Genomic DNA, 60,948 nt, shown 5'->3' on the forward strand with positions numbered 1-60,948 from the left:
GAGCCAACAACTAGTTGCAGACCCTGTATATGAAGCACGGACCCCCAGCTGCAGCAGCAGCAGCCAGAAGCCCTGGGCTAAGGGCTGCTGCCCACGGTGACCACAGAGCCCCGCAAGGGCTGGAGAGAGAGTATCTCTCAACCCCCCAGCTGATGGCCGCCATGGAGGACCCCTCTATTTCGATGTTGCGGGACGCGGATCGTCTACACGTCCCTACTTCGATGTTGAACGTCGAAGTAGGGCGCTATTCCCATCCGCTCATGGGGTTAGCGACTTCGACGTCTCGCCGCCTAACGTCGATTTCAACTTCGAAATAGCGCCCGACGCGTGTAGACGTGACGGGCGCTATTTCGAAGTTAGTGCCGCTACTTCGAAGTAGCGTGCACGTGTAGACGCAGCCTTAGTCTGTATTCCATCACAACAAAAAAGCAGTAAAGTAGCACCTTAAAGACTAACAAAATAATTTATTAGGTCATGAGCTTTCATGGGACTGACCCACTTCTTCAGATCAGAGCCAGACCAGAACAGACTCCATATATAAAGCGCAGAGTTCCAAAATTATCAAGGTTGGCAAATCAGAGGAGCAGAGGAGTGGCAGAAGGGGGGTGTGGGGTGGGGAAGTTAAGTGTTAGAACTTGTTGCCCTATTGAGCTCCTTGAATCTATTACAAAGGGCATGTTTTCTAACCCTTTAATAATTTTCATGGCCCTGCTCTGAACCATTTTATAGAGCCCCATAATGATGGAGGGACATACTATGAACATAAAACTGGGTGAACAGATTAGATAGCTATCATGTGCTATCAAGGTTGAAATCTAGGCCTCACCAAAGGGTACTAGATACATATGTAAGCCAGCTGTGTTATATCCAGAAGAAGGAAAATGTGTTTATTCAATGTGCAGGAAAGACTCAGTCAAGAGCAACAGTAATATTAATTTGCCATACCCCTACACTGTTTAATGATTTGCAAACATCAGCCAGGAAGTGAAAGGAAGCTATTGCAAATAAATCGCAGCAGGTGGCAATCCTGAACATGGTATCTCCTAAAACAATGTGTATAGATGGTAAAGTTCAGGCTACCGTGTTGTTTCAGAGGGGAGAACATAGGTATATGCATGAGAAAAGCTTAGGGCCGGGAAATGCTAATGCCAGCTGCTTTGCTGACTAACTCTACTAAGGAGCCAATCACTAGACCTCCTTGCAGGTCTTTCAGCTGAGCTGCAACAGCTGCATGAACAGCTTGAGCTACCGTTAGAGTAGGAAGTGCTGGAGATACGGGTGGTACACAAGGGCATTGCCAAGCTGGTAGCCAAGGCAAGTGGAGAATGCTGGGACTGTGTGTGAAGGACTCTGGGAAGGTGACTGACGCATTCAATGGGAGAATATCACCAAATTATCTGCCCCACTTCACTCAAGCCATGGAGGCCTTCTCCTTCTGTGCACAAAGGAATTGCCATATGCTCCAGCTACTCTAGTGACCTGAAATGAGCAGTGACCAGTGCCAGATGGTTCAACGGCAGCTATAAAGTTTCATGCTCCCCTATGTACCAGTGTTTCTCCAACTGTCTATGAACCATCAAGGATAGCTGTAGTTTGGCATGTAAAATCCTGGGACAGGACCAAATCAGGGAGTTACCTGGGATTCACATCAGTGTAACACAGACCACGTTGGCCCTATATTTCAATAGGCTGGACTCAGAGACTAGATTCTGTCATCATTGTTCCTGCTGAGTAGTGTCAATTTCCATGTGTATTCCCCTGAAAATATAGAGTCTAGTTGTGTATTTACTGTTCAATGGCAATAACAGTGGCTAAATGGAGACTTCCGTGCGGATCTGGACTAATCCCTGGTTTTCCAATCAGGTAGCTTCCTTGAAAGAAGATAATCCATACATAAGGCTCTAGGATACTCAAATGGCTGTAGCCTTAAGAAGGACAGTGTGTGCTGAGTGTATCTCTCTAATGGCAGGTGGGGGAGTTCTCAGTTCCCCTGGAATCTGTGAAGAAGCTGAAAGACCTCCAGGACAGTCCTGTGGCCAAGCGTCCTCAGCAGCGCAGTGCCAGAGCCTCCCGCGTGTGTGACAGCCCTGACCTTCCCAAGGAGCTCCAGCACCTGTGTGCCGACCCGCACGCAGACGTGAATTTTGAGGAACTAAGTAGGTATTTACCGGTGGCACCCCAGCCCCCAGCCTTGTCCAGGAGGGACAAATACGTCCCTAGGGCTCCCACAGCTCTGCCCCTCACGTCTCAGCCCACTCTGCTCTCCTCTCTCTATTGCCTTGTAAGTCACAGGGCCAACGCCTTCCACAATGCTTTGGGGTTTGATTTCCCATCTCTCCCTCTCTCTCAGTCCTGGGGGAGCTTTTGTCCCTGGAGAAGATCAGTGTTGACCACGAGTGTGCAGCTCTTGCTGTCCTTCGCCCTGTGATTCCCTGTACATTGCCTCAGAGGAGGCTGGTGCCCCACCTCTTAGAGCGAAGAGGCCCTCCATGTTCTGCTGTGACAGGGTCCAGAAGTTGCATACCGCCCAGGCACTCAGCTGGGAATGGTCTGTGGCTCTGAGAGCAGTTGGAGGGCCCGGTCATTAGAGGAAAGGGAGAAGCCAGCCCTAACCTTACCTGTTGTCTTTGATTTCAGACCGCATCGCCTTATCCCCTGCACTCTGTGAGATCTGTGCTTATGCTGCCTGCACTGGCTGTTAAAGAGAGTCTGCCTCAGCCTCCAGCCCCACCAGGCATTATGGGAACTTGTGCCAGCTCCATTGCCCTTTACTCTCTTCTTTCTGCTGGCTGGAGAAAACAAGATGGTGACGCTGTGACTCCTCCACCTGCTGGACCCCCCTCTCCCTCCTGCCAGCACTGAACACTGAAAATCAGCAGCCAGACCCTACCCCACAAATAAACAATAATAAATTGGAATGTTGGTTGGTTTGTTTTTTTTAATTTGTCTTCTAGTTTTTGAGCTGACAGATTGTTTCAAAGATTTTTCTCCATTATGCCCTGAGGGCCAAAAACTTCAGTTTATGTTTTAAATGCAAGATACTCAGATAATCACTTGACTCCAGGAGCTGGTGCTTTAAAAATACACCAAATGTCACAAAGTGCACAGTAAATTCACAAGAGTTAGCAACACTGGAAAACACTCAACACCCAACAGCATGGCATTCATTCTTCTCTGGCCACCAGCCCTACTCCTCAGTCTATAAACCAAACATTTTTTAATTAGGGACAGACAAAACACCAATTTTCCTCTAATATATACTTCAGACCATCTATTTTGTGCTGTTAGCTTCAAATTAAACCTTCTTTGAGCATTCTAAAATTTTTAGATGGGAGGGTTAGCATAGCTGAACTTTCAAAAGAGAGGGAGCATATAGTATCAGTAGCTACCAACTCACAGGCTACGTCTGCACTAGCTCAAAACTTCAAAATGGCCATTTTGAAGTTTACTAATGAAGCACTGAAATACATATTCAGCGCCTCATTAGAATGCCGGCAGCCGCGGCACTTCGAAATTGAAGCGGCTTGCCGCCGCCCAGCTCATCCAGATGGGGCTGCTTTTTGAAAGGACCCCAGCAAATTTGAAATCCCCTTATTCCCATCTGCTGTTAGGAATAAGGGGATTTCGAAGTTGCCGGTGCCCTTTTGAAAAGCAGCCCTGTCTGGACGAGCCGCGCAGCAGCAAGCCGTGTCAATTTCGAAGTGCCGCGGCTGCCCGCATGCCAATGAGACACCAAATATGTATTTCAGCGCTTCATTAGTAAACTTCGAACCGGCCATTTGCATGGCCATTTTAAAGTTTTGGGCTAGTGTAGACACAGCCACTGTCGTAATGTACTAGCTGTACTGTAACACATTCATGCAATGTGGGTGCGTCTACACTTGCATTTCTCTTTCGAAAGAGGTATGCGAATGAAGTAAATTGAAAATGCAAATGAGGCATATTTAACACCTCATTTGCATATTCTAGTTTCAAAAGAGCTTCTTCCAAAAGAAGAAAGCCAGTGTAGACGCTGCTCTTTTGAAAGTAAACTCATTTCCAAAAGACTCCTTTGTTACCAAGTGCTCCTGAGCATACTGGCTAGAGCAGCACAGGTCTATGCTTTGCAGAGGGTTGAGGGTGGTCGGACGTGTGTGACACAGAGAATTCTCTGTAGGTCAGTGTTTTGTGTCAACAGCACCTATCAGGCCTGGCACACTCCCTGTACCTAAGTCTCAGATAATGAAGGTACTTTAAAATAAAAGGCAAACAAGGAATCAGCATAACAAGAGAGTGAGCCACTTTCTGAGGTCTGAACCTCAAATTTTAAGTAATTGAATCATCTGACTACAATATTACTGAATTATGAAAATGTATCAGGTAAGGCTTGTTCTGAAAGCTAACGAGTGATCAATATCATAGTGTGATTAACTTGAATTTAAACCTTCCTTGAGCATTCCATAGGCTTTAGATGAGGAGTTTTTAACTGCAGATGAGGAAATTCCAATTTTAGAACAAGCCCAGGCGTGGAATCTTACAGGACAAAATTAACCACTACAATAACATTGGCCATTTTCTTTGAAAATATGTGGCAGTCAGGGTTGGTCCTGGACACATTAAAAAGGTAAATGTGGTGCTCATCTTCAAAGAAGGGAAGGAGGAGGATCTGGGGAATCACAGAGTAGGCAGCCTCACCTCAATGCCTGAAAAAAATACAGAACCAGCTCCTCAGGGAATCCATTCTGAGGGTGAATGAGCCTTGTTTGCATGTGACTCAGCAAGGGGCTGGGAAGTCCACAGGAAGGAAAGACCAGCATGGGTCAACCTGACTCTGGGGAACAAAAAGCAAGATTGAGCAGGTGGAAGAAAAGAAGTCGTCTTGCTATTCACAACACTAGACACACAAGGGGCCCCACATCGAGAGTTTTGTCAACAAAAAGCTATGGAGCATCCACATTCCCAAGGCATTCTCTCCACAGTAAATCGACAGAATGAGGCGCTTTTGTTGACAGTGTTCTGCTGCTCCCCCAGGAAACAGGATGCCTCTGTCGACAAAGATCAGTCAACAGCAAGCCAGTCTGGACATTCCAGTGGGCCTTCTGTTGACAGACAGGGCTTCCAGGACACCAGGCAGCCCTGTCTGCTGTGCTTCTGGTTGACTGGTTTGTCGAGAGAGCCGCCCAGCCAGTATCGGTCGACAGAGCAGATCGCTCTTTCAATTCGCTTTGTGGGCTGGCTGAGATCTGTTGACAAAAGCTTTGTCAGAAGAGCTCTTCCAAGATTAACTTCGGTCAACAGATCACTCTATTGTAAACACAGCCTTAGGGTCTTGACTTGGTCCTTCAACCACAGGGGCTGCAGTGTCTGAGAACAGAAGACTGGTGAGGAAAGTAGTTTGAACAAAGATTGAAAATTGCAAATATTAGGGCTAAGCCACTAGAAAGGATATTTGTACTTTTATTTGCTTGTAACCTTCTCCAACTTTCCCTTTTTTATTTGGCATAAGAGAAAAGGTCTTCTCCTGCGTCAGTAAGTGGTTGGAAGTTACAGAATGAAGGATACGTATTAATGAAGTATTAATGTACTATAGTATGTATAGTAACAGAGAGAGAGTGGTGTTAGTCTTTACACCAACAAAACAAAACAGCAGAAATATAGCACTTTAAAGACTAGCAAAATGCTTTATTCAGTGATGGGCTTTTGTGGGACAGACACACTTCATCAGATCAATCTCATTTGCAATACGGACTGACATTTATAAGTACAGAGGACCAACAAAACATCACAATAAAACCTGACAAATCAAGTACATAGGACTGATGTAAGTGGCGGAGGGATGGGGGATGTTAAGTGTCCTGCCTGAGACAATTACAAGAATCAAAGGAAGGGAAGCAGGCCTTGTAACGTGTGGGGTAATTGGTGTCTCAGAGTCTTTCTTCTTTCAGCAAAACACTCAAACCCACAGCAGGAGGGCTGCATTCCATGAACACAAGCTGCATTTTCCTTTCCTGTCCTGGATTTGCATGCCAATACCTCTCCCCAAACCCAGGTTCAGAACTTCCCTTATTCAGACAGGAATGACAACAATATCATTTTGCATTTATTGAGGCAACCAGAGACGGCTTTTCCAAATGCAGTATTTAAATCATTTCAAGCAATCATCTTGAATTTATTCAGCTGCAAGTGGAACCCTTCTCCTACATAAATCTTAGTTACCTTTTTTCTCCTAGAGCCCTAACACATCTTGATTTCAGGTTGATCTTGTATTATTCCAGTCAAACCAAAGCCAGCAAGTATTGGAAATCTGATAGGAACACAAAGATTTGACAGATTTCCCTTCAGAACTGTAGTCCAAATAAACTTCTAAATTTCCAACTTATCCAAACCCCAACTATCCCTGATTCTACACCACCCACAAGGAAGTCCTTGTATCTACCTCCCACTAAGACCTAGCAAATAATAAAGTGCAAATCAGCGAGACATAAATGTATAGGGTTAAAGAAGGGAAAGTTGGGTACCTTGATTTGCCTAATTCCAAACCTTGCGAGTCAGCCTAAACTTGACTAGCTGCATTCAGAGAGGGTCACTATAGCCAGACTTTGAGGCCTAGACTTGCCAAAAAATGCCAGCAGTTAACTGTTAGTTCTATTTGGGAACATGACAGTTACTACGTGCATGAGAAAGTAAAATTTCTTGTGTGAGTTTGTAAGCAAATTTTATGAGAAAGTCTATTCGCTGACAACTAAGGATGTCCAGACTATTGGGTCTTTCAGCATTTAATTTATTTCCTTACTTATTTTAACAATAATGTTTCTTTGCCTCTCTTTCTGTAAGTGGGAAATAACATGGTATGAGCATGAGACTCTTTTTATCTGCATGAACTTGAACAAAATACAACTATTTGCTTTACTATGAAAAATACAACTACTAGTATACATGGAAGAACAGCCATAATTGCATTACAATGTAATATTATCAAACTATACTTGGGGTAAGTCTACACTTACTGGGAGATCCAACCATTCAGGGTCGATTTTTCGGAGATCAATTTCACATGTCTGATAAAGACATGCCAAATTGATCTCTCTGGGGTACACAGTCGACCCCCCCTGTACCTGTGAGTCAAAAGGGAGGTTGATGGGAGAAATGCTCCCATCGACCTCCCTCACAGAAGACAGAACTTATAGTCACCTGCAGATACGGCAATTATAGCTACATAATTGCCTTAGCTAAAATTACCTATCTGCAGTCGACTGTGGAACCTACTACAGACCAAGCCTTACATAACTTAAATGTTAGAGAAACCCCAAAATGTAAAGGTAGGCTCCTCAGATCCTGCCTAATAGCCAACCGCCATCTGTGCGGAACCCAACCGGGCTACAGAAAGGGATCCCTTGAGTAACTTCTTGCACCAACATTGAAAGGGAGGTGTCCTTGAAGACTCCACTCCCAGAACCCAAGCCCAGGAACAGTGAGAGCAGCTTGCCTCTGAGCTCTGGGACCAAGCACTGCCAAGCAGAAAAATAACCTGGCTAATGCCTGGGGCAGGAGAAGTAGACACTCCTGCAGGCGGTAGATCATTGGTGTTTTGTGGACACCATCTGTACAGAGGGATTTATCATTGGCAGATGGTAGGTGCAACATTAAGGCTGTCTACAGTAGGCAAAGTAAGTCAACTGCAGATACACAATTCTAGCTACGGCAACTGCATAGCTAGAATCAACATATGTGCCCTGGGCTTACTTGGCCATCCCAAAGGAAGGTCAATGTGAGAGTTTCTCCTGTCCACCTCCCTTATTCCTCACATCTCAGAACGTGTATGGGGTCGACTGTGGTCCCTGAGAGAGCAACTTCAAGCATCCCTATCAGACATGTGAAATCAAACCCCTGAAGCTCAACCTCGAGTTGCTCGATCTTCCAGGCTAGTGTAGACATAGCCTAAACCAATTATCCTGGACACTGAGACAATCCTGTCTTTAACTCCCCTCCTACTATTAAACTGCATTGCACTCACCTAACCCCATCCCATGGCACAGAGCTAGTGCCAAAAGAATTTTCTCTGCGCTCCTAGAGCCACTAGTGCAGGTGAAGAGAGACACAGACTGATTTAGCCCTCACAAGGTTTTAACAGAAGATTACACAGTTCCCCAAACCCTCCTCCTAAAGCTTTGTGACAAGCGAAGCAGTGTCCCCGGTTGGGTGTTGGGAGTGATCTTATTCATGTTGCTCAGGGTTGGCTCTACACTAGAAGCACATCAGCACAACTGCACCCTATCTGGTGAGGAGTTCTCCCTACAGCATAATAAACCCACCTCCCGGAGAGCCAGTAGCTATGTTGGCATGAGAAGATCTCCCACCGACACAGGGCTGTCCATTGGCAGTTAGTTTGGCGAAACTGACATCACTCAGGGGTGTGGCTTATTTACTCCCCTGAGCCACATAAGTTATCCCAAAGTAGGTGGTGGTGGAACCCTAGCCTAGAAGAAGAGCTTTGCCGGTGCACATGAAGCTGCAGGATCTATGCCAAGACTGTAGGGCTTGGCTGGCCTCAGACACATGATTTCATCCTTCCTCAGCGACAACCAGCGCAGGCTGCATTGGCGCAGATTTCACATATATCCAAGTCTTGGACAGCTATATCTGTTCAGGGAGAAAAGAGAGCATCTCAGTGTTACTGTCAAGACAATTATGGAGGGGAACTGAGCAAGCACATCAGGGGACATGGAGACTCCTTCTCACCATTGGAGTGGGAGCGCTAATGGTCACTCAAACAACAGAACAGGAAAATGGAGCTGCATAAACTTTTAAGAGAAGAGCAACATTTTTTTCCAATACAGAGGAAATAAGTGTTCCCGCTTCAGTCACTGAATACCTTGTAGCACAGAACTGTGATTTACAGAACCTAGATTTATGAATTCACAAACTTTAGGCCAGAAGGGACCACATGTAGCATTAGCTCCTGGATACCACAGGCCATTAAATCTCACCCAGTTTTCCCTGTACTAAGGCCAGTAATTTGTGTTTCACTAAAGCATCTTCCAAAAACATGTCCAAACTCAGTTTGAAGCCAACAATAGAAGGAGACGATGCCTCTTCCTTAGGTGATTTGTCACCTTTCCTTGGGACTGAGGGAGGTTAGTTGAGATGGTGCTTATTTGGGAAGGCCACCTAGAGCTTGTGGTGTTTGAATCCCACCACCACCACTACCCAGGGCTCAGAGAACGAACACACAAAATTAAATAACAGGCAGGCCTAGGGGGAACAGGGCAGTGCTGGTTTTTGGGGCTGCCTCTCGGACACATTTGCAGTTGAACGCTGAGAGTAATGGAAGAAAAATGGGAAAGTTTGCATGACGTACTCAGCCTGCTAAAAATGCCGTGTGCGTTCTCCCTTTGACACACCGGCTGAAATACTTCGGGCAGCTCGGGGTTTGCACACACAGGAGTCAAACTTGTTCTGGCCATCAGGAGGGGCTTGGCATCCGCGTCCAAGAGTTCCTTCAACTTCTTCACCGCCTCCAGCGGGAATGAAAATTCCCCCTCCTGCAGAGAGAACCAATGCAGTGTGTCAGGCAAAGAGTCGTTACATGGATCCCTCTTGCCTCACCAGACGCCCATCACACCAAATAGCTGCAGAATGTTACATTCCAAGGGAAACAGCTGGTGCTCACTGCTGGGTCATTTGGGAACTGTGGGAGGCAGGAACGCACTGTGGCCCAATTGGCAGTTCTTACACCTTTGAGGTCACCTCATCATGTGACCCAGCTGGCCAATCATCTAGACAGAGGCTTTTCTACCCGTCACACTGACCGGCAGCCACAGCATGCATTGCACTCATCCCAGCCAGACCATCCAGCTTAAAGTCTCATCTGCACTGGAGGTTTCACAGAGAATGAAAAATGTAACCCCTCCATGAGGCCCTCAGAAGGCTCCTTCTCCTTTGCCCTGGTCCAGAAAGAAGTCAGCATATTTATGTAAAAGCTGGCCCAGAACACTAGGGGTGACCATTGTTTCCACTGGGCTTAGTGCCAGCCTCAGCCCAGGCTCAACAGATGAGGAATGCTATTGTATTTGCAGACTGTCGGAGAGGTATGCATGTGTAGGAGGGAATAAATTAAGTGAAACAGGAGTAACTCTCTCCCTTTCCCACAAGAGAGAATGGCTGCTCCTGGCTGCAGAGTTGCCAGATTGTTAATGGAATTTGCAGCATTTATTTGCTAATGACTTTTCTCCATCCTTTGTGTGCTTCTGCAATGTGCCACCGAGATGCATGCCATATGGAAGGTGCTTTGTTTACCACACACAGCCCTTGAAAGCACATTGCAAAGACACACGGATGTCAGGCACTCTCTTCTCTAAGAAGCTTTGTTGCTAGTGCTGCTCTAGGCCATATGGAATGAAAGCAGGCCAAGGGACTTCACAAGCTAGCAGGCTCAACGGGGTTTTAAACCTCGGGAACCTGACCTGGCCCAAGGGAAAGGGCTAGAATCCTGGTCACAAGTGAATCACACAAGCCTTCTGGTCACACGAGTAGCAGCTGGGCAAAGTCATATGCAGTGAATGTCTCTGCAGGACTTAAAAAATACAAATGTACTTAACATTCAGTAAAGCCACTAGTACTAGTACTTTATGAACCCAGCGTCTTGGGGAAGGGCAAGCAGCTAGAACCTTAGAGCTGAGCTTCCTACACCCCTGCCTGCATTTGTGCACATGGCCACTCTTCAAAATGCATTTGTTTTATTACTGATAGTAGAATAAGGAAAGAGAACCAAGGGCTGATCGCTCATTAAAGACACTAGAAAGGCAAAACCAGTTTTTCCAGTTAGCTGTGGCTTTATGTTATATAAAAGGTGCCACTGCCACAGACTGAAGGCACATGGGATGAGTTGAGGATGTTTTCCTTTCACAGGAAACACAACCCAGCCCTAGCCACTGGCCCTGTGAACAGCTTGGCAAAAAAGAAAGGGGGGACCCCACAATCTGCAGCACTCTGCCCCAAGGGGGACATAAAAAGTACAGCAAAACTGAGACTCCATATCATAGAATCCCAGGGCTGGAAGGGACCCCAGGAGGCCACTAAGCCCAGCCCCTGCCTAAAGCAGGATCACCCCGCAACTAAATCATTCTGTATGACTGTTCCTTGTAAAGCTGCCCTACACACGGAGATCGAGCAGCTGATGCTATTGTATACCTTTGCATTCCAATGAAGTTAGAGACATTGCAATGAAACTGAATGAGCACAGGTGCCTGCTGTGGTCTGAGCACAGGCAAAATTTTCTCTCTCCCGCTCTGTCTCACACACACAAACACACACCCTTTGGGCCACGTTTGCAAGATAACTGCTCCCCAATGTTTCCAAAGGGCCCACAGTGGGTGCCGAGCTTTGCTGATAATTTGGCCCTTTTTACCATCCCTCTTTTGATCTAATAGCCTGTAGGTCTGCTCTGTACTGGCTATGTCCTATTGTACAAGCTCTGTCACCAAAAAAAATAGATTATTTGCAATGGGACTTCATCTTAGAGGCTCATTAGCCATGTGGACCACAAATAATTTAGCCCCTTCTTTGAAAGAGGAGTTATCCCTATGTCATGCAGCCAGACCCAGATAGACCTGTGATCATAGGGGATAAAGCCTTGTGCTCTACTGTATGAGCTAAAGGCCAGCTAGCTCTCAGCCAGGGCTGTAGAGCAGAGACTTCACTCATCCTTGTATGAGGTCTCAGTGCCTCTGGGTACTGCACCTAGTTACCAAGTTTGGAAGTGCCTGGCAGCAGCACATACCCACCCTCGGGCATTTAGCATCAGAGTACCTTTCACTGGACGAATGCAAATTTTGGTGTGAACAAGCAAGCCTCACAAATCTCAGCGGTAGGTTATAAAGTCCCATCCTACAGACAGATAAATAGAGGCTCAGGGAAATGGAGCCACACACCATGCCAGCAGCAAGGTGAGGGTTAGAATCCATGACACCACTTTATAATCCTCTGCTCTAACCATGCTCTGTTGCACCTTGCTGAAGCTGTAATAATAAAAGAACAGAGGTCTGAGAGCCCGTGATCTTACCTTGACATAGACAGGCTGGGAGCTGTGTACCAATATCAGAAGTATAACAGTTGCAGGGAAAGTGATGCTTTTCATGGCACAGGTAGGTATTGCTTCCTTTCCTTCTCTAATGGCTGTGTGCTCTCTCTTGATTTGAATGCTTCCTTCTCCTTGGCCTGTTACCTCTCTGGCTCCTTCTCTCTTCTTCCTGCCCCCTTGGATTCTGAGTACTCGGTTCCTTTAGCCACCAAGCCTGTCTCTTCCCAAAGCGGAGGGAAGCTTTATAATGCCTTCATGCAATATTCACTTGGTAATTCATTAATCCAGGCATTGATTAAACAAATGTATTGCATATAATAAATGCCAAAGGGTCTAATAGTTAACTACTTGTCAACAGAGCCAGTCGGCCCCACCTATGCGGGCCCAGTGTTTATGAGTCTCTCCAGGCCTGGGAAAGTAGCTGTCATATGAGGAACCATAAAATTCCAGCCCTCACGCGAGTAAATCCAACACACAGCCTGGAACCAGGCCCCTCCAGATGCAGTATCCTTAGTTTCCCAGCCAGCTCATGGGTTGGCAGTGTTCTGAGGAGAAGGAAAGAGAATAGGAAAGAGATAAGAAGTGTCTGGTCTTTTGAAGGAACTCTTACTCACGTGACTCCCTCCTGGAACTCCAACGGGTAAGGAACGCAGCAATGGAGCTGGGGTTTTGCATGCACTCAGGACACGAACTATGTGCAGTGGAATGATCTCGCTGCTGTTCTTTGAAGCACCTGATTAGATTGTCCCCATATGCACAGCACTGCCTGGCCCCAGAGCAGCTCCCACAAATAGGTCTTTCATCCAGAGATACAGCGTGAGAGCCACAGTTGTGATTGGCACATGCAACTACGATAGAGATGCATTCATTGTGCTTGGATTTCCTTCTTATTCCTCTGCTTGGGGTAAATCCTAAAAGTCCCAGGGGCTTGATCACCATTAAACGCGATCACCCATGTAATACTGATGCTCTGACTCTTTGGGACTACGAGGCACGAGGGAGCTGAAGAGATGAAAGAATATCCCTGTGAATGACTTGGTTTGGGGAACAAGCTGTGTGATTCGTAGCCACACTCATTGGAGCCCCTTTGGTCTGGAAATGGGCTTAGACGGTGGATGGGAACAGGCCTCCCCATGAGCTCCGCAGTGTTCCCATCCACCGATTCAGCCCATTTCCAAGCCAAAAAGGGCATATTTGGGCTTTGGCACCACCCCAGCTTGAGCACCTGTCCTGCAGGGCTGGTGTGCCATTGTGAAACAGGAGGACCAGGAGTCAGGCATTAACTGGCTGAATTTACTCACTTCTCAAGGACCAATGGTAGTGGACAAAAGTGTGAGATAGTTCTTACATCCCGACTCACCCTCAATCCATTCCAGTGAAAACAGCAGTACTGCCTTGGGGCTGATACTTGAGACAGTTGGAGTGTGGCAGTCAGTCCCACTCCTGGGCCTGGGCCCCTTGTCTGAATAGCGTTGGGGTAAGGTAGCCTAGGGTGAGGGGAGTCCAAACACTCCCTGTGGGGAGCTCTTTACCTCCCCTCCATGGTCGCCGGCACTACTGCTGTTCTTGTCTGCTCCCTCATTCTCTCTTCTCTCCTCCTTCCTCTTCTGCTCTCTTCCGCTTCTCCCAGCAGGTGAGACCTTTTAAACAGTCCTAGGGCAGCCTCAAGGAGCTCAGCCGGCCCTAATTGGCTGGTAGCAGTCCCGTCCTGGCTGCTTCCCCAAGGCAGCTGCTCCTTGATGCCCTGAAGTGTCCGCCTGTTCATTTTGGCAGGCTGCTCTCTCCTCTCCTCAGGCCTGACCCTGTCATACCAGATGCAGTATGCAGGGCCTGCCAAGGGACTGTGCAGGAGCTTCTCGTACGCCTCACCGCTGACGAGATCATGGCAAGTCTTCCACGCCTGTGAGCAGCCACGAGGGTCTCCTGCTGCAGGCTGACAAACCACACAGTCCCCTCCCCCACCTCAAGTGAGTACCCTGTCAGGATCCTGCCAGTCCCTGTTGAGAAAGAGGCCACCATGGACCCTTCCTGAAACGACAGCTCAAGTCCTCTGAATGGCTACATCACGACTGTCACCCACATCAATCGTGCATTATTACTATGGCCCCCAGAGCCCTGTGGGCACTGGGCAAACACAGATCAGGACAGACCCTGCCCCAAGGAGCTGACTCAGAATCACAGAGCTGGAAGGGACCTCAAGAGGTCATCAAGTCCAGGTCCCTGCCCCAAGCAGGATCAACCCCAACTAAACCATCCCAGCCAGGACTATGTCAAGCCGGGACTTAAAAACCTCCAGGGATGGAGATTCCACCACCTCTCTAGTCAACACATTCCAGTGCTTCACCACCCTCCTGGGGAAATAGTTTTTCCCAATATCCAGCCTACACCTCTCCCTCTGTAACTTCAGACCATTACCCCTTGTTCTGCCATCTGACACCACTGAGAACAGCCTCGCTCCATCCTCTTTGGAGCTCCCCTGCAGGAAGTTGAAGGCTGCTATTAAATCACCCCTCAGTCTTCTCTTCTGCAAACTAAACAAGCCCAAATCCCTCAGCCTCTCCTCATAGGTCATGTGCTCCAGCCCCTTAGTCATTTTCGTTGCCCTCCGCTGAACCTGCTCCAGCACATCCACATCCTTTCTAGCTGACTGTGAGACAAGAGACAGCAGATGGACAAAGCCAGGCTGACGGGGGAGGGAAGGAGACAGTGCTGGTCAGTGTGGTGGCCATCGTCCCAGCGCTCTAGCAACCTAACTCCTGCTGAGCTTGCGCGGTGGCTGCAGAGCATGGGAGTGTTGTGCGGGCTCCGCAGGAACCCGATGGTCTTGTTTGGTGGGTGTCTGTGAGGAGCATCCGACGACGCGTAAGGGGCAACCTGGGAGGAGGCCCAGAGAAGTCTGTGGGGATGGAGGCTGGTGTCAGTCAAAGGGAGGACGCAGGCCTGTGACACTGACAGAGATAACGGGCCAGATGGGAACTGGCTCGGAACTGAATCTTGCTCCCCCTTCCCAAGCCTCAGCCCCCGCCCCCTCCCACAACATGGCTGAAGTCCATCAAGTGTGGGCAAGGGGCCTCTTTCCTTCTGAGCTTGTAAAGCAACCCCCTCATCCTCTCCTACCATAAACCTCCAGCCTCCCCACAACCCTTATTGCCCCTCTCCCTCTGGACCTCCCCCTCCCTGGGGCTCTCTGCCCCCCTCCCTCTTACTTTCCTCCCAGGCACTCCTGCCCCACTCTCCGACTGTGCCCCGCAATCCCTGCCCTGGGGTACGCTGAAGCTCCTGTGCTGAGCACTTGGACTCCTCACCGCCCCCATGCCCAGGTCTCCCCTGCTCGGACACACCCAGCTCCATGGATGCAGCTGAACACAGACGCAATGGGAGACATGGGGGCTTAAATGCCCCTGATGTCACTGAACCACTCGGGGGAGGGAAGGGACACTCTGCCCAAGGCGCGTGAGAAAACATCCCTCCCCGCATCCCTTTTGTGAGGGACCTGGCAAACAGCCATGGCCGGGCCTTGACATAGGCTGTCTGAGAAGCTCTGAGTGCCCCTGTCATTAGCTACATTTTGCAGCTGAGGAAACTGAGGCAGAGGGAGGTAAAGTGGCTTGCTTCAATTCACGCAACAAATCAGCAGCAGGGCTGAGGAGCGGAGCCTGCCTGTGATTTAACCACAAGGCCATTTGCTTGCCACTGTGGGCTGCTGCCCACATGATACAGGTCTCACCTGCCCTTGGGAGCCACCAGCAGCTGTAGCCAGTGCAATGGGGCTTGGTGTTTCTTTCCTTCTGTACTTTCCATTCGCCAGCTGCAAGGAGGAAGGCTTGCTCCTGCTAACGCCCTGCCCTGAGAGCAGACCCTGCAAGACGCCTTTTGCTGCTGTTTTCAACCAGGCTGCCATGGGACGTGAGAAGGGAGGGACATATGCACAAGGAAAAGAGGGTATCATCCAGGAAGGGCCCCCCATGTACATCCAGACAGCCCTCAAACACTGCAGGTAACACCGCAATGGCACCTAAGTGATTTGGGAACTTACGTTTCATTTTCAGATGTGACTTGGGAACTTGCAGAGGGTGAGGATGCAGAGTTTCAAATGTATCTAGGTGTCTGAAAATGCCAGACCCGGGAAGCGCATATCCAGAATGAGAGCTGAGCAAAGAAGGGAACCTTCACCCTCACAGTCTTTAATTGAAATTCCAAAGGAATTTGACCTTGCAGCTTAAGAGTCATAGGACCGGTTAACCACAAATGGGGAACAGGTGGTTACCTACCCTGCAAAAGAGATTCAGTTCTGTGACTAAGTCAACTCACGCCATTCATTCCCAGAGTGGCCTGCCTACTGTGGTTCCCTCCATCCATTGCATTGCAGCACTAGAGATCTCCTCTGCTTTCCCTTCTCAGCTCTCTACCCCCAATCAGCACCTAATTTGCTCAAGGATAAAACTGCTGACCACCACCTTCCCCCCCACCTGCAACATTGGCACCTTAACTGCATTTTCTCCTCTCCCCTGCATGCCGTACTGTAGCTAAGGTCCAGACATGGCAGGAGGTACCAGCTTTCCTCTCTTTGTCCCTTCCACGTGCCTCTCCAAAGTGCAGATCACTGCCTCAGCATAACAGAACACGGGGGGAAAAAAACAAGCAGTCCTGTAGCACCTGGAAGACTAACAATTTTATTTATTAGGTCATGAACTTTCATGGATAAAACATACTTCATCAGATTCTGGAGCAAAAATGAGGAAAGTGTATATCTCACTCTCATTTGTGCTCCAGAGCCTGATGAACTGTTAGTCTGTAAGCTGCTACAGGACTGCTTGGGTTTTGGTTTGGTTTGTGACGCTACAAAGTAACACAGTTACCCCTCTGAGAACATGGGGAGATAGCAACAGATGGAGCATTTTCATAAGGTCTTTTGTTCAGGGGCTTCATGAGAGTCACAAGCGCTGCTCAACCACATCACCAATGCTAATTAATGCTTCGTCCAAATGCTAATTAATGCTTCGTCCTCCTCCGAAGGGCGGGCAGCTGCCTGTGAGGGGAGAAGGAATATCAGGCATTTTTCAGACCTCTTGCCACAACTTCTCTTTGTATGGAGCTGGGAGAGAGATGCTCTCAGGTCGCAGGTGGGGCTGAGAATCTGCGTTCTCCTTGTTGCTGTCTGTCAAGGGGCCTGTGGTTACTACATACCCTAGAACTTTGTTCGGAACTGATCTAGGAGAAGGTAAGTCACATGAGCCTTCTACATTGAATAGACCAGGCCAGGTTTTGCTGAACTGGCACACGCCCTCCTGGATGGGATTCCTCTGAAACATCCCATCCAGCTGACCCCGGCAGATGAGCCTGGCACCCACCACTATTCTCTGCAAGACTGTCCATTCTAGTCCTGACCTTCCTCATGCCTGGTCTCCACCCTGATCAGGCGTCTGTCCCAGGCCTTGCCAAAGGATCAGGTCTCTCACAAGGAGTCACACAGGCCACAGTCCATCCATGGCTCCTCCAGGAAGATGCGTTGCATTACTCAGCCCAGGCAACAGTCTGAGCAGGTTCCTGGCCCTCGTCCTGGAGCCAAACAGTTTGGCCAAACAATATTGGTCTGACCTAGACGGTGCTCTGCTCACCAAGCCAGACAGACCATGAATGACGATGGGGAAAGGTATATCCAGATCCAAACTTTGCGTCTTTGGCCCAGCTCTAACAGCTGTTAAAGTGGGAAGCCTCAAGGACTTTCCAGTCATTGGGCTGCGCATTGCTCCCACTTCCACACAGGCAACCCCTCCTGACAGAATCTGGAGCCACACCCCCCACTTGTGCCACCTCTGGGGCACAGTGCTGGCTGATAAAGCACAGCCACAACCTACAACCTGGTCTGGGGAGGAGAAGTAAAGGGTTAATTCTCCCACTGGCACTTCAGGGGCAAGGCAGAGTAACATCCACTGAGAACAAGATATGGAACGCCACCATCCACTCCCCCTTGCTGCAGGAGCTCTATTGGCCAGGAGGGTCAGGAGAGGGCTCTTACCTTGGCACAAAGAGGGGGAGTAGCAATATGCTGCTCTCAGGCACATCAGCATTACGGTTGAGTGAGAATTGTAACTGGATGAGGATGGGCAAGTCTCTTCTCTTGCTGCTTTCTCTCCTGCCCTTTGCCTGGTTTCCACGCATGGTGCATGAGTCTTCAGAGAGGAAAGCTCCCTGGCCCCATCCCTTCTCCATGAGGTCCTGACCCCTTACCCACTAGAAACTCCATCTGCTGGTCGTGCCTTGTTTGACCCCCAGACCTGCCCCAAGCCCCAGGCCACTGGCCGGTCCAACCACTAGCCTGCAGCTGGAGAGTGGTCCCCGCTGGCATCAGAGAGATGGGGGGGAGCGCAGTGCCTTCAAGAAAAACCTGGGTGGGGCCACAGCCAGGGATAGGGGAGGTTTAGCCTCCCTTGGCCTCTGGCACCTGCTGCCCGTGCTGTCTTGTCCAGCTAGACTGTAAGCTACCTGGGACATGGACTCTCTTTTGCAGTGTGCACACGCAGCGGGACCCCAGGAACTTGTGGTGCCTCTGTAAGAATGCGTGTGCTTTTCGCTGCTGCACGTAGTCTTGGCCAGGCTGGTGCCAGGATATTAGAGAGGCCGGGGAGGTAGGATCATATCTTTTACTGGACCAACTTCTGCTGGAGAGAGAGCCCAAGTGAAAGTAAACAGGTGTGCCCTGGTGTGCAGCTCCTGCAAGAGCAGGCTGAGCTGTGGCAAAAGCCAGCAAGCAGCTAGTTAAAGAACTGGCAAGGACCTGGGTAGGATGGTCCCTGTAGGGAATTGGAATTTACTTTCTCTCCCGGGAGAGAGGTGAGCTTCTGAGCTTACGCAGAGGTGAAGACCTGAAGAAGAGCTGTGCTGCTGGGAAGATTGTCTCTCTCACCAAAATGTCACCTCACCTGCCCTGTGCTTTGCAAAGCAGAATGCATACGAATGGCCCAAGGTTTTTCAAAGCTGCAAGGCTGCTCCCTGGTGGACCGAGGGAAATCCTGCAAGATACCAGAGCCCCATTGTTCTGTCTGACCTGTCATGGTCACTGTAAGGAAATGAGCAGGTTCTTGAAGGGCATGAGGGGGTGGGGCTATAAAGGGGCAAAAGCCATAACGTGCCTATTAACATGAGCCACCATTCCTCTAGTTAGATTTCCTGTGCACTGTTCCTATTGGATGGCTGTGCCTGAGCTTGCCCCCTCTAATTCTTCTAATTCCCAGAATACATTTATCCAGCGTCTGTCTATCAAGTCCCCCTCTCTTTCTCAGCACAGGGAAGGCCCATCCCCTTGTGCCTGGTGAGGCCGTTTTTCACCCAGGAGGGTTTGACGGTGCCCTACCTGTTCACTAGCTGGGTGCTATTGCGAAATACAATTTGTGTGTAGCTGTGTTATAATATATTTCCAAATCGCGGTTTCAAAAGAAGGCTGCAGTGTAGCCGTAGCCAAAGAGACAGTTTTAAACTTTCCCACGTCACCCGGCCAGGGCTGGTGTTTGCAATTAAAAAATGGCATTCCACGGGCTTTGTACGTAACTTCAGTCTGCTATGTACTGCATGGGGCTGTGCAAGGAGGCAGATAGAGGAAAAGAGCACAGCATGTCTACCAGTCTCAAGGCATTGAGAATGGAGCCCCGACCTTCAGTTGTCATCACCATTCCAGTGCCTCATGCTAAATGCACTTCATGGTGGTTGTCTCCTTTTTGCAGCCTGCACTTCCCTCTTGCAGAAGGACATAGAAGCACCTCTAAACAAACCTGTTTGGGAAGAAGAATATGTGCAAACAGCCCAGCCTTGAAAGATCAGCAGTGAACCCTCTCTTCTTACAGTGAACAAATTTCAGTGAAATGCTAAACGCTGAATGATCGCCAGAGACGCCTCCCTTGTTTTCAGTGACTAATCATCCCAAACTGATCAGGCTGGAATGGTCAGGAGTCTCACGCTCCAAAGCCATCGGCCATCAGCAAGCTCCAGGAAGCGTAAACCAGGTGTGGTCTGCATTGATTGCTAAATTGGTGGCAGTGAAGAGCACTGAGTTGACTTCTATCTTGTTTGCAATGAACAACCTCATCCACCTGATAAGCCCAGAATGATCATCAATGATTCCTAAAAAAAGTGAGAAGTCCTGCGGCACCTTATAGACTGACAGATGTTTTGGAGGATAAGCTTTTGTGGGCAAAGACCCACTTCGTCAGATTCACTAATTCCTAACTTAGTGGCAGTGAGCAATGAGCAGGAACTGAAAAGCCCCAACTGGTCACTCCTACCTGGTGGGACAAAAGCAATCTCCAAGATCGGTAAATCCTGAACGATCAGCAATAACTCCTAACAAATAGCGCAGAATCTCTGCAAGTGCAGAATCCAAGAATGGTCAGAAGTGACACCTCCCATGTTTGTCGGGAAGAATCTCTGCAAACTGATCAGCCCTGCATGGTCAGCAGTCCTGGCGGATAGACGCCTCTGCAACCTGCCTGCACTTTAAAGCCTTAATGAAAAGCAGTGAAGCAATCAGTTATTGCAAGGAAGAATTTGCACAAACTTATCAACCCCAGAGGAGCAGCAGGGCTCCTATCTTGTTTGCCGTGAACATTTGTGCAGACTGATGAGCCCTGAATGGGCCAAGGGCATTCCTAACTTGTTTGCCATGAGGTATTTGGAGGAGTGGACGACCCCTGGAAGGTCAGCAGTGACGCCTGACTTTTCCCTGTGAATAATATCCAGCAGCTAATCTCATCTGAATGGTCAGCTGCGACTTTAAGCTCTTTGCCATGAAGAAGCTGCCTGAGGTGATATCTTTTATTGGCCAACTTCTGTTAGGAAAAAACACAAGTTTTTGAGGCTATCAATCCTCACCCTCAAAGGAAACCTGCCTGACGCTTTCCAAAGACAAGCCTGAGAGCTTAAATCCATAACTCCGCTGGACAGGAAACATCCTGGACCAAACGGGAGCGCTATCAATGGCTTATTACACCACTAGTTCCCTCCCGCCTTTCTCTCCTCAAACTTCAGAGGTGTTAACAGGGCTCTCCACCTGGAATGGTCCCTCAGAATAGGAGCTATTTAGGCTAAACAAGAGGCTACATTTTGCACTTTGCTGTGACATTTGGAACACCTGTCCCAGCGTAGGTGGCGAGTTTTATGGTCCCGTGGTCCAGGGCGTGGTTCCTCCAAAGTCCAGGGCCAGGTCTCTCCTGTGGCCCCACCTAACACTCCCATGTGCTCCTCCCCTTGTGGATTCTCTAGCTGCCGGCCGACGTGGGAGCAGCACAGACACATGCACAGCCCTGGGCTGCAGGAATGAGCTGGAAGAAGCTGTTGTATCTCTGCTGTGCAGTGCTGCTGGCAATGGCCATTTTAAATCTCCCAGCAGCAGGCAGGCTGGGGGACACACTGCAGGGGGTTGGGGGTGCAGACCGGCAGAAGAGCGCAGAGACCAGCACTCTCTGGAGCCACCGACACACAGGGGTGCCACAGATAAGCATGGCACCTCCTGGCCCCTCCCATCACACACTCCACTCCCTCCTAGAGCCTACCTCCTCCCCCCACCCCATCTTCTGCCCCCCACACTCGCACCCCTCCTATCCTTAAATTCCCTCCCAAAGCTTGTACTTCCTCACCCCCTCCTGCACTACCACCCCTTGCCACAGGCCACAGCCTACATCCAAGCACCCAGACGCCATCCCAGAGCCTGCACCCCTCACCCTCTCCTGCACCCACATTCCATCCTGGAGCCTGTGCCCCTCACCCTGTCCTGCATCCAAACTCCTTCCCAGAGGCTGCACCCTTAACTCCCCTTCCCCACCACCAGCCCAGAGCCTGTGTCCCAGACCTCTTCCTGTCACCAAATCCCCTGAGCCAGCCCAGAGCCTGCACTCAGATTTCCTCCCAGAACTGCCACACTCCCCGGAAAATCCATAAGCCTGGTTGTCATCAACCTCCTCAGAAAGATGGTGCACACCCTACTGTACTGTCCCTACCGCATGGGAGAAGGCTTGGCTCTACCTGTAAAATGTCTTCCCCTAGCAGAGGTTACTGATGAGCATTGTATTGGACTGTGGACCACAGTTCATCTCCCAGTTCTGGTGGGAATTTCTCAGACACATTGGCATTGAGTTCCTAACCTTCTCCATCTGTCATCTGCAAACTAACGGGCAAATGGAGAGAAGCAAGTGAATTTTGGATCGGTATTTTCATTGCTTTCTGTATTAGCATTAGTTGGTTCCTCCAATATTCTACACTGATTTCAGGTGGAACATTGTGATTTACATGTGGGATAACTAGGACATGAAAGAATTAAACTTAGCTTAAAATTGGTTAAGGAAATACAAAGGTGGAGTGAAGAAAAGCCCTAACTCGCAAGTCAAAGGAAGGCCTTGGACATGGTGAGTTGCAAGATGAAAAGAAATAAAGTAGGAAGGATGTCTGGTTCAAAGAACAATGAACGAACTTAGAGGAACTTTTTGAAAAGAAGGCCTCTGACCGATAGGTGTGATTTGCAGAAGGTTTTCAGTAAGACAAAAAGACTCTGAAAAAAGTCAACATGGACCTTTTCACCCCATGTAGCAATGTTCTCTCCCTGGTGAACCCAGATGCAACAAAAACAGTGTTGGTCAGCATGAAGAAGCCAAAAGAGATAAGAAGGAAAGGCCTTAGGGAGAAAGACTGCTGTAAATCTTATCTGGATGAAGACTGGAAATAAGGGTGAACTGTCTCCAACTATTTTTAGCTGAAGCCAGTAATTGATAATGACATCATTTGTTTGTTAAAAGCTATAAAAAAATGAACTCTTACAGGGTTCACTCCTTACCCTGCCTGACCACACAATAAAGGTGACCTGGGTCTGACCTGTTTGGAAGTATAGTGATCAAAAGTTTTCTGAGGTTTTATTATGGCATGGCTGTAGTAAATTGTTTATTATTTAGACTTTTTAGGTATGTCTAGAGCAATACTTTGGATGTAATAAAGGCATTTAAGGTTCAATTTTTATTTAGTGGTTTCCCAGATTAATGTTAATGATTTCAGATATTATTCATAATTCCAAAACCATGTATCTGTACTTTGAAAAGTATGGCTTTCATCTCTGCTTTTAACCACAAATTCCCTAATATTAACCACCACAGATTTAGCTTTCCACTGACATCTGGAGTTTCAGGAGAATTTGAAGTCCACCAAACAAGCCTAAAAACCCCATGCAGACCAACACTGGCCCCAAATCTAACCACGGGGGAAAACGCATAACACTTAGCCCAGAACCTTAAATGAAGTCATCCATCTGCCATACTAGACTGCCAACAGCTGGGCTTCTTCAAGATTGTAGAGTGCATAAGCTCCACAGCCTTCAGGTGAAAGCTATTCAAATCCTTGAAGACCCATCCCATCTTGCACACCTTACTTTTTAAGCCCTACATGAAGAATCCAAACCAAAACGTCTCCAATCTGCCATTGCTGCCCATCACAGTCCAGGGACTGGAGGAGCACATGGTCTACCAAATCCTTGGCTCTCAGTGAGTCAGGGAAGGCTGCAGCGCCTGGAGGACTAGGAAAGCTCTGGGCTGAATGTGCAGTCTTGGGACCCAGGCGAAAATGTCCATGTCCTAGACCTATTGTGTGAGTTCCATTAGAAGTAGCCAAGAAAGCAAGCCCCAAGGCTTCTAGGAATCACCCTCAGTGGTGGGATGCTGTCAGGAATTGGGCCCTGCAGCACAGCCCGTTCCTATGCAACCCCCTGCACTTGGTTCCTCCCCTCCCACCTGCCTGTCCTCTTCCCAGGCCCGCACGCAATACCAGTCTCATGAATCACAACACAGTATGCAAAATAAACTGTGACTCATCCCCCGGTCTGACCAATGGGGAAACAGTATGCAGATCAAGTGAAAATAACATTGTCTTAACCCCTCGGCTGTTGCAGTCCATGTGGCCCCCATTGTTGTTCATTGTAAGCGCTGAAAGCCCACAGAGGCAATAGCAGGTATGTGAGCCCACACAATGTGGGTGAGAGAAGATGGTGTGATTGTCCCTGGGGGCCAGAGTTTAGGAATGGGGGGAAGGATATTTTCCAGTCTGAACTGGGTTGATAAGCCCACCCTGCAAAGAAGCATCTCTGGTGGGACTCCAGATCTCAGGTCAGTGCGTAAGAAGAGCTATTTTCTTGCCGTGAAGGGGACACCTACGTCTTCTCCCAAAAGTCTAGTATTTTATAACAGACACCAGCCTACCCATCTACCAGCACAGGACCAGACAAATTCCTGTTGGTATGGTAACCCACACAACCCATTGTTCTTGCAGGGTCCCATTTTCCAAAGTGAGCAGACAGCAGTACTTCTGAACGCCTGTCCCTTAGATCCTCAGTTCTTCATGAATGATGGTCCTTCGAGATCTTTGAAGAGATCTTTAGACAGCCAGTTATTGACCACTCCTCTCAGAGCAATTGTGAGTGGAGCTCACAGGCTCACTCTCAGTCATAAACAGTCACGGTGAAAGCAGAATATTTAGTGGTTAAGATGCATTTGCTCACAGGAGCAGCACAAACTCACGTCCCCGAAGAACCTCTAGGACTTAGAGGACAGGCCCCTGGTAAGCGAGGATGCAGATCCAGGGATAGCTAACTATAAGAGTCCACTGGTGCTGTATCTTCCCTACGCACTAAGGGTAAAGGTTCTAGGCAGGTTTTGCAGGGAGCAATAATAAGGAATGAACGTGGGAAACTCTTGCGAATTCACATGAATTCTTCCCCTCTACCCCACAAGAAAATCAGAGTGCCAGCTCTTGGTCCATTTCCAAACTCAGCTATTTGTGGCAGAGGTGTCTGATCAGTGAGGCATTTTACTTGCTATCCACACTGCAAAACCAAAGGGGCACCTGATGTGCAAGGAGCAGAGGTGACTTCAATATGCAACTCCTATTTCCAGTGGAACTGTCTTCACTTTTGAGGTTATGACTAACAGGGGAATTTCTGGGATTAGTTTCTTCTGCCTGTTGCATCCTGGGCCATTCAGGGAGCAGAATGTGAGAGTCAGTTATTTGGAAGCCCAGCAAGTCTTCCTTATTGCTGCACCTAGAGGAAGAACTGAGAGCATCAGAGAGCATTAAGGTTGAAGAGCAGCAGACAGACCTTAGCTGCAAGGGATGTGGGGACAATGAGGTGGTCACTGCCTCAGGACAGAAGGATGTGTTTCGCAGATTATCTGCTCAACTATCACAGAGAGATGGCTGGGAAATAGTGATCAAAGGGGTGTTCTTGATTGGTTGGGAGATACTGGGGTATCCCCAAGATGTCTGCTGAGATAGCACTGCAGAGAAAGAATGTTAAATGAGCTGCATCCTGTGACCAGCTTAATTTCCTGTTCCTTAGCCAGGCTGGCCTGTGATAGACCCTGAGGTCCAGCTACATTACCAGGGAATCCAAGTTCATCTCAGAACCGAGCTGATCCATTCGCAAATGGTCAGGGAAGAGGATGATACAGAAGAGGCACTTAAACCACTGGGACACTATATTCGAGAGGGTAGGTGTGATGCTCTCCACACTTGGGTCATGTCACACAGAATGAGGCCCTTCTGCAACATTCTGGGGATGTTGCATAGGAAGGTGCATGGCCTTGTACACAATCATCACCTAAGAACAAGGCTGAGCTGATACTTACTTGCAGACATTATTCATCCCTTTTAGCTTCTTTGAGTAAATTTGGTGCATGTGAGAGACACTGATGAGGTATCACTGGAGACGGAAGGTGGCTATTTATCCTCAGAATGATAGGGCAGCCCATCGTGGAAGTGCAACGTTCCTACCTGCTGCCTCTTCTGTGGTGCCCCAATCCAGACTTGGAGGGACCCTGCATAGGAGTAAGAAAGCAGCTCAGGCCGCATGGTGCATTCATTCCTTAGCCTCTTGGCAGAGGCTACCTACAAAAGGCCCAGCTGTGAAAGTAGGGCCTTTTCATTAGAGGGAGTAGGTGCTAGTCTGAGAACCCCAGCTCTTTTTACATAAGACACCAAAGAGCCATCTGAAGGGAACAGCTTTTGCTAGCCTTGGGCAGTTACTCCACCTGACCTGAGGTCTGATACTAGCTAGTAATTTTGTAACCCTTCTGCCAGGTACAGCCAGGGCCACATCTGATATCTACGAGTTCCTCACCATCCATCCAACACAGCACTAACTCCAGCCCTCACCCAGTAACCTGGGAAATTCACACCCCACCCCTGGGCATCTCTGAGAGGCCATGCACCCGCCTACCAAGCACAGAGTCTGAGCATAGAAAAGAAAAGTTAATAAAAGAGAGGAAAGTAACTTGGCATTAGTTTGGGGAAACACCACACAGAGTTCATAAACAAAACCAGGAGTAAAAGTCCAACCTCAAGTAGGCTAAGCAGTGTCCTCTTCCTCCCTGGTTCTTAAGTCCAGCAATCCAAATGTCTCTTTCACATGCCCATCCGTTCTCCACACCTCTCACTCAGCTGCTGCCATTGGTCAGGGCAGACCAGAGTTCAGGGCTGCCTCTGCAGAGTTCATTTCCATGTTATTCATTCTACTGATCACTTGCCAGCCACTGCTCTCCACCACTTCCCTGCTGGCCACCCTGCTGCTCCTGTTGGCCACCTCACTGCTCCCACTGGGCAACAGCTCATCACTTCATTACAGTACACTGGAGGGCAATGAAAATTATTAAGGGGCTGGAGCACATGACCTATGAGGAGAGGCTGAGGCATTTGAGCTTATATAGTTTGCAGAAGAGAAGAGTGAGGGGAGATTTGATAGCAGCCTTCAACTTCCTGAAAAGAGGCTCTGAAGAGGATGGAAAGAGACTGTTCTCAGTGGTGGCAGAACAAGGAGCAATGGTCTGAAGTTACAGGAGGAGAGGTGTAGGTTGGATATTAGGAAAAACTACTTCACCAGGAGAATGGTGAAGCACTGGAATGCGTTACCTAGAGACGTGGTGGAATCTCCATCCATAGAGGTCTTTAATTCCTGGCTTCACAAAATCCTGGCTGGGATGATTTAGTTGGGGTTGATCCTGCTTTAGCCAGGTGGCTGGACTAGATGACCTCCTGAGGTCCCTTCCAGCCCTAGGATTCTATGATTCTATGATTCGGCTCTTTGGAAATCTCGGTGATTTCAGCTCTTGGCCCAAAGCACAGTCCAGCCACACGAAGCCTCCAGCACCCAATGCGTTAAATTTAAAATAACAGAAAAGTCACTTCATGTAGCCTATTTTAGCTCTGTCATTGAGCACAAGGAAGAAACAGTTTGAACCAGTCTTATAGCTCACACCTAGAGGGAGAGTTACCATATTTGAATTTTCAAAAAAAAGGATCCCCCTGAGAGTGAGAGTATCTGTATCAGTATCTGTATCATGCTGTATTAATGTACTTTATAACTATAACACATTAATACAGCATGAGTTGGTAAATATGGATACAGATACACTCCTTCTCAGGGGTGTCCTCTTATTTGAAAGTTCAAACATGGTAACCTCACATAGAGGGCATGTCGCTTATTGGATCCGATCCGATCCGATCTGATCCAAGCCAAACCCAGCCCAGCCCAGTCCAGCCCAGCCCACCCCACCCCAGCCCTATCCTCTAATTTTACAGTATTCTAGCAACAGTCCCTTGTCCCCCCAGGATTGTTTAAACTGACAGTGTCTCTCGCCTTTTGAAGGTTAACCACAGTCTGTTTTTTTCTGTAGCACCACAATAATTGCAAGCGTGTGTGATCACATTTCACAATTCCTCTGTTGTAGCATTAACTTGGTTTGTGACCCCCACAATAGCCAAATTGATTACAACAGGAGAAACACCACTGCATCAGTTGAATATCTAGCAGATGTAAGCATGCAGGAGCAAACTGTCTTTCCATAGACGTGCCCAGGGTTCTCTCCCATTCCAGTAAGCTGTAATGGAAGCATTCCTTCAGATTCTGCTTGCAATTCCTTTACACAAAGTATTTTTTTCTCTTATCCCTGGATGTTTCTGTGGCAATGTCTGTTCTGAGGCAGCCTTGGCTTTGTCTTCCCATTCCTTCAGGTCTGAAGCAGTTGTACCAGAATCAGCAACTATGCGATGCCACCATAGTGGCTGAAGGAAAGAGGTTCCCGTGTCACAGGTTAGAAAGTTTCTGCTTATGTACATCTCAATTTCTTGTGTTAGGCAAGCTCATTATATAAACTTAACATAATAACCTGGCATCTCTGGATCACATCATTTGCAAATTTCATTTGTCACCAGTCAGCCTTCTGGTTGGCTTTGACTTCTTTAGAGATGTCCTTGTAGAAGTCCCTTAGCCATTTGCAAAATCTCTTTCATTTGACTCTAGGGCCGTTTCTACACAGGCCACTTTCTTCAAAAGTGGCATGGTAATACATGGCCTGAAATATGCTAATGAGGCACAGATGCAAATTCCCTGTGCCTCATGAGCATATGGTCACGTGATTTGGAATCCGGACGACCGTTCTTCTGGACTCCAAAATGCCATGTAGAAACATGGCCCCGGGAGAGCTTCTGAAAATTTTTGGGAAGAAGAGGCCTCCGGAAGAAGGACTTCCTCCCAGAAAACACCCCCCCCCCGAGGGCCGCGCTTCTAAACGGCATTTTGGAGTCCAGAAGAATGGTCTTCCAGACTCCAAATCATGTGACCATATGCTAATGAGGCACCGGGAATTTGCATCCATACCTCATTAACATATCTTGGGACGTGTATTACCATGCCACTTTCGAAAAAAGTGGCCTGTGTAGAAACGGCCTTAGGGTGTGTCTACTCTTGCATTCTTCTTTCGAAAGAGGTATGCAAATGCGGTAAATCAAAAATGCAAATATGGTATAAATTTGCATATTCAGTGACTCATTTGCAAATTCTAATTTCGAAAGAGCTTCTTTCAAAAGAAGAAAGCCAGCATAGACACTGCTCTTTCGAAAGTAACCCCATCTTTGAAAGAATCCTTCTTCCCATTAAATAAAGGGAAGAAGGATTCTTTCGAAGATGGGTTACTTTTGGAAGAGCAGTCTACACGCTGGCTTTCTTTCGAAAGAAGCTCTTTTGAAATTAGAATATGCAAATGAGGCACCAAATATGCAAATTTATACCACATTTGCATTTTTGATTTGCTTTATTTGCATACCTCTTTCGAAAGAGGAATGCAAGAGTAGACACACCCTTAGGGTAGGGCAACACAGCAAAGTTATTTCAAAATAACTAGCTGAGCATCTACCCAACACAACTTCTATTTCAAAATAATTTTGAAATAGCAGTTGGCTTATTTCAAAATTGGTAAACCCCATTGCATGAGGAATAGAGCCTATTGGGCTTCTCTACACTACCAGCCCCCTTCGCAGGAAGGATGGTAATCAAGGTGTTGGGAGTTTACTAATGAAGTGATGCTCTGCACACGCAGCACATTAAGCAAATTCCACCCCCGCCTTGGCAACTTCGAAGTTTTAAACTTCAACGTGCCGGCTCGTGTCTAGCTGCAGCTCACCTGCCAGTACTTCCAAGTGCCGGGGCAAAATTTTGAGGAGTAAGGGGACTTTGAAGTTGCCCCGCCACTTTGAAGTACCAGCGGGTGAGCCGCGGCTAGATGCAAGCCGGCATTTTGAAGTTTAAAACTTCGAAGTTGCCATGGGGTGGGGGGGGGATTTGCTTAATGAAGTGCTGCGTATGCAGCACAGCACTTCATTAGTAAACTCCCGACACCCTGATTACCATCTGTCCTTCCAAGGAGGGTGGTAGTGTAGACAAGCCCATTTTGAAATAAGCCACCTTGCACCCCATGGCTCCACGTGCATTGACGTTCTATTTGAAATAGCTAAATGCTGTTTTGAAACGCAGTCTCTGTGTAGCTGTGTTTTTTGGAAATCAGGCTGCTGTGTAGACATGCCCTGGGAGAAGAGGCTTCTCTGGCTGTATGCACCGTAGATATTCAGCGTTCGGCCATTTCTGTTTTACTTCTTGTTTTCAAAGTTTCCTCTTCAGAGTAAATGAGTTCAAGTTGCTCTCCCGCAAGCTCCTTCAGGAGTTACCAAGGCCCTCCCTTTGTGTTGTCGTTCATGGTAAGCCAGATGTAAGCCCACCACAGTCACTGGAGTTACACCAGAGCAGGGAGATCAGATGTCCTCGTTTTAAAGGGACAGTCTCATATTTAAGCCCTCCTGCGAGTGTCCCAACTTTTTCTTAAAAATGAGCAAATTGTCTCATGATTTGTGTCTGTCTCCTCCTGTCTCTCTGTGTGGACTCTACTGCGGGCCAGATCCTTGCTCACCAGGCAAAGCAGTGAGCGGTGGGTCCAGTGACTGATGGGGGTGAGTGTGAAAGGCTAGTTGTGGGGCAATATTGCCGTATGTGGGACCAGCTCCTCCCCCTGCAGCACGCCAGCTCTTGTCCGGTGCTACCCACACCCCTTGCCCTGTTTGCAGCCGGCACGGGCTGCTTGCTGCCAGGGCTGGTGAGCAAGCACAGGTGGTGGCTGGTTACACAGTGCCTTTGCTGCCCGTCCATCAGCCATTTATAGGCCCCTCTCTCACTGTCCTCTCCCTGTTGTGTCTCTTCATCCCCTCAGCCCTGCTACTCATCCATATGCCCCCATCCTCCGGCAGGGTGTGTCCTGCTCTGAATGACGTGCACAGAACCAGTCAGATCATTCAGCTGACCATAGCCTGACTGGAGGCCCCTTCCTCCCACCACCACCCAGCTGGGCTGGCAGCTGTTGAAAGCCCAAGACCTTCTGGCCCAGGATGTTGACCAGGAGGAGCTGAGCCCTGCATGGGCCCAAGTCCTGGCAGGGGGAAGCCTCATTGCCCCCGAACTAAGCTCTGGAGCTGAGGGAAGGAAGCCTGTTCGCACCCCAGCCAGGCAGGGTCTGTTCTGATATTCCCCTTTCCAAATTTGATGGATCCCTCTGCTTCATTCCCCATCTGTGTTCAGAGTGTGGGGACTTCTCCATTCAAGGGCTAGAGGCAGGAGGGAGGTATCTGGCCCACCTCTGCTCCTGGGGAAGTGGGAGTGCTTCCTGCCACGCTGTTGTAGCTCCGCCGGGCACTGGAGGAGGAATTACATTAAGCAGCCCTCATGCAAGTTCCCCCTTGATTAACCAAAGAGTTGTAGTTGTTGGAAAGAAGATCTCCAGGCCAGAGATGGGAACCCAGAGTTCCTGAGCAGCAAGGATGTCCCTCACCTCTACCCCAAGCTCTTTCCAGGCTCAGAGAATACCAGAAAGAAGGAAGTAATCAGACAACAGCTGGTCCCTCATCAGAAGGTTTATCGTCAAGCAAAGGAGCAGCTGGGGAATATCTCCTCACTGGCCAGCTGGATCAGTGCAAACACAGTGGAGCTGCTTTCCCAGAGCCGTGCATGTGCTCCATTCACAGCTTTTCCTCTCTCTGCACAGGATGCTGCTGGCTGCAGTCAACCCCTACTTCCGTGCCATGTTTGTCAACGCCTTCAAAGAATCCCAGGATGGAGAAATTCTGCTGCAGGACATGGCCCCCTCCACTGTGCAAACCATGCTGCATTATCTGTACACCGAGGAGGCACTAGTGACAGCAGAGACAGCCCCAGCAGTGTTCACAGCAGCCAGCAGGCTTCAGATCCTCCCTCTGATGGAAATCTGCTCCAGGTAACACTGACTTGCTAGTGACTGTGGCGGCTCTGTGAACGTGCACAGTGCTGGCTATCTGGAGTGTGCTGCTAAGCAAGTAACATATTTCCTTCCCACACGGGCTTGTGTTCTGTGGACCATTCTGTTCTGGACAGGCTGGACTAGGAGATGCTGGACAAAAACTGCTAAGGGTTTTCATTAACACGGAAAAGTGTCTTGTCTGAGGGGATCTAAGAACTCTTTCTAAGGAGGGAGAAGGCTGTGTGTGGGCAGGTTGTGACTGTGGACAAAGACAGGACATTGACAACAGGCAGAAACAAAAAGGGGGCAGTTGGTGAATGGTTGTCTTGTGAGGAGACACTGCTAGGGGGAAATCATAGAATCATAGAATCGCAGAGCTGGAAGGGACCTCAGGAGGTCATCTAGTCCAACCCTGACCTAAAGCAGGATCAACCCCAAATAAATTATCCCAGCCAGAACCTTGTCAAGCTGGCACGTAAAAACCTGTAGGGATGGAGCTTCCACCACCTCTCTAGGTAACACATTCCAGTGTTTCACCACCCTCCTGGTGAAGTAGTTTTTCCTAATATCCAACCTACTCCTCCCCCTCTGTAACTTCAGACCATTGCTCCTCATTCTGCCATCCATCACCAATGAGAACATTCTCCCCACATAAGCTGGGGCTCAAGCAGCAAACCTCTTTAGTAAGACTGTAACAATAGCAACTGGAAGTAAATATGGTGTTTATGAGCAATTAATTGGTTCAGCTGGAAAAAGTGGATGTGCCGTGGAATTGTTTGTCTCATTGAAGTGTGCCCTGTTACTGAAAAGTTTGGGAACCAATGAAAACCACCCCTGAAGGGGTCTGTCCAATGTCCTCTTTAAAATCTTCTGTGAAAGAGATTCTGCACCCTCCCTAGGCAATTTATTCCAGTACTTAACCCCCCTAACAGTTATATAGTGGCAATAAACTATTTTCTGTCTTATTAGCTATCCTTTTTCAAATGGTTTCTAATATTGTTAGCTCTTTCTTGGCTGCCAGAGCACAAAGACTGGTTGGTTTCAGAGAATTGTCCACACTGACCCCATGATCCATTTCTTTGGTCATAACAGCTCATTTAGACCACCTCATTTTGTATGCATAGTTGAAATGATGTTTGCTAATGTGCATTAGTTTGCATTTATCAACACTGAAGTGAGTGTGCCATTTTGTGAGATCCCTTCATAACTCTTCTCAGTCTGCTGTGGACTTCAGTCTCTCTTGGGTCATTTTGTACCATCTGCAAATTTTGTCACCTCACTTTTTCCAGACTGTGTGTACATTTTGAACAGCGCTGGCCCCTGGACAGATCCGTGGGGGGCACCACTATTTACCTGTGGACATTTACTAACCGTATATTCGTATCATTTGTTTTCTGTCTTTTAACCAAGTATCAGAGGGGTAGCTGTGATAGCCTTTATCTGCAAAAACAACAAGAAGTCCTGTGGCACCTTATAGACTAACAGATTTATCAGTGTCATGTATCAGAGGGGTAGCCGTGTCAGTTTGGATCTGCAAAAGCAACAAGGGGTCCTGTGGCACCTTATAGACTAACAGAAATGTAGGAGCATAAGCTTTCGTGGGCAAAGACCCACTTCGTCGGATGCCAGTCACCTGCGTCTGACGAAGTGGGTCTTTGCCCATGAAAGCTTATGCTCATACATTTCTGTTAGACTTATTGGAGCAGTCTGTGCCCACAAAAGCTTATGCTCCAATAAATGTGTTAGTTTATAAGGTGCCACAGAACTTCTCTTTGTTTTTGTCTTTTAACCCGTTACTGGTCCAGGAAGACGACCTTACCTCTTATTCCAGGCTTGCTTCTTAAAATGATTGTATTTCTTGGAGTCCAGAACAATAATGCATAATAAGCCCAAAACAAAGAGGCACAACTCACTCAACTTTAATCTAGGCTAACTGGCAGTGGACTGACTGCTGCTGGGCTCACACTGCATGCTTCCCCCAGCCTGCAAGTTTGACCAGGAAATATAGTTTTAACAGTTTTCAATACACCACCATAGACAGACAGACAGAGAGACAGATATGCAAATGGCCTAAGACATCACCAGAACTCGCTATGGCCCTAAAAGGGCCCTGAACCATGTTTTGCCACTGAATAATGCTGAATACAGCAGTAAGTTTCCTAACTCGAAGTATGGTTATTATATGAGGGCCACACGTGCCTGACCTTTGCACAAACCTCAGATTGTTGTCAGCGGAAGAGCGGAGTGAACTGAAGGTGTGTATCTGGTCCTCATCCCAAAGTGTCTGAGCACCTCACTTAGCGTATTTATCTTCACAATGCGCCCGTGAGGTAAGGCAGTGCTGGTCCGGCATTCTGCAGATGGGAAAATGAGGCATAGAGACCAAGTGTCTTACACGAGGCCACTCAGGAAATCTGTGGACTGGGTCACCAATGCAATTTGATCCTCTCCCTTACAATGACTTTAACTCCCTATGTTGAGTGCTACAATTACCTCAGTGTTTAAGGTAGATATGTCGTACACTTGTGGCATCTCCAGTAACATTTCTCCCCTTTACTTTCCCAGCTTTCTTCTGGAACATGTTTCCCTTAAGAATTGCCTTGTCGTATATGAACTGGGCTATGCCCATGGAGACCAAGCTCTGCTCCAAGCAGCCATGAGACACATCAGCCTGAACTTTAGGCACCTCTCCCTGGACAAAAGCTTCCTCCATCTGAAACCCAGCACTTTGATCAGCATCATCTCCTCAGACAGCCTTGTGGTGTCTTCTGAGATGGTTGTCTACCGAGCAGTGCAGCACTGGATGAAGTTTCAGACCTCTAGCCGCTGTCCATTCCTGAGTAAGGTAATGAGGCACATCCGCCTTCCACTCCTTACCCAGGAAGAGCTCCGAGAGGTCCAGTTAGAACTGGAACGTTATGGGGACCTGCGCTTGCGATGGAAACGTCTCAACAGGCAAGAGAGGTTGCAAGAGTGCGGAGGTCTTAGGCAGGGCATGTACAACCAACGTATTGTGTGCGTGGACCTGTTCAACATGGAGGGGCCCGAGCTGAAAACAAAGGATTTCCAGGTAGGCTGTTTTGATCCCCAGAGAGAAAAGTGGGAGAAGTTGCCTCCTTTGAAGTGCCTGTACTGTGCGCGCTGCCTGGCCGTGGCAGACAAGCTGTACGTAACGGGGGGCGTGCACACAGGTGCTTCTTATTCCAATACACTCCACGAGTACAGCTCGGTTAGAGGCCGGTGGACACAGCTCCCTTCCATGTCCGTTCCCCGCGCGTCACATGGGTTTCTGAGCTGCAACCAGAAGCTTTACGCTGCGGGCGGCTGGTGCAGATATGAAGGTTATCTTGATTCTGCAGAGTGCTTTGACTTACTGGAGAGGACCTGGACCCCCATCTCTCGGCTGCCTTATAGGCTGAGCCATTTTGCTGCCACAGTGCTGAAAAATAAATTGTACCTGATAGGGGGAGTGACAGACACGTGGAGTTCTTGGAACGTTTCCAGGAAGGTTTTGATCTACAAAGTTAGCTCCGATGTGTGGACACAGGTGCTTCTGGAGGCCGAATGCTACTGGTCGGGAGCGGTCTCAATGAACAATGGAATATATGTTATTGGAGGGTACGTTAGGAGCAGAGTGAGACACCACAATGAGAGATGGCCTGATTCAGGGAACCTGCACTGCAGCCGCAAGTGTTTCTTCCTGTGTGAAGATGGCAGCGTGGACAAGAATGTTGTGATCCCCAAGTTGCCAGTTGAAATTGCTGGGGCTGGGGTGGTGCGCTGGAAGAAGAGGATCTATGTGCTGGGTGGCGAAAATACATATTTATATAATAACCATGATGGTGGAAATGGAGAGGAATATTATAATACAATTTACTATTGGGAACCTGGAGACCACAGATGGACTCAGTGTCCCGAAAGAATCGCTTTTAGCAACTGGGGAATCAGTGGCTTTGGGTGTGCGACGCTGAAGATACCCAAAAAAACTATTCTGTCTCTTTTCCGAAAGACATCTGTAGCCCTGACTGCGGTTGAGTTAGCGGAGAGCTAGCTGCTTCGTAGCCACTGGCCTGATTGCCTCATGGTCAGTGTATTTTGACCCTAAAACTCCATTTGTGAAGATCACCTCCCTGTACCCTTAGTGTGTTTTATTTGTGTTTATTTGGAACTCCAAGGCATTCCATTGGAAACCAGCATACTGGTGAAAGAAAAGGTGTGGCGCAGTGGGAATTCACTACTGCCGTGCTTTTGGGCTGTCCTCTACATGTGAGCACAGTGGTTGTATAATGCTACTGAATCAGAGTTCTCCTCCTAAATTATTTCATTAGGCTTCATTGACAGCAAGGAAAGTACAGTGGTGTGGGGAAGAGGGGAGGAGATGGCAGTAAGCCATCGTTTGGCCCTGCCAACTCTCAACAGCTTCTAGGCTGTTCTATGGTGCTCCAGCAACCATAGATCTTTCTTGGGCTGTCCAGATGCTACGGACAGTTCTAATATACTAACATAGAGAGATACATATCTCATGGAGCTGGAACAGACCTTGAGAGGTCATCAAGTCGAGTCCCCTGCACTACAGCAGGACTGACCATGATCCCTGACGGATTTTGTTTTTTAATCTAACCTGCCCCAGAACCTTGAAAGACTCCTTAAAGGATTCAATTTACATCCCTGGGTTTACAAGGCCAATACTCTAAGCTCTGAGCTATTTCCTCTCCCTCACACAAACACAACTACAACCTGAGGTGTCCAACTCCTATTTTCAAATGTGTTTTCAATGGGAATTAGACACCTGAGTCATGTAAGGAAGTTTGGAAACTTTACCTGCCCTTTTCTCCTAACTTTGGCCCTGCCATCAAAGCCAAGAGATTAGAAGGGTTCAGGAAAGGGTTCAACATGAGCATGGACAGAGTTACTACAGCAGGGAATAGTAAAAGACTTGTCAAAACTGTTAGTTGGGGGACATTAGGGCACATTAGCCTCTATTTGCTCCTGCAAGTTTTCTGGGATCTTCCGGTTAAACACTTTGTGCTGGCTTCTTTCAGCGGTGACACAGTGGACTAGGTCTGGTCCTGGGTGTCAATTGGTATCTATGTTGCTTCACTGAGAGCTGGTAGCAGGGGGTCATTAAAGAGCCCCATTGAAACTCTCATGCGGATGGCCCTATCACTTCCCAGTACTGGGAGGGAACATACAAGACTTGCCTGAGTAGCAGGGCCTGTGGGATTGGGTGACCTTGGAAGATAAGGGAGGGCATGTGCAGCCCTGACGGTGACTGCATGAGTTAGAAAGAAAAGCACTAGCATATCCGTGCCTTCGCTGCCTAGCAGCGTGGCTGTGATCCCCTGAGGAAGGAGCATGCTGTGCTCCCAGCCGTCATTGGAAGAGAACTGGCTGGAATTTAGGCTTCAACAAAAAACCTCAAAATCCAAAATTGTCAGTTGAGAAATGCCTCATGGTAGTTGTAGTTTGGATGCCTCATGTCCAAGTCATCACTATGGGCTAACCTACCTGTTCAGACTACCTGTCCCATGATGCACTGTGCCATTTCCTCTGCTAAGCTGCAATGTATCGTAGGAGATGTAGTCCATAGCGAAAGAGGGAAGCACGAGGCCCTGAACAGTGGCACTGGGGCGACACTTCTGAACCAAATGTTTTCAATTTTCAGACCACATTTTTCAGTGGTTGATAACTGACCACGTTTTGTGGATGTTTTGATGAAAAGGTTACAGTGTCTGCAGCAAACAGCTGCTTTTCAGGAAAAATTCACATTTGATCAAAAATCCAATTTTTCTCTTGGACAACAGCTTTGATGGGAAATTGTCAGCTAAGAGTTCAGCAGCGGGGATCTCCCCTGGCATTGGCCAGTGGTGCACAGAGGCTCACACAAAAGCAGGTTGGCTGGGCTGAGATGCTTCCGTTCAAGCTCACCTTAGTGGACAGAAAACGGGGCATTTTGATCTAGACCAGTGCTCAGCACATTCATCACCTCGTGGCACACTTCAGCACTCATGATAATCACAGCACACCCAATGCATATAACACAATCCCTCCCCCTGCCCTGGAGCCAGGCATCACCACCCTCTGCTCTAACTCAATGTCCTCCCCATCACCCAGAACCACGCACCCCAGCCCCCTGCTGTAACCCAATCCCCCTCCCCTCCTCCAGAACCAGGCACCCCCAACTCCTCATTATAACCCAATCCCTCACCGCACCCCCAGAGCCCAGCACCCCCAGGCCCCCTCCTCATTTTAACTCGATACCGGCGACTCACCAGAGCTGCTGTCCTGGAGCCACGAACACCGTGCGATTCTTCCACCAAGCCGTGGGCTGCGTGCACAGAGTGGCGGACGGCACTCGTGAAACATGGCTCTGAGGGACACGTAGGGCCCCTTCATGGCACACCAGTGTGCCACGGCACACCAGTTGAGGCACACTGCTCTAGATGGTTTGAGAAACAGGATGCAAGGATGCAGTAGCACAGAAACAAGTTGCATGCTAGCTACCCAGGATGTACACACAAATGAGGGAGGGAGACATGGCAGCTTTTCCATGTGAAGCTAAACTCAGTTGTGACAAATGCTTCTGTGTTTCAGCAATTCTGTAAGCAGAGCTGACAATGGTGGGCTGGTGGGGGAGCAGCCTCCAGGTCTCTGGCTGCCGCTGCTACCTTTTAAAGTGCAGCCACATTCCTCAGAAGTGCTGAAGGGCTGGCTGAGGGAAACTAGCCCCCACCCGGGCCTACCCCTTCCACTCAAGGCCATACTCCTCCCGGGGGGCGGGGAGCCCGGAGCCAGCTCGCTCCAGGGCCCAGCAAAGACTCTCATTAACCCTGAGTGTAAGCCTTATGGCCTGAAGCTCAAGAGAGAAAAGAGCCTGCACCTCAAGACATGGCGAGCCCAAGAAGGCAATGGACATTCAACTGTCCAGGCAGTTCCCACCCCTCTGCACAAAGCCAGCCAGGTTGGCCAAGGAGGAAAAGCCAAGAACCAGGTGGGGTTTGTTAAGCATGTGATTCTGTTGACCTGGGACAAAAGCAAGGTCAGAAGACTCTGAGTTTGGGGCTAAACAAGACGGACCATGCTGTAACTTTCTGTTTTCTATGATAACCCTGCACTTTCTATACAATGTTCCAGGCAGCTAAGAAAGCTGGATGCATTTCCCATACTTGCTGTGAGTCACTGCAGATGCTGAAGGTAGGGGAGCACTGTGCCCTTTGGGTGTACAAGTCTCCTTCAGGTGTCCATCCCAAATAGACTTTAAAGCAAGGATTTCGAATGCGCTGAGATTCAGCTTGAGGAGGTGCCTAAACCAGGTGACTTAGTCACAGGAGTGAGTCTTAAAAAGGGGAGTTTGCACACTGAAGGGGCCCTCTATTCTTGCGTTGCCCTGTGGCTCTCTAACAGAGGCTAGGTGTTCTGGATCATTTGCGAACTAACAACTTATTGTGCTACTTTAAAGTGCTGCATGACTGCTTTTTTGTTTTGCTAACTTATTGTCCAGCTATACGGACACCCCCCCCCCATTGCTGGCAGAAGAGTTACAGGTGTAGAATGTGAACAGCGGACTCTTTCTGGAGATGTAATTAGAAGCGCCAAGCCTGGATAACAGTGGACTTGAGAAACCTGATTCTCTGAAGAGAATTTTTCAGAAAGAGCCAAATTTCCTGGCTTCCCATGGGTAACAGGATGTGCGGGCCCCTCAGAACTGGCTTCCAGTTCCCCTCCCTGACTTGGCAGCAAGGCAGGCTGGGAACGCCGGCCTGCTGAGGGACTCGTTCTCTGCCTCCGTCTCTTTGATCCCATAGCAAAGGCGGAGCTCCATTTGGCTGGGGGGGCCGAATAGTCCTGTCCAAAGGGGGATCCAAGACAAAAGCTGCTGCACCAGCTTCAGACCTGCTGCCCCACTCCCAGGTCCTGGTCCTGCTCTTGATCATCTCTCCATTCTCTTTCCTCCTACGCGCCCTCTCCTCTTCTCACTGCTGGCCGCTCCATCTGTCCTCCCTCAGCCAGAGCTTCATAAGCACCATATGGTTTCCAACTTTGCTCTCTCCCTCCCACATACAAGGCCAATGTGTCCACAAATCCTCCCACCTATGGTCTATCAATTTTGGACATTGCTTGCCTCACTGAAAACCTTCCTCTTAGCCCGACTTTTAAAAGCCAGCATGAACACACATCAGAAAATGGGCCAATTTTCCTAACAGGCTCTCTAAGTATTACTGAGTTTGAGTCCCCCCAAGCTCATAGCAGCAGATGTGAGCATGCAACCCTCAAGTCCTGCTGACTTCCAAACTAGTGCCTAATCCACACACAAGGAAGTTTGGTTAAGTACAACCTCCTCCTCCTCCACCAGCTGTTTCAAATGTCAGAAGTGTAAATTTCCCAAAGAAAATCACTTCAGGATTTTTCACATTCATCTGGAAAGTGACACGTATGGGGGGGCAGGGCTTCAGTGTTGTCATCATTCATAGAATTTAGTGCCAGAATGATCCATTATATTCATCTGGCCTGACCTCATTTTAACATGGGCCATAGAATTTCACCTAATTACTTCTCCATCCAGCCTACTAATTCTGGCTGGGCTAAGCTGTGTCTTTCAGAGAGAATTATCCAATCTGGGTTTAAAGACTCAAAGTGATGGAGAATCCACCACACCCTGTGTTGAGCTCTTCCCGTGGTTAGCTCTCCGCACTGTTAAAATGAATGCCATATATCTATCCTCTAGATATCTAGATTCAGCTTCCAGCAGTTAGATCTTATTATCCCTCTGGCTGCTAAATTAGAGAGCCCTCTTGTGTCAGAAATCTTCTGTCCATAAAGACCTTATAGACCAATATTAGAGAGGTGGCCATGTTAGTCTGTATCTTTGAGAACAACAAGAAATCCTGTGGCACCTTATAGATGAACAGGTATTTTGGAGCATCAGCTTTCGTGGGCTTGAAACAGGTCTTTGCCCATGAAAGCTGATGCTCCAAAATATCTTTTAGTCTATAAGGTGCCACAGGACTTCTTGTTGTTCTTATAGACCAAGAGTCTCAAACTCATGGCCCACAGGCCATCCTCAGCCAGAGCAGTTTTGTAATCCAGACCGTGGGTAATGGCAGGCTGAGGGGCATTGGGGGCTGTGCATGCCCATCCCCCAATCCCCACCCCTTCCCTCCACTGCCCTGTTCTCTCCCCAGCATTGAACCCTGTCCTCCAAGGGGCTTAGCATGGGGTATCAGGAGTGCTCAGGGCCCCCTCCACACTCCCAGCAGCAGGAGCTATGGGGAAGCCAAGAAAGCGTACACGCCTAATGCTCCTCCCACTGTTGGGAACACAGGAAGGCACGACTGCTGCTGCCTCCTTGCACCAGACCCCCCCGCCCCATGTAAGCCTGAAGGTCACATCGCTTGCAGGATGGGAGCAATGGGGGCAAGAGGGTGGGGCAACACTGAGGAGGGGTGGGGCTTTCAGGGACGGGGATGGACACACAGACCCCAGCCCACCACTACTCCTGGACCAGATTGTGAACTGCTCCAGCTGGGCATGGCCTGTGGATGGTGAGTTTGGGACCCCTGTTATTGACTGAACCTATCACCTCTTAATCCTCTCACTGATAAGCTATACACATGAAGTTTTCCAGGCTTCAGATCTTTCCTGCAGCTCTTTTCTGAACCCTTTTTAAGTTTTCATCTTTTCTGAAATGTGGACACCACAATTAGACACAAAATTCTAGGAATGGGTTTGCTTGTCCTTTTAACAGCAGTACCACCACCCCTCTGCTCTTACTCAGTGTGTTCCTCTTTAGAAATTCAAGGATCACAATAGCTTTTTAGCCGCCATAAAACTTACATTCAGCTGGCTATCTCCCTGACTGCTATGTCCTTTCCAGAGTCATTGCTCTCTATGATATAATTTCAGCCAACTCACTTAAACAAGATGTATTTTAACTCTACCAGGTGCAAAGTGAAACATCTAGGAACTGCAGGTCTCATTTACATACATTCATATTTTGTAAATTTGCTCCCATTGCATGGAAGTTTTCTTATCTCAAACACAGACAGATTCAATCAGGAAAAACCTTTTACAAGAACTATCGTTCCCAGTAATGTGGCAGAGTCCTTCTGGAGTGGGTTGTGTTCTGACAGGTTTGTAAGCACTTTGCAAGTATCAATTGAGTTAGGCTGTATAATTATGTTTGGGATCAACTGGTTAGTCATAGTTTACTTGTGTCTTGCTCCAGTATTTACATTTATTCAAAGCCAACTAAAACGCAACATCACGGGGCAGTTATTTACCAACAACAGCTGTCAGGGCTACCGATGTCTTTTGAAAAAGGGACAGAATCTCTTTTTTTGGTCTCTTCAGTGTTGTACAACCAAACCCGCTCACACCTTCATGAGTGACAGGGATATCTTCTGGGCATTTGCTCCACCTGGGCCTACCCGGTTCCCAATAATAAATTGTTTTATAACACTGAGTTAAATTTTCCCCACCCAACACGTAGATTCTGTTTTCCCAACGGACCACAGCAGCATAAGCTATTCCTTTTGGCAGTTTTGGAACCATCACCTCCTCACTCACTTTGCCATCCTCAGTGACAAAGAAACACTTTCTCATGCAGTGGCAGTTTTCTGGGATAAGGCTACCATCGGACAACTCTCTGATTCTCTTTTCAGCATACCCGCCTATAACATACAGCCCATTGTTCATGGCCACAGCACCTGCTGAGAAGAACCCGTTGCCAAGAGACACCCCAGTCCACATGTTGGAGCTGATGTCATAGATCAGAAGCCCCCTGTGAAATTGCCAAAAACCAGTCACCTCTGTTGTCCCACCTAGTAAGTATAGTTTCTTCTTGAGCACTGCGGCAGCAGAATGGCTCAGAACACAAGGCATCCTGGAGATGGGAGTCCATTCCTGCTCTGCTATGTTAAAGCATTCTGCGGAGTCCAGAAATTCATGAAACTCACACCAGCCTCCCATAGCATACAGCCTCCGATTACAGATTAGGAATCCATGCGTAGCCCGGGGCACAGACATTGAAGGCAGCTGCAGCCACTGGCCTTTGAAAGAGTTGAACTCATACAGAGCATCTGAATACACATTCTGGCAGATGCCTCCAGACACATAGAGCCTGTCTCCCTGTGCCGCACAGGCTGGATATGTCAACGATTTCAAGCCTGGCAACTTCTCCCACTTTTCTGCCTGGGGATCATAACAGCCCACCAGAAAATCTTCGTTCACCAACTCTTGGTCCTCCCACATCCGTGAATCTACACACACAATCACTTCATCATACATGCCCTCTCTGAGTCCCCCACTCTCATGCAACCTCTCTTCACTGTCGAGCTCCTTCCAGTGAAGCTGAACACCTCCAAATTGTTCTGAATCCAGCTGCACCTCCACGAGCTCTCTATCTGTCAGGAGGGAAAGCCGGACATGCCTCATCAGCTCATTGATGAGGGAGTGGCCTGTGGCGGGTTGAAACTGTATCCAACGTCGCACAGCCTGGTAGACTTCTAATTCAGAAGCCACTCCTAGGCCATCGGAAGACAGGATGGTGATTAAGCTGTTGAGGTCCAGACTCAAAAAATCATCCTCCACACAGAGCCTTCCAAAGTTTAGGATGATGAACTGCGTGGTAGCACAAAGTATAGTTTGGTGGTTATAAATCTGAGCTAGTCTGCAAAGCCCAATGCAGTTCTTCAAGGAAATGTTCTTCAGGAGAAACCTGGGAGGAACAAAGGCAACAACATCACTTGTGCTGCATTAGTGATTGTCATGATCAAATAACAGATCCTCAGCAGGGTTTAAACTCAGAGACAGACGCTCCAAAGAATAGGCCTCCATTGTTTGACTTTAAAGAGGAAGACCACCATTAGCTCATAGACTTCAAGGTCAGATGGACGGACATGAGCATTTAATCTGACCTTCTGCACATTACAAGCCACAGAATTTCATTCCAAGAAGAGAAACCCCATAATCTCTGGCTGAGTGGCTGGAGTTCTCAAATCATGGTTTAAGGACTTCAAATTACAGAGAATTCACCATTGACACACCTGCAAATTACCCTTGCACCATGCTACAAAGGAAGGTGAAAAAGCCCCAGGGTGTCTACCAACCTGACCCAGAGGAAAAATTCCTTCCAAACCCCAGATCTGCTCAGTTAGACTATGAGCATGACAATATTAGCTGGCACTATAAGTAAAGAGAAGTCACCCACCTGGGGGGTAACTATGGTTCTTCAAGATGTGTCCCTGTGGGTGCTCCATATCAGGTGTCAGGCCAGCCACAGTGCCGCAGACTGGAGATTTGCAAAGCAGTTGCCACTTAGGTCATGCATGCACAGAAGCGGGCTTGGCCCTTCGCGAGCTTCTAGTCACATGAGCAATCCAGTATGAGCCAGTTCCTCAAAGCTGCCTTGGAAGTAGCATCTGAAACACATAATGAGACAAACTCCAAAATGGGGAGGACAGATGGGTATCGGAGCACCCACGGGGACACGTCTCGAAGAACCATCATTACCATCCAGGTGGGTAACATCTCCTTCTTCTTCGAGTGGTCCCCTTGAGTGTTCCAGATCAGGGGACTACATTGCAGTGGCCCCCCAGAAACATGAAGGCAGGTACCAGAGTTAGATGTCAGTAACCACCAAGAGCACAGGTGTTGAGAGGCTCATGTCTCCAGCCGTCTGGCAGTGTATGGCATAATGCTTGGTGAAAGTGTTGTAAGACGAACCATGTCGCTGCTCAGCAAATGTCTTTCAAAGGGACGCCCTTGAAGAAGGCCATGGATGCTGCCATCGGCCTAGTAGAGTGAGCTTTAGGAGGGACAGGTAATGCTGTCTTCCGCAAAGAATAACAGGTAGATATGCATGATGTAATAATGTTCGACATTCTCTGTGATGAAAGCACTTTGTCCTTAGATCTCTGCAAGATACAGTACCAGCCTATCTGTTTTTCAGTAACAGTCAGTCTGTTTTTCCTCCCCGCTTCTGCCCCTCTGCTCTCTGATTTGCTCACCTTGATAATATTTTTCTGATTTGTCAACCTTGATTACTATTTTTGGTTCTCTGTGCCTTAAATATTGAGTCTGTTCTGGTATGGCTATGAGCTGAAAAAGTGGGTCTGTCCCACGAAAGCTCATCACCTAATAAATTATTTTGTTAGTCTTTAAAGTGCTACTGGACTGCTTTTTTGTTTTTCGGAAAGGCTTTGTTCTTCGTAGGTAGAATGCTAAAGCTCTTCTCACATCCAGAGAATGCAGTCTCATCTCCCTACTGGGAGCATGCGATCTCGGGTAAAAAGACGGAAGTATGATCGGCTCATTCAAGTGGAACTCGAATGCGACCTTTGGGACGAAGGCAGAGTGTAATCGAAGTGTCACTGCCGCCTTGATAAATATTGTACATGATGGACAGGCCATGAGGGCAGCCAGCTTTCTAACTCGACAAGCAGATGTGATAGCCCAAAGGAACACTGTTTTTAAGGTAAGGAGATGTAATGGAATAGTCGCTAATGGTTCAAATGGAGGTCTGGATATTGTATCCAGAACTAGGTCCAGACTCCAAGAAGGTGATATAGGTTTACAACTAGGGTACAGGTTGGTGAGACCTTTTAGGAAATGCACCATAGTTGGGTGCACAAATACCAACATCCCATCCGCCATGTGTCTAAAAGTCAAGATGGCTGCTAGATGCACCTTTAATGATCACAGAGCAAGTCCCTCTTGCTTAAGATAAAGTAAGTAGACCAGAATGGATTGTATGGGGGCTTCTTCTGGATGTTTGCCCCATGTGGAGCACCATGTTGCAAAGCCTTTCCACTTGTAGGTATAAGTCTTTCTCATGGAAGTTCACCAACTGTGCGTCAAAACATGTCTAACCTGTTCAGAGCAAGAGGCCTCTGAGGGATCAAACCAATTATCAGCCAAGCCATGCGACAAAGCGCGTGAGGCTGTGGGTATGTCAATAACCCATGGTTCTGAGTGACAAGTTCAGAATGATAGGAATCAACCATGGAGGATATGCTGACATGCATTGCACGATCAGGAGCCAGTGTTGCCGAGCCCATCTCGGAGCTATGAGGATCAGATCAGCTCCTTCCAATCTGGTTTCTCCAACACTTTGTGGATGAGGACCATTGGGGGAAAGGTGTATAAGAAAGGACCTTTCCAAGGGATAAGAAAAGCATCACTGAGAGACCCCCGCCCTGCGCCTGCTTTGGACCAATAAAGGTGGCATTTCTTGTTGCTGGAAGTTGCAAACAAGTCTATGGACCGAGTGCCCCAAGACCAAAAAATAGGATGGAGAATGTCGGACTGTATCTCCCATTCATGATCTGGTGCAAATTGTCTGCTCAGCCGACTGGCCATGACATGATTCACCCCAGGTAGGTATAAGGCCACCAGTGTTATGCCATGCTGTATGCACCAGTTCCATAATTGGAGGGACTCCGCACAAAGAGAGTGAGATCTCACTCCCCCTTGCCAATTTACATAATACGTTGTGGTAACATTGTTGGCGAATATTCTTACCCAGGACTCTCGAAAGCGAGGCAGAAAATGCTTGCAAGCATTGAACGCTGCTTTTAGTTCCAGAAGGTTTATATGAAGGGCCATTTCCCGTTGAGACCATTGGCCCTGGACTGACATGTTGCCCACATGTGCACCCCAGCCCATGCTGGATGCATCAGTGGTTATGGATACAGCAGGTTGGGGTTGACGAAAGGGGACCCCGAATAGCAAATAGCCTGTGCAGTTGGGGATACTCATTTGTGACCTGTGTGTCTTGGGCATGTAGATGGTTGCCAGACAGTGTTGTAGGCACCAGAAGTGCAGCCTGGCAGTCTGAACTACATCTGTAGTGGCAGCCATGTGACCCATCAATAGTAAACAGGTCATCACCTGCACTGTAGGGCTGCAAATGAGTACCTCGATTAAGAATTGGATTACTTGGAAGTGCTGGACAGCTAAGTATACTCTTGCTGATGTCAAACTGAAATGATCCCCTATGAACGCTATATTCTGTGCGGGCACGATCATCGATTTCTGTAAATTGACAATGAGGCCCAGGGATTGGAACATCTCCATGGTGACAGATATCATCCAGAGGACGGCTGATGGAGAGCGCCTTTTGAGAAGGCAGTCGTCCAGGTACCGGAATATTAGAATGCCCCGACGATGTAGGGATGCTAACACCATTGCAAGGGTCTTCAAGAAAACTCTGGGTGCTGTTGAAAGGCCGAAAAGGCAGTACCCTGTATTGAAAGTGGTCTGTTCCCACCGCAAACCAGAGCATCTGTGAGCCGGGTGGACCATTATATGACAGCATGTGTCCTGCAAGTTGAGGGCTGCAAACCAATCTCCGACGTCCAGTGCAGCGCTTATGGAAGCAATAGTCATCATTTTCAAGCACTGTTTACACAGGTAGCGGTTTAACTGTTGTAGGTCCAACATGGGTCTCCATCTCCCTGTCTTTTTCTCCGTAAGGAAGTAACAGGAGTAGAAGCCTTTTCTTCCGAATCTGAGAGGTACTTGCTCCACTGCTCCTATCGCAAGGAGGTGGTCGACCTCTTGTTTTAACAGGGTCTCATGAGAGGAGAGCACGGAGACACAGGCTGAGGAGAGAATGTCAGAATCGGTGAATGAGGTGATGGGCTACAGTGCCGAGTCTTGGCCTGCACCTTTTTTGGTTCCCTCCAGGAGTCGGTGTCCGTTGACACCGTATGTGGTGCTGGATAAATCGGTAGCTCTGGTGCTGTATTTGGTGCAGAGACCATCAGTGCCGCTGGTTCAGGTGCCACTGGTGCCAGGAGCCCTGTATGGTGCTGGTACTTCTGGTGCTGATCAATCTTTATGTGTTGGCACCGGTGAGCTCTGTGAACCCGTTGGTACCGGGTGGGATTGCTGCATCGGCACCGGTGGAGCCAGTTTCTTAGGCTTAGGCCGCTTGCCCTCTTTAGTTAGTGAGGAAGCTCAGCTCTCAGTATGACTCGTCTTGTCACCAGATGAAACAAGCAAAGATTGAGTCCAAGATCATTTCTTTTTCTTATGGCCTTCCAGGGAGACCAATGAGGTCACTCGGTGTTTTTGATCCGCTGCCACACCTGCAGGTGTTGGCTGGTCCACAGTATCAGGCTGGAGAGCTTTGTCAAAGAGAATCATTCTCAGTGTCATCCCTCTGTCTTTTCTAGCTCTCCCTGTAAGTTTAGAGCAATGTGGGCACTTCTGAAGCACGTGAGATTTTCCTAAACAGCGTATCCATTGAGAGTGGCCGTCTGCGGCCGGCATTGGCTCCCGGCAAGAGTCACACTTCTTAAAACACAAAAGCCATCAAGTAGCACTTTAAAGACTAACAAAATAATTTATTAGGTCAGCTTTCGTGGGACAGACCCACTTCTTCAGAGCACAGTGGTCTGAAGAAGTGGGTCTGTCCCACGAAAGCTGACCTAATAAATTATTTTGTTAGTCTTTAAAGTGCTACTTGACGGCTTTTTTGTTTTGATCGTATATAGACTAGCACCACTACCTCTCTGTTACTGCTTCTTAAAACCTGATGCAGGTGTTTCAACGGAACAATAGAGCTGTTAACAGCTTAGCTCTTGGAACTGCAAATGAGGCAATAATGATTAAAGGTACTAGCTCCTAGAGAATTGGTTTTACAACTTTTTTTTAAACTATTATTAGAAAACTTGCTAAGAACTATGAACAATAAATAACAAAGATCAAAAATTGCTTTTCAGACGTGCTGCTGAGGAGTGCAGAAGTCCGTCTGCGGCCAAGGGCGGTTGAGAGGAACTGGCTCAGACGGGATCACGCAAAGGACTTGGCGCACTTCTGCACATGCGCGATCCAAGCGGCAGCTGCTTTGCAAATCTCCAGTCTGCGGCACTGGGGCTGGCCTGACACTTGATATAGAGCACCCATGGGGATCACTCAAAGGAGAACAAGTGTTACCCTCAGTGTGGCCTACTAGCTTAAGTGGCCACAGGACAAAAATATACAAGCAAATTACATGGGAAAAACTTCTGAGTTTGACAACACAACATTAGGGCAGCAGCCTTATTTTTATGGCTATTGAGCTGTAGCTATGTTAGTGAATATTTTACAGGCAAAGGCTCCAGAATGGCGGCTCAAACATACAAATACACAAAGATCCCCTTGCTGCCCCCTGAAACTCTAACTCCTCTTACCAAACCCTCTGCCTCCCCCGGACCACACATAGCTTTGTCTTCACCCACAACTATTTCTGAGCTGGAGCCAGTTTATACGTTCAAGTCACTGGCACTGCTATGGGCACCCACATGGCCCCACAATATGCCAACATTTTCATGGCTGGCCTAGAACAACATTTCCTCAGCTTCTGTCACCTAGCGCCCCTCCACTACTTATGCTATACTGATGACATCTTCATTCTATGGACCCATGGTAAGGAGACCCTTGACGATTTCCACAGGGATTTCAACAACTGTCACCCCACCATCAACCTCAGCATGGACCAGTCCACACAAAAGATCACTTCCTGGACACTACAGTACAAATAAATGGTGGTCCCATAATGATGGTCGCTGCTGTATACTAGAAACTCTAAACCACAGTTCTTACCCCCATGTCCCCAACTTCCATCTAGGACGCATCACACAATCCATTGTCTACAGCTAAGACCAAAGATAGAACAAATCTGCTCCAACCCCACCAACAGAGATAAATACCTACTAGATCTTTATCAAGCTTTCTAAAAACTTAATTTGCACCATGTCCTACTAGTGAAAAGAAACATTTTTGCCACTTTCTCCCCCTGCTATACAAACCCTGGATTCTGCTTTTCCTCTGAGGAAGTGGGTTCTGCCCACAAAAGCTCTTGGCCTAATACATGGGATAGTCTCTAAGGAGCAACAGGACAGCTTGGTATTTGTGACAGGAGACAGGATTTGAACCAGGCCTTTCAAAGCTCTGAGGCAGTGCTAATGTGGGACTCTCTCAATCTCTTACATTGACCTAGTCCACTTTGGATTAAATAATTAAGGATTCATTGGGGCAGAGAGGAAAACTAAGTGAGACTGACTCTAAAGCTTGTCAACCAACAGGAGACCCAATTCTCCTGCTCCAATTAGTCTTTTATTATTTATACTCTGGACACAATATTCCAGAGTGATTTCATCAATGCTGTATGGAGGAAATACCACCTCCTTACTCTCCCTGTTAATACAGCTAAGTATTGTCTTAGTCCTTTTTGCAATAGCAATACCTCAGGAATGCATATTCACATGGTTCTATACATTGCCTGTAAGTAATTGCCAGAGTCATCACTTTCCAACATATAGCTCCCCAGCCAGTAAATGTGATCAGCATCCTTTGTGCCTGGATCCATGTCCCTGCATCTAGCCCTGGTCAATTCATTCGGTTTGATTGGACGCAGCTTGCCCTGTCTTTATCATTGTCTCTCACTTCACCATCTTTCTCTTGCTAAGCAGGCTGATACCCACGGCTCATTTTGCACAGTGATGATGTTGTGACTTCTCATCACACTTGCTCAGGGCTGGGTTTGACGAGGCATTTTACCCTGTGAAAGTTTCTTGAATCATGTGATGAGCAGAATTTTGAATTAATTTTATTGATGCTTATCTCTACCTGCTTCTGAAGGTACCATTCACACTACTTTAACGTCAGACATCTAGGTAGGACGCCATTCCCGCACGAAGAGCAACTTTGACCTCTCCACGCCTAACGTCAATTTCAACTTTGAAGCAGCGTGTGGTGTGTGTAGATGCAACACGCCCTGTCTCAAAGTTGTGCCCGCTCCTTCGAAGTAGCGCTCTAGTATTGACTCACCTACCGAGAGACACTTTTACTTCATCCCAAAGCCCACGTGCCAGGGTGCAGGTCGTCGTGTGTTACCTGCTGCATATCTCCGCTAGAGGAAAGATCTGTAGCTTGCTGGCTGCGGCAAACAGCTCTGGAGCGGTCGCCGGTGTTAGCGGTAGCTCTTCTGTGTAGACATAATTTAATATGCTTTGGAGGGTGGAAGGAGCCATATCCTGCAGCACAACTTCCCCTTTCTGGGATTCTTTGCAGGAGCTGACGAAAACGTCCTTAAAGTAAGGACTGGCAGCTGCCAGCAGTACTCTGTGGGAAGAGGGGGGAAAATGTCACTGGAGTGTCACTATGACCTTGATGGGGGGTTGGGGCTGCTGTGGTTTCATCACATCTTTTGACGAGGCAAAGCAGCTCACGCTTTGAATGAAAGGGAAACCTCTTGACTGAACAAGCTTCATGACTGACCAAGCTGACACGTTCAGCTGAGCATGTGACCAGGGACCAAAACACAGAACGTGCACTTCATGACAGGTTATTATGGGGCCAATTATTATTTGCCATTTGCCATGTGCTATTTCTTCTTGCTCACATGGTCCTCTGTGAGCCCCGAGCAGGGGCAGCAGCAGCAGCGCCAGCAGCCCATGGGTGCCGGGCCGGCAGCGCAGACCCCCAAGCGTGATGGCGGGTGGGCAGACTGAGCAGCTTCTGCCCGCTCATTCTGCATGAGATAAGGGTCTGGGAGACTTGGGTCCCTGGATTACTTTGTTTAATGCAAATGGCATATGAACCATGATTTTTGCACAACTACAGGAAAAATGCAGAGAACAAGGAAAGCCGTTATTCATTGCAGTTGTGGATTTAACAAAAACACTTGACATGGTCAGCAGATCAGGCCTGTACAGAGTATGAACCAAGATTGGGTGCCCGTCAACCCTACTCAAGCTCATACCATCCTTTCATGAAAACATGAAAGTAACAGTGCAATATGATGGATCTACATCAGAACTGTTTGCAATGAACAGTGGAGTCAAACAAGGGTGTGTTCTTGCTCCTACCCTCTTTGGCATATTCTTCTCAGTTCTACTAAATTGCACCTTTCAAAACTCACACAGCGATGTATTTCTCCACACAAGATTAGATGACTTTCTCTACAACCTGGCAAGACTCAAGGCCAAAACTAAGGTCAAGGAAGTCCTCATCAGGGAACTCCTCTTCACAGATGATGCAGCTCTTGCCATTCATAGTAAGACAGTCACTGATGGATTCTCTACCCAGAGCCTGCAAGTTTTTCTCCCTTGACATAAGCATGAAGAAAATGGTTGTATTCACCCAAGGTACACCTTGACGACCCAATGTCATTCTGGATAACAGCCCATTAGAGCCGTGTCTACACGTGCACGCTACTTCAAAGTAGTGGCACTAACTTCGAAATAGCGCCCGTCACGGCTACACGCACCGGGCGCTATTTCGAAGTTAACTTCGACGTTAGGCGGCGAGACGTCGAAATCGCTAACCCCATGAGGGGATAGGAATAGCGCCCTACTTCGACGTTCAACGTCGAAGTAGGGACCGTGTAGTCGTTGCGCGTCCCGCAACTTCGAAATAGCGGGGTCCGCCATGGCGACCATCAGCTGAGGGGTTGAGAGACGCTCTCTTTCCAGCCCTGTGGGGCTCTATGGTCACCGTGGGCAGCAGCCCTTAGCCCAGGGCTTCTGGCTGCTGCTGCGGCAGCTGGGGATCCATGCTGCAGGCACAGGGTCTGCAACCAGTTGTCAGCTCTGTGTATCTTGTGTTGTTTAGTGCAACTGTGTCTGGGAGGGGCCCTTTAAGGGAGCGGCTTGCTGTTGAGTCCGCCCTGTGACCCTGTCTGCAGCTGTGCCTGGCACCCTTATTTCGATGTGTGCTACTTTGGCATGTAGACGTTCCCTCGCAGCGCTTATTTCGATGTGGTACCGCGCAACGTCGAAGTTGAACATCGACGTTGCCAGCCCTGGAGGTCGTGTAGACATTACTCATCGAAATAGCCTATTTCGATGTCGCTACATCGAAATAAGCTATTTCGATGTAGGCTTCACGTGTAGACGTAGCCTAGATGTGGTTCAACAATTCTGTTACCTTGGATCTACTGTCACCACAAACCTAACCATGGATGAAGAACTGACCATCAGAATCAGGAGGGCAGCCATGATTTTTGGCATATTTATGAAATAAGCATGGAAAAATCCTAAGATGACAGTGAAAACAAAGAGACTAATCTACCAGGAATATGTACTGAGTATCCTGCCATATGGTTCTGAGCCATGGACCATCTACTTAAACCAAAGAAAAAAAATGAACAACTTCTATCTTCGCTGAATCTACTCAATCATGAATATCAACGGCAAGATAACATTTCCAATGCAGATGTCCTGTCAAAATCTGCATACCTAGCCTCATAGCAATCCTCAACAGCAGAAGACTACTATGGCTTGGTCATGTGAGAAGAATGGATGACGAACATCTTCCCAAAGAAATCCTCTTTGGTGGATTGTCATGTGGGTTAAGAACAAGAGGAAGACCAAAGCTTAGATTCAAAGACTCATGCAAAAACGCCATGAAAAAATTCAACATCGATCCAAAAACCTGGGAATCGACATCATCAAATTGAAATACCTGGTGGTGATTGCTACAACAGGGCACATCATCCTTCGATAGCATATGTGCAAGCCACACAAAAGAACTTCATCTTAGAAGGAAAAACGCCCAGACTCAAGAATTCGGAAATAAACTGACATGCGGTTATTGCAATCAATCATGCAAATCCAATATCGGACTGATAAGCCAGGAGAGCAGCTGCAGACTCAACCACTGCCCATGGATCCTCACCACCACTAACCACCATCTCTCGAGATGTAAAGGGGCCATACCATATCGTTATCATATCATTATGGTGCCAAACAATACAACCCATGTTAAATAAAGCATGGAAAAACATCTGTGATAAAATTGGGAACAGCAGCTTCTCCTCTTTCTCTCCCCAGACCATTTATCACAGCAGCACAATATAGGGCATCGGGGGAAGAGCTTTCTTGTCCATTTTTGTAATTTTGTCTTCTCTTGGATATGAAATCAATGTATTGAGAGTGTCAATGAACAACTTCGCATTGGAAACAATAGCCCTAGAGAAGGTCTTCCTGTGTTAGTGCAGTTGAATGCAGGGGTTGTGATGTTGCTTGAGGTGGTGCGCATGTTGGATATTGCCTGAGGCAGGAACCTCTCATTGAGGGTTTGGAAGGTAACTGCAATTTTTCAGAGCAGAAAACTACAGAAGATAAAGTTTCACAGATTTTGAATGTGGAAATATTAACCATATGGAAATGAGTGTTTCGTATCTGATAATACACATGAAAGTTCCATAGTGGCTTTCAAAGCTAAATCCTTAGCTAGATAGATATAGAAATATAGCTAGGTACACAAATAGCAACAGAAGGAGAGAGGGAGAAAAATCAATTGACTAATGAAGGGCCTTCAGCAGGAACTGGAAACAGGATGGATGCCTTCTGGATACTTCCTGTGCAATTTTATGAAGGATGGTCAGTTTCCTGTAATAGTTCTGAACCATTCCAAAGACTGTAATAGATATTTGCAGGTCTGCTACGTCGTGTAGAGTGGATCCAAAAATACACTGACACGACCTAATTTCCTAGAGATTTTTAGAGTAATTTGTACAGAATCCTATTTGGTGACAGATCCTCAGTCAATATGAATGGCCATACCTCCACGGACCACTGCAGTGGTGTCAATTTATGACAGATTACTATGTGCCCACAATGTTAGTCCAGCTGGCTACAGACCTATTAAATTCTGCAGCTAGATAGAAGTTCTGCCCCAGGTTGCTGACTCTTCCCTGTGAGGGACAGCTGTAGCTCTGGCAATCTAAGCTTCCAGAATTGTCCAGAGGCCTATTACCATGGTCAGAGCACAGATTCATTCACAGTAGGTTGGTCACACCTCCCCCAAGCAGCAGTGGCAGGATCCCAGTAGCAGTGATGAGGAAGCTAAAGCAGCCTGTGGCTTGCCGTATCACTGCTGTGATCAGGATGGGTTTGCTAACTGCATGTCTTAAAGTCATCTCTAACTAGTATCTTCCTTTGCAAAGTATTTTCCATGCAAAATTCTGCATTATCAGATCTCCTGTATCTTGGAGAAAGATGGGTGTAAAACTGGACAAAAGTTTACTTGTTGGTAAGAAAAGCCAGTCATTGAAAGAGATATATAATAAATGTAGGGTGTTAAGGCTATGGGGGATTATCCTATGTCAGTTTGATTTATCTTCCCAACTCAGCTGTCTTTCTTGTTGTCTTGCTAATGTGAAATATAGAGCTCTGCTTTCCAGAATAGTCTGAGTAGAGCTGATAGACAGGTGCAGACCCACCTGTGACAAGAGAACCTCCTTCCTTCACACACTAGGATGGCATCACAGAGTAACTGGTGCTGGTACAGCTGCTTTATACCTGCAAGAATTGGGAAGACAATGCTAAGGCTGGCATTGTGCACCACAAGGAAACTTGCTGGAGGAAAGAATAAGAGCTTATTCTAAGGAGAATATCTATCTATCCATCTGTCCGAACTTGCAGCCTGTGAATTATGTGTGAGGCCCATGAGACATTTTGCAACACACAGGGTTACCAGATTCCACTGGTTTCTGTCTGCTTGGATTGTTTTCCTCCAGGGGACATGGATATAAAGTGACACAGCTGTAAAGGAAAGGCGCCTGAAATGAATTGCATGCTGACACAACACTGACTATCACAATTGTGTGCTCCCTCTGCATCCAATTGAAGTGCTGTTACACCCTGAAAATTCCAGGTACATGAACACAGTTAGCAAAACGACTCTATCATAAGGCGTCATAAGGAGGAGAAAACTTGTTCTTCTTGGCCTCTGAGGATAGAACAAGAAGCAATGGGCTTAAATTGCAGCCAGGGAGGTTTAGGTTGGACATTAGGAAAAGGTTCCTAACTGTCAGGGTGGTCAAACACTGGAATAAATTGCCTGGGGAGGCTGTGGAATCTCCATCTCTGGAGATATTTAAGAAGAGGTTGGATAAATGTCTATCAGGGATGGTCTAGACAGTACTTGGTCCTGCCATGAGGGCAGGGGGCTGGACACGATGACCTCTCAAGGTCCCTTCCAGTCCTAGTATTCTGTGCTTCTAGCCTGAGGACTGTCTTGGTTATGAGAATTGTGGTGCACTGAGATGGAGGAGGACCACTCGTGACCCACTCACTAGTCTAGGTTGCTCTTTGCTGATCTATCCCCATACATCCCATCTATCGATGAGTATCCATACACTCCATCCATCCATCTATCTAATACCTGGACATCTGTAGGGGTAATGGGATGGCTTTATCAGGAGAACACAGGATGTGATCACCTGATGAGTGTTTGGTGTCTTATGTTTCTGTAGTGAGGGTGTGGACCAAAAGATTTGCAGAGAGTTAACCTCCCTTTCACCAGGTCTAAGTTTATTTCAAAAACTAAATAGATAACAGAACACCCCAAGTTGTTTCCATCTATGCCATTTTCTGCATAGAAGAGACAGCCCTAGGCATTTACCTTCTCTGGAAGACATATACATGAGGCTAAGCAAACTTACCTTTGCTCAGCTCCAGCGGCTTTGGCATCTCCTGTTTCTTCCCTTTTCGACTGGAACTCATGATAGGCTGAATGAAGAGTACTGTAGAGAAGGAAATTCTGATTGAAAAGAGACCTAGGTTCTCAGAGAGCATGCACGCAGGCCTGGGTACAAATACTAATGGTCTGGGAGATGAAATAATGTCAGGCAGAGGGCAGTGATTCTGTTTTCTAGTTTCTCAGACACACTCTAGTTTGGTTATGGAGCAACAGTGACCAACTCCCCACCCACGACACCCCCATCCCCCCTCACAGATCACTGTTGTATCTGGGCTCAGTAAAGGCAGAGCAGCTGTACTCCGAATTTCCAGGGATGTTGCAGAATTCCTGCTCTCTTTCCTTCTCCTGCACACATTTGTTCTCTCCATCACCACTCATCCTTAGGCATTGCACAGACCCCCACCCTAGCTAAGGATCACAGAGCTGGAAGGGACCTCAAGAGATCATCGAGTCCAGCCCCCTGCCCCAAGTGGGATCAACCCCAACTAAGTCATCCCATCCATGACTATGTCAAGCTGCGACTTAAAGGCCGTGTCTACACTAGCCAAAAACTTTGAAATGGCCATGCAAATGGCCATTTCGAAGTTTACTAATAAAGTGCTGAAATACATATTCAGCACCTCATTAGCATGCGGGCGGCCGCAGCACTTTGAAGTTGACGCGGCTCGCCCAGACGGGGCTCCTTTTCGAAAGGAACCTGGGAACTTCAAAATCCCCTTATTCCTATCTGCTCATAGGAATAAAGGGACTTCGAAGTAGGCGGGGTCCTTTCGAAAAGGAGCCCCGTCTGGAGGAGCCGCGTGGCGGCAAGCTGCATCAATTTCAAAGTGCGGCGGCCGCCCGCATGCTAATGAGGCGCTGAATATGTATTTCAGCACTTCATTAGTAAACTTTGAAATGGCCATCTGTATGGCCATTTCGAAGTTTTTGGCTAGTGTAGACATAGCCAAAAACCTCTTGGGATGGAGATTCCACCACCTCTCTAGGCAACACATTCCAGTGCTTCACCACCCTCCTGGGGAAGTAGTTTTTCCTAATATCTAACCTAGACCTCCCCCTCTGTAACTTCAGATCATTGCTCCTTGTTCTGCCATCTGACACCACCAAGAACAGTTTCTCTCCATCCTCTTTAGAGGCCTTCTTCAGGAAGTTGAAGGCTGCTATCAAATCGCTTCTCAGTCTTCTCTTCTGCAAACTAAATAAGCCCAAATCCGTCAGCCTCTCCTCCTAGATCATGTGCTCCAGAAAGGGGATACAGTTCCCTATGCAGTCTGATAACGTTTTTCTTAGGACACATGGGGCTCTTTAAGGACTTCCTTGTGGCTCCTGACACTGTAATTGCAAAGTAAAAAACAAAACAAAAAACAAAAAAATTCTCCTGATCATTTTCAATAAACGATCTACATATAAAACCCCCAAAATAAACAACTCATATCTAAGTAGCAAACAATATGCAACCTGGAAATGATGGCTAATTCTCCTAGTGTGCCCCAGAGAGAGAAAGGGCTCAGGAGTGAAAGTCAGGAAAACAATGGTACAAACACACATGTAAAAGTGTGAGGAAATAGAATATGAAAAAAGTTTGTGAATGTCCTGCATTTAACATGTGCATTACAACTCAGTGTGTGTGCGCTGTTCTTAAAACAGGGATTACAAAAAGTACAGTTTGACGTTATTTATAAAGGAGTGTCTCGTATTGACGTGCACTGCGGCTCTTGAATTATTGAGATATCTATTGGATTGGAAAAAATGGCTCTTCTTGCTGATCCCTGTCTTCGGCTGACTGGAGAGGGAGGGATGTGCTTGCTCCAGTCATTTGAACTTCTTTCTCTACCCTTAATTTCCTGGTTTTTGCTTTAACATCACTCTTGAAAGAAACACCCTCCCTGAGGAGTATGGAGCAGGGGGTAGTAGGACACTGAACAAGCAAGTTTGTGTCTACCATGATTCCAGGTTTCTGAACTCCACTCCTGCAGCACCACCACTTCAGACAGATCCATCTTCCAAGCCATTTGCCCAGTTGCATCCCCCTATAACCACATATTATCACAACCCATGATCTGGAGGCATGTCACCTATTTCACTGACAAAGCTCAGCAAGTTTCCCCTCTTCTGTACCAACTGTGTTCCTCTCACCTGCATTGTTGTAAATTCTTTATGTCATAGAGAAGGAATTGTGAAATGAGGCAAAACAAACCAAGCAGTCCTGTAGCACCTTAAAGACTAGCAATATTATTTATTGGGTAATGAGCTTTCATGGGAAAGACTCACTTCTTCAGATTCTGGAGCAGCCCTGAGAGTTAGAGATAGAATTGTTTACAGTAAGGGAAGGAAGCCCCGAGCATTTTACATTTTCTGCATTAATTATGTCCCTCACCTGGACTCATAAAAAAAAAAAAGGTTGTCCAGGCTGCAAGACATCACCCTGTTGAAACTGGGAGCATCACAGGGAAAAAAGGTACTTGAGAGTAATAGCACCAATCACACAGACACAAGACCACCTGCTTCCCTCACGGGCACCCAACCTGACTTGTCTATTTTGACAGGCCATCCCACACAACCCAACAACATATGTCTGCCCAACGTACACCATCCTGCTCCCTACATTCCATGCCTTGCTATATACTCATGCCATCAAACTCTAACAGTGAGGCTGGAACAAGTTACCAAGGGAACTGATGGACTTTTCCTTTCCCAATGTCTTTTCTAGGCTAAAAGGGACCACAAGGGTCATCTAGTTTAACCCCGTCAGAAAGTGCCTAACCAAACCGCCAGTAAAGGAGCTTCAGCAACCTTCTTAGGCAGTCTGCACCATTTGTCTGTCATTTGGTAGGACAATGAGAAAATGGTCGGATTTGCACTTGAATAAATAATTTTCCAAAGCACGAGCACAAGATATGGAGCTATACACAGGGACAAGGGGGTGAAATTTCGGGACCTGTACTATATACAGGAGGTCAGACTAAACGATTGAACAGTCTCTTCTGGCTCTAAAATTTACAGACTTAAGGTCATACCTAGTCCTTGCTTTGACACTACTCATGGCAATGGGGATGTAACTCCTCCTCCTACTGCAGCAGTCACAAGTACATTAACCTTTAAAAATGTTATGCAAATGTAAAGTGCTTCACAAAATATTTAGCATTATGAGATCACCATCTTCAGCTTCATTTGCATACTATGAACAGATTGGTCAGGTCTATGCAGATATTTCTTCTCACAGAAGTCTATGTGTGTTTTGCATACATCAGTGTGGGACAGTGTCCACACTAAATGAAGGTTCAGAAAATGCAAGTGTACAGGAGGAAAGGAGGCTGACGAAGCTACTATCCTGGGCCAAAGGAAGAAAGGGGCAGGAAGCTTTATGGTAGTAAAAGTTTTAGTGCTCCGACTGACGCGAGGAGAGTTGAGGATTGCTGCACGCAGCATCTCAGAGCTCTAATGGAGAGTTTAGGTTAGTGCCAAAGGTATCACAGAGGATGTCTGGTGACAACAGAAAGTGCCCTGCAGCCATGAACAGAGGTGTGAAGAGTTGAAGATGACAACGTTGCAAGTGTCTCAAAGACGGAAACTGCTGTCAGAATGTTACTCTTACTGCTTGTATCATTGATTTTATTGATGGAAGGCTTAAAGCTGTTTGCTGGCCTGGCCATTCCCTGGAAACTGTATTAATAAGCCAGGAGCTTATTAATGAACTTCCTTTCCTTCCTCCCATAGTTGGATGGGCCACTTTCCCCATGCTTTATGGAACGTGGGTTAGGAATATAAATATGTATGTAACCCTTCCATTAATGCCAGGTGTCTGCCAGAAGGGCCAAGTTCAGCTCCTGGGGGGTTTCCTGTCAAGGATACAACCAACCAGCTCAAGCCCCCACCCAGTGGCCTGGGACAATTTCACCCCACTTACTGGGTGCCTGTAAGGCGGTTCTCCCCCTGCCCCTCGCAAGCACAGAGTCTAAGATAGAAACAGCTTATTTAATGACCATAACCTACCCCAAGGTTACAGTGACAGATGCAGTATATCTAAGGAAAGAAGAGACAAACCCCTTTACCAAGATACCATCCCCATAGGCAATAGAACCAAGTCTCTTGCTGGGGCTCTTGCCCCTTTACCCCACACACAGTTACAGGGTGTACCTCCCGCGGTGCAGTCCTGAACCCAGAGCCCACAGATACATCACCAGGGCAGTACTAGCTGTCCACTTGTCTGCAGCATCCCCTTGCTGCCACCTGCTAGCCGCTGGCTACTCCTCCTACCGGCTGCCCACCGGTCGCCGTCATCCGCCGCTGCTCCTACCGGCCGCCCGCCGGTCGCCATCGTCCACCACTCCTCCTACCGGCTGCCCGCCGGTCGCCGTCGTCCACCACTCCTCCTACCGGCCGCCCGCCGGTCGCCGTCATCCACCACTCCTCCTACCGGCCGCCCGCCGGTCGCCGTCGTCCACCGCTCCTCCTACCAGCCGCCCACCGTTGTCTGCCCCTGCTCCTACCGGCTGCCTCCCGGCCGCTGTCATCCGCCACTGCTCCTACCGGCCTCCCGCCGGTCGCCGTCGTCCGCCACTCCTCCTACCTGCCGCCCACCGTTGTCCGCCGCTGCTCCTACCGGCCACCTGCCATCGTCGCTCCCTTACTGATCACACTGCTGAGGAATCGCCGAGGCAGAACCCTGCATGGCCTCAGATGCCACTTTGTGATTTCAGCTCTGCATTGCCCCAGCCGCTGCTCTGCGATTTCAGATCTTAATATCTCCAGTGGGGTTTCATGAACACCCTAGTATCCAGCTCTATCTTTCAACAG

At 47.9% G+C, this 60,948-nt stretch overlaps 4 protein-coding genes across 4 annotated transcripts in view; 2 read left to right on the forward strand and 2 right to left on the reverse strand.

Annotated features, from left to right (window-relative positions):
- LOC142001094 (guanylin-like) overlaps positions 1 to 2,702 on the forward strand; it is an 8,986-nt gene extending 6,284 nt beyond the window's left edge. Inside the window, exons 2-3 of the mRNA XM_074976025.1 lie at positions 1,970 to 2,156; positions 2,638 to 2,702. Coding sequence (XP_074832126.1) covers positions 1,970 to 2,156; positions 2,638 to 2,702 — 252 coding nt within the window. The remainder of the gene's footprint in view (positions 1 to 1,969; positions 2,157 to 2,637) is intronic.
- A 2,950-nt stretch (positions 2,703 to 5,652) lies between these two features.
- Positions 5,653 to 12,156, reverse strand: LOC142000972 (guanylin-like). The gene is made up of 3 exons (XM_074975724.1): positions 12,041 to 12,156; positions 9,338 to 9,521; positions 5,653 to 8,619 (listed from the first exon to the last, which is right to left on the reverse strand). Exons 1-3 carry the CDS (start codon positions 12,113 to 12,115, stop codon positions 8,552 to 8,554), a joined length of 327 nt encoding a protein of 108 aa, XP_074831825.1. The 5' UTR covers positions 12,116 to 12,156; the 3' UTR covers positions 5,653 to 8,551.
- Positions 12,157 to 25,508: 13,352 nt separating this feature from the next.
- On the forward strand, positions 25,509 to 35,725 carry LOC142025538 (kelch repeat and BTB domain-containing protein 8-like). The gene is made up of 4 exons (XM_075017964.1): positions 25,509 to 25,572; positions 28,091 to 28,169; positions 31,444 to 31,671; positions 34,240 to 35,725. The coding sequence occupies exons 1-4, from the start codon at positions 25,509 to 25,511 to the stop codon at positions 35,723 to 35,725; spliced, it is 1,857 nt and encodes a 618-aa protein (XP_074874065.1).
- A 6,221-nt stretch (positions 35,726 to 41,946) lies between these two features.
- LOC142025539 (kelch-like protein 6) lies at positions 41,947 to 56,174 on the reverse strand. Its single transcript, XM_075017965.1, has 4 exons — positions 56,114 to 56,174; positions 54,890 to 54,968; positions 50,557 to 50,784; positions 41,947 to 43,390 (listed from the first exon to the last, which is right to left on the reverse strand). The coding sequence occupies exons 1-4, from the start codon at positions 56,172 to 56,174 to the stop codon at positions 41,947 to 41,949; spliced, it is 1,812 nt and encodes a 603-aa protein (XP_074874066.1).
- Between the last annotated feature and the right edge of the window lie 4,774 nt (positions 56,175 to 60,948).

Source organism: Carettochelys insculpta, chromosome 23 (assembly GCF_033958435.1).
Source record: "Carettochelys insculpta isolate YL-2023 chromosome 23, ASM3395843v1, whole genome shotgun sequence".
Lineage (NCBI taxonomy): Eukaryota > Metazoa > Chordata > Testudines > Carettochelyidae > Carettochelys > Carettochelys insculpta.

Excerpts from the sequence above, each read along its gene's own strand:
- LOC142000972 (XM_074975724.1), bottom strand. The coding sequence starts at position 12,115 with ATGAAAAGCATCACTTTCCCTGCAACTGTTATACTTCTGATATTGGTA. Across the intron at positions 9,522-12,040 it reads CCCAGCCTGTCTATGTCAAG|GAGGGGGAATTTTCATTCCC; the intron begins GTAAGATCACGG and ends TTCTCTCTGCAG. Across the intron at positions 8,620-9,337 it reads CGGCATTTTTAGCAGGCTGA|ATATAGCTGTCCAAGACTTG; the intron begins GTACGTCATGCA and ends CTCCCTGAACAG.
- LOC142025538 (XM_075017964.1), top strand. The coding sequence starts at position 25,509 with ATGGTCAGGGAAGAGGATGATACAGAAGAGGCACTTAAACCACTGGGA. Across the intron at positions 25,573-28,090 it reads GGGACACTATATTCGAGAGG|GTCTGAAGCAGTTGTACCAG; the intron begins GTAGGTGTGATG and ends CCATTCCTTCAG. Across the intron at positions 31,672-34,239 it reads CTGATGGAAATCTGCTCCAG|CTTTCTTCTGGAACATGTTT; the intron begins GTAACACTGACT and ends TTACTTTCCCAG.
- LOC142025539 (XM_075017965.1), bottom strand. The coding sequence starts at position 56,174 with ATGAGTTCCAGTCGAAAAGGGAAGAAACAGGAGATGCCAAAGCCGCTG. Across the intron at positions 54,969-56,113 it reads GCCGCTGGAGCTGAGCAAAG|GTATAAAGCAGCTGTACCAG; the intron begins GTAAGTTTGCTT and ends CAATTCTTGCAG. Across the intron at positions 50,785-54,889 it reads AGGAGGTTCTCTTGTCACAG|AGTACTGCTGGCAGCTGCCA; the intron begins GTGGGTCTGCAC and ends CTCTTCCCACAG.